This window comes from Camellia sinensis, chromosome 7 (genome assembly GCF_055761805.1).
Source record: "Camellia sinensis isolate YWXY chromosome 7, ASM5576180v1, whole genome shotgun sequence".
Classification (NCBI taxonomy): Eukaryota; Viridiplantae; Streptophyta; class Magnoliopsida; order Ericales; family Theaceae; genus Camellia; species Camellia sinensis.
In genome coordinates this window covers 153158264-153230352 of record NC_138967.1, presented here as the reverse complement: position 1 = coordinate 153230352, position 72089 = coordinate 153158264, and the positions used below count along the sequence as shown (strand labels likewise).

The following is a 72089-nucleotide window of genomic DNA, read 5'->3' as shown; positions in this document are numbered from 1 at the left end:
TCCCTTTTATGTTTAGTTTTTTTTTTTTAATTTTTCACTTTCGTCCTTGCATTTTTTTCTCGCTTTGGCATTTTATGTTTCAATTTTTTCTTAATTTACTCCTAAGCAAATTTATGTTTAAAATTAAACATAAAATATCACATTAACTTTTACATGACAAAAAAATATACTATTATATTACAGTTTGGTTTGTGTTAAAGATTTGAATTATATATAATAAAATATTTTTAAGTTATGTCGCTATTAATGTACCAATTTCTATATAATTTTGGACATAAATTAACTTTTGAAATATGTTTAAAAAAAAACTAAAGTGGAAAAAAAATTAAAGGTACAAAAAAAGACTAAATATAAGGGAAAATTATTTATAACTCCTATTGGGGAGATTTATGCTACATATGGTTTTGGAAAAAAAACTTATATTTCCATAAGTCCTGTAGGAAGTTTGTTGACATACTTACCCTCAATATTATTAGTAAATATAATAAATAATGGTAATACCACATATGGGAAATTGAATTTTACCACAGATTATGATCATATCTATATGGATGTAAATTTGAATTTCAGAATGAATAATGCTTGGGACCCCCTTTTGGGGGTCACCCCCTCACCCCCCTTTGCCACATGGCAGGTGATGATTAGAGGAGCAGGAAAAAAAAGAAAAAGAAAAAGAAAAAGAAAAAGTAACCAATGAGAGAGAGAGAGGGTCAAAGGGGGTGGGGGGAAAAGGGGGGATGAATCATTGTTGTTTCAGAATTCACATTTTGTTTGGTGATTACACCTTTGATTAGGCTATTTTTTAAGAAACAAATAGATGAGATATGTTATGTCTCATTAAGCTAATGAATAGGCAAGCTTCATTACACAAATTTTGTAAGGCCACCATCGAGAGAAAACGCCAGTGCGATTCGACAGCAAGGTGCAACGGAACGGTGGGCTCTAGATTGCGTCTCCGGTGAACCGACGATGACTAATGGCCCCAAAACATAAGTGTGACTTTTTCCCTATTTTGCAATGTTGATTTGTTTCATTTTGGTAGGCAACCCATAACTAGGGTTTAAGTGAATATGGAATTATTGACATTTTCAGTTTATATTGGTCAAAAGTTATAACATGAGTTGTATATTTTGTGTGTTTTATGACTATTTGAGTTCTTAATAGTTTTTGGTTTGAAGTCATCAATATATGTGTGGGTTGTCGATTTGGCGTGTTATGTAAGTTATTTGCTGGTGTTTTTGAATGGGAGTTAGGTGGGTTGTCAATTTTGTTTATGATTTGTTGATGTGTTCTCAAATATGGGATTTATGTCTTGATGTTTAGGTTTGAATGGGGGTTTGTAACATGGTTGTCAGACGTGGTTATTTCTTACTCACGCAAACGACGGTGGTTGAATGTCTGATTTTTTGGGGTCCACGTTGTGCTATGATGTCATTTGGTTGTTTACGTTTAGTATCAAAAGTAAGTTGTCGAATGTAACTAGTCCTTATTTTATGTAGTTTAAGATTTTTGAATGTGAATGTGAATTTATGAGATTGTTCGTTAATTGTCACAGTGAGTCAAATAATACAATTAATACGACATTGGGTTGTGGTTTGTGTTGGGTAGATTTGTTTTGTGTTTCAATTATGATATGTCACATTATCTTTCATATTGTCATAGTCATAAAGTGTCATGTCCCCATTTTATGTTGTCACATTCGTGTTCGTAGCGTGTTATACATCAATCTTCACGCTTCACATTCTCATTTGTATTGTCACATTATTCAATAAATAGGCATGTGTCACATTGTTCTCGTTTATGTTGAGTATTTAGTGTCATATTCGTAAAAGTGTGTAGGAATGTGGGTACGTTGGTACGCGTTTGTTTTGTGAAATATGTGGTCATGTAATTTGTGTTGTAATGGCAGTTATATTATGCGTGACGAATAATATGACTTTGAGTTGTGGTTTGTGTTGGGTAGATTTGTTTTGTATTATAATTGGCATATGTCACATTGTCTTTCATGTTATCATATTTGTAAAGTGTCACATTTTCATTTTATGTTGTCACATTCATGTTCGGAGTGTGTTAAACGTCAATCTTCTCACTTTACATTCTTGTTTATGTTGTCACATTATTCAATGAATCGGCATGTGTCACTTTATCCTATATGTTGTGTTATATCATGTTTGACATTGTCTAGTATATGTCCATTTCCATATTGATTTGTAAAATTTGATATTTAGCCCTCTTGTTTTTTGGCGTGAAGACATTAACACCCACATGTGCATGTTATTCATCTAAATTTTTTATTGAAACTAATGGTATTGTGATGCTTTGAATCATAAAGATATTGTCTTCTTTGGAGTAGGTTCCCATTATTTACAAGCACATTACTACTAAAAAAGGATGTTCATTCAATTGTATAGCTCAAAAATAGATGCTAATCCAACAGAAGTGAAACGTAATGACACGTCAAAATGTTGATATTAATATTGACGTTTATTGAATCAAGAAGAAATAACTTTTTAGGCATACTTATTGAATGTGTTGGACTTAAAATCTTTTATTGTGATCCAATTAGAATGTTAATGTATGGTATGGGTCTGTGAATGGGTCTGACTTGAATACATGTACCTGTCACATTCTTTTCCATTATATGTTAATGTTCACATTTAACATTCTCATTCATATTGTCACATTCTCCTATTAATTTGTGTATTCACATTAGTATTTCTATTACTATTGTCCACTTGTTTGTATATGAAACGTGAAACGTGTATGGCATGTTTCGCAGGTGATACAAGTAAGGAAACAACACCGAAAGGGGTCCAACTAGAAAGAAAATAACCGTGAAAGGACTGCATCGGGTAAAAGATGACTGTATCTATCTCCTTTAAGAGTAAGGAATGTGAACACGGAGGGGAAAGCAGTTGTGGAAAGGGAAAGAAGCTCAAATATGAACCCCCAAACCAGTGACCAAACCAACTAGATTTTACTATCAATTAAACATCACAGGAATTGTGAAGGTCGTGGTGACAGCCAATTTGAAAGATGAGCATTTGTAACATCTTAAAAAAGACACCGTTCTAGCTTCTATTCAATGCTACGCGAACAACGGAACTCAATCAACAGGATTTCGAAAAATGCGATGAGATTGTGCTGAGGATCATACAAACATTTGATCCAGAGAAGACCGCTTTCATGATTGGTGGAAAACACATTGAGTTGATGAGCATCGATATATAACTAATGTTTGGAATCCAAGGTGGCAAGAAGAGTTTAGATGTATCACATGGCCCAAAACTTCCCACCGACTTCATCTAATAGAGGTGTCCCCACATAGCATGCATCAACTCGAAGACCATTAAGGAACTGTTAATGGATGCATTGTTGGGGAACACTAGTCAAGACCACCAGGATGTCGCAAAGTTACTGTGTTTGTATTTATGTAAGAAGTTGTTCTTTTCCACATTAGGCGAGACATTGTGATGGCGGTTTGTTCGAGTTGTTAAGGATTTTGACAACATGAAAGCATATAATTGGGCAAGAGCAATATGCACAACGTTGATAGAGTCAATTATGGAATTCTACTCTAAGCCTGAGAAAGTAACTGGATGTGTTACTGCTCTGCTTGTAAGTATTCTTTATTTTTTTTTCCCCCCGTTTAGTTAATTATGAATTTGGTGTTTGTATCTTTCGTACTTGTATTCGTTTTGAAAAAACACAACTTAACTTTTGTTACCCATTGGTCTATAGTTTTGGATTTGTGAGCACACCAACTTGATCAACGCTGATCGTGACTGAAGCGGTCTTCTCTAGATCAAATGTTTGTATGATCCTCAATATAATCTCATCGCATTTTTTTTAATCCTATTGATTGAGTTCCGTTGTTCGCATAGCATCGAATAGAAGCCAGAATAATGTCTTCTTAAGATACTGTAAATGCTCATATTTCAAATTCGTTGCTAACAGGACCTTCATGATGCTTGCGATGTTTGACCGATAGCAAAATCTGGCGGGTTTGGGCACTGGTTTTCGGGGTTCATATTTGAGCTTTTTTCCCTTTCCACAACTGTTTTGCCTCTCCATGTTCACATTCCTTGCTCTTAAAGGAGATAGACATAGTCGTCTTTTACCCAATGTAGTCCTTTCACGGTTATTTTGTTTCTCATTGGACCCTTTGGTGGTGTTTCCTTATACCACTTGCGAAACATGCCACGCACGTTTCATGTTTCATACACAAACAAGCAAACAATAGCAATAAAAATACTAAAGTGAATACGGAAATTAATAGGAGAATGTGACAATATGAATGAGAATGTTAAATGTGAACATTAACATATTATGAAACAGAATGTGACAGGTATATGTATTCAAGTCAGACCCATGCACAGATCCATACCATACATTAATATTCTAATTGGATCACAATAAAAGATTTTAAGTCCAACACATTGAGTTGACAAGCATCGATATACAACTAATATTTGGAATCCAAGGTGGCAAGCAAAGTTTAGATGTGTCACATGGCTCAAGATTGCCCACCAACATCATCCAACTGAGGTGTTCCAACATAGCGCGCATTAACTCGAAGACCATTAAGGAACTGTTAATGGATACATTGTTGGGGAACACTAGTCAAGGCCATCAGAATGCCATAAAGTTACTGTGTTTGTACTTATGTGGGAAGTTGTTCTTTTCACATCGGGCGAGACAGTGGGATTGGGGTTTGTTCGGGTTGTCGAGGATCTTGACAACATGAAAGCATATGATTGGGCGGGAGCAATATGCGCAACGTTAATAGAGTCAATTAAGGGATTCTACTCTAAGCCTAAGAAAGTAACTAGATGTGTTATTTCTCTTCTTGTAAGTGTTCTTTATTAATTATTTGTTATTTGTATCTTTCGTACTTGTATTCGTTTTGAAAAAACACAACTTAACTTTTGTTACCAATCAGTTTATAGTTTTGGATTTATGAGCACATCAACTTGATCAACACTGGTCATGACGATGGATTTTCAAAGTTCATGAAATGGAATATCAACAAGTTGGTCACAAAGATAAGAGCTATGGACATCAATCAGTCGCATGATGTTGAGGTATGCATGTGTGTTAGTGTTTGCGTAAATATGAGATGTACCAATTACTGTTCGTGATAATTGCATTTTTTTTTATAGGTTGTGGTAGAAGAGTTGCACATGAGTGACATTGAACGGAAAGACTTGGTTATAGAGTTTGTCTCATGTTTAATTGAACGGACCGTCATGAAAGCGAATGACGTGAAGGACATTAAAGCAAACGACAGATGTTCGTATCATAGTAGGGTTGGTGGGAACATAGGTGCAAGTAGTGGGCCAATTTGGATGACGGCATTTTTGGTTCGACTGATGGTATTCATGTCCATGGACTCAACAACATAGAAGAAAATGTACAACATGAAGCGGGTGTCAACAGGGGTAGTGTTGATTGTAATGGTCACTTTGGGCAGTGTGCGTCTACGTTTGAAGAATACCATAAAGTGTTGGGTAAAATTGGTATTCTTGAGCTAAATGTGGTGTCATACTTGATTTGGAGACAGAACTGTCAACAATGATGGCATCAAACGAAGAAAAATGTAGGAAGTTAGCACACGAATACATACTATGCAACAACCAAAAGGATTGTGAGATAGAAAGACAGAAGCAACTAGTGGTTGAGCTTAATGCCAAAAACGCTAAGCTTGTGGAGCAGTTAGAGGAGTATGCAGTTCATAAATACAACCAAGCTACTATTGGTGTGCAGGATATGGTGCAAAGTCATCTGACTGTGTTCCATGTTGATCCAAGCATACTTGGCATCATGCCATTGTCTCACTTCATCTCTGTCTAATATGAATGTAATGGCAGACATCGGAGAGGTGGAGACCCATATGACCTCGACCCATCAAATTGGGCAAGTGGCATGCGATGTGGATGTAATGCCTTCAATCAGAAAAACTGTTGGAAGGGCAACTGTGTTGCAAAACTCGCTAGTGAGAAACATTAAAAATAAAAACAAAAAAGAGCACAAACTACGGGAGTACAATTATCCCTTGGTTTTTGAGAGGTTAAAGAAACCACTCGAGGGTGGTGTGGTTGATGTGGATGAGTGTGTCCATAATGAGATCATGTATGAGGATATCATAGATGTTGATGACCTTGCAGAGCCAGAGAAAACATTTTCTCGGTTTGACTTGACTAACCGTTTGCCGATTTGAAAGTTGTTGTCAAAACAAAAGAAAGACAAGATTAAAGAAGCTTACGAGAAAGGCAGGATAGGTAGGTTTTCAAACTTACTATTACCAATTCCATTTGTACATGAATTTAGTTTTGATCAATGTCTTGTTGAATTAGTAGTGTACAAATTTGGATTGGGCGGAATGGTTCAAATTAGGTGCGTTACAATGACATGCGAGCACTCGTTGAGGTACTGATAGTACGGGGCAATATAAGTATGATATCTCTAATTATTTTTGCAACGTTTGAAGCTTGTGAACATGCGTATGCAATTGAGAAACATAAATGTCTATGAGTCAAGTAATTTTGACGTGTGTTACTTGTGCACAGAATTAATTGATTCGTACGCAGAAATGCTGTTGTATGAGCGGCAAATAATGTCGGTGGGATCCACGAATGATGAGAATTCATATATTTTCAGCACTTTGTGTTTGGTAAGATGTGTTTGATTGCAATTATTGTTAAACATTTTATGATAATGGTAACTAACACAAAATCGAATGCATGCAGCCTATGATTAGAGATGTGAACAAAGATACATGTGACAAGTACTTAGCTATTCGTGCCCCTCATGCCCTCAAAGTTAGATATATTCAATTCACAATCCACTTAGAGAAGCATTGGACACTTATGGTTTATGACACCGAGGAGGGATTCTGGATGCATTACAACTCAATGAAACCAAGATGTGGACGGGACGATAAACACTACTAAAAAGCATGGTTGTTGGTTAGTAAACGTTAACTAGTTAATTTCAATGGTCATTTTAATTTATGTTTCACAATAGTACTAATTACTTGGTAATATAAATTTGATAACAACGTAGAATGGATACGTTGAGGATTATATTAGGCGTACACTTAGGGTTGGGCCAATTGGAACACAAGATTTAGTAAATAAACTTTTAGTGGTTGATGATTGTCCGCAAAAAATAAAAAGAAAAAAAATAGACTTGTAAGTGTGAATTATGTTTGTTTGAAATGAATTTCATTGATGATGTCATACATTGCATGTGGTTCATTTAAATGTATTTACTATTTAGTAATGTCTCATATTTTCCTGATAGGGCTGATTATGGTATTATAGTATGCTTCATTACAAAAGCAACTCACGCATCACCTTGACGTGGAGAAGTCAATGGGAGGGAAGAGCTGCAAGACTATGAGAGGCGGGATGGTGAAGTCATTTGTGAACGACCTAACTAGGTCATTTGTTGATGATAATTTATAATCAGAACAATCTTCCAATGGTGACCATATAGGTGTAGCGTGTGTGTTTTTTTTTTTTTTTTTTTTTTTTTTTTTTTTTGTGTGTAAGTTCACGAGTATGTAGTATTTGAATGGCACATTAGCATTGACATTAAACATCTTTTGTTGTTATCGTGATTTTGGCTATTTTGGGTACCATTCTCGGTACGATTTATGATATGTACATAATTTTTGGGAAAATGTTAGAATAGTTTGGTAATAAATATTTGTTGCACTTGTTTGATATGATATGGAGGTATTTATCGATCATTAATATCAGAAGAAATGTTAATAGGAATAAGGAATGATGAGTTAACATTTGCATAGTATTCTATAAGATGTAGCTTTCATTTTTTTTCAATGCACATTATAGTTGTTAATCTACTATTCAAGTCATCTAAGTTGGTGGTTGTGACATTCACATTACGTGTCGATGTTGTCATGCCCTTACCAAATTTGAATTTCCAGATTTACTTTGTCCAGAAACATTGGTCGCCGATCAATTCATATTGTGCCAAATATTGTAAACCCATCTTAGTTGGCGTGATGCAACAACCATGTCACACCCGTTTTCACTTTAATGAAACATTCACAATTGGAATGATTGGTGTGCTTAATTGCGTTGGCCGATCACGTTATGCCCAAAATTGTAACCCCAACTTAGTTGGCGTGAGGCAACGGCCATGTCACATTCATATTAAGTTTGATAAAACAGTCATATTTGTGTGCTTAATTGCTTTGCTCTTTCAAATGATTGGTTAAAAAAAAAAAAATAAATATCGACAACACGGGTGTTGGTTCGACTTTTTAAATGGTTGTTACATTACATGTGTACACTTGATGTTTAACGTGCCACATCATCCCAAATATAGGTTATAACACCCGCATTACGGGGCGAGAACGTAATTGGTACTCTCGCATTTACTTTAATTAGCTACATTGATCGCCAATCAGTTCATGTTATGCACATTGTAAACCCACTATATCTCATTCGTATTCAGATTGGTGGAACATTCACATTTGGAATGCTAGGTGTGCTTCGTTATTTTGATCTTTCAAGGTAGTGCTGTAAATTAAGATTGATGGCTCGATTACAAGATTATCTATGTCATTAAGTGGTCAGAGTCATGATGTCACGCCTATACAAAATTTGGCCATGAATACAAGAGCAACATTGGGTGGTTTGATCGACGTTCCACATGTCAAAAAATGGCAACTTCATACCGATATAACCACACCAGCGTGACATAGCGTCAGAAACTATAGGTTCTCACATACAAGCCCAATTTCAATGTAACTAAACGTGTATTAATGAATTGAACAATACAGCTTAATGAATCATAACATAAACATGTAACATTAATACATGAATCAAAGTGTTGTGACGAACAAAACCAGTCAAATTATGATGTGTCAACAATGTTTTGACTTATTAATGTTGGTCATCATTTTTTTTTTTTTGGCTACATTCTAGTACGATAATACGATTATGTTATTCAACAGTGATTATAGAACTTGGTCGCTAAGTGTCCATGACTAGATTCGCTCTTTACATGTCTTTCGGTTGTGGCTCTACATGTGACCACATCGCCATCTGACTTAACTTCTCTCCCCGAGATGGTATCTAATTCTTCTTCAGTCGTCCTAGAGGATGCCTAATTGCCAATGGAGATATAATGAAGTCATCTTCCGAAAATGACAGTTTATCAACTGTTGGTATTGGCTGAATGCATTCGGAATAAATTACTTGGTACTGGATGGTGAAAAATGGTTTGACCCATGTACTAAAATCCTTTCTTCTATTTTGTATTGCAATCACTGCATGTGCACTCTGGAACCCATTCAGTTGTCACTGAAAACATGAACATGAACGCCTACCAATGTCTACCAGCATAGTTAGAAATGAATAGACCTCGTATATGTCTTCATTTGCCTGGCTAATAATCCACGTATTGAACAATTCTGCAATGTTCACGTATCCTTTTATTGAACAAATGAAGACATATGTCTCCAGTAGTTGGGTAGTTACATGCATCACGTATCCATTTATTGAACAATTCTGCAATGTTCAAGGTCATCTCCCCATAACGTTTGCCCCTAATGAAAATTTGGAAAACATTATCTGACAATGTTATTAAATATTGGGTACTTTGAAATGAAAATTGGGTTTGCAATGTAAAATGTGTACTATCACACAAATACAAGTAATACATGTAAGTATCGTACAAACTTGAAATATGCGTTGGCCCAATGTTATGGTTGCATATCTTCCAAAAAATCATTTATCTCAGATTGTCTGGATCCTTTTAGTTTAGCCTAATGGTGCTGAAATGAAGCCTCAGTTAGAGCATATGCACATTCATGCAACTTGGCCATTAAACCAAATTGGACACTGTTGTCGATCCACCATAATTTGTCCCTCAAATTTGCTTGGAGATGTTGCAAAAAACATGCATGATACGCAGATGGGAATACAGAAGGCAAGGATTCGAGAAGTCTGGCATTCCAATCGGACACGAAGGTTAGTGTTCGAGTACTATCGATAACGTTAACAAGTTATTGAAAAAACCAAGTCCAACTTATAGTCGTTTCGGAGTCAACGATAGCGAATGCCAATGGAAATGAACCTGTGAGTTGTGACAAGTATTAAGTTAAATTCGTAATGGGTTAAACCATGTTTACGGTCACACTAAGAATTCTTCACATTTCACAGCAACAAAGGATATTGGTACTAAAATGACATTGAAATGGACACACATTTTTCATAGGGGATCTCCTACTACTATAGTGGCCTAATCATAAAGTGTTCAGTGGCCATATGATGTGTCATTATATGGAATACTGCAATAATTATCATCAAACACGAACCTTTGTTGCCATCATTCCCCATTACTGCAAGCAAATTACCTTTAAATCTCCCTTTCAAGAATCTGCCATCAAGGAACAATAATAGGCAGATATGGGTTAATCTGTCAATGCAAGCTTTGAATAATATGAAGAACTGTTTAAATCGGCCAGCTGACTACTCAAAATCCAAGTTCACATAACTCCTAGGATTGTATTGCATAACTACATCAGTGTAACATCGAAGTTGGTTGAACGAAACATGGTAGTCACCATACACTTCGCCTCTTGCTTTCTCCACACCTAACCAGGCTATGTGATAACTTGCATTCAATCTGTATTCTTATTTGAGGGACGTGTAAACAGCTTATCACACACCTAATCACCAACAACATTGCAAACCAATTTAGAGTTGATTATACTATGCTTTCCAATATGAACAACAGCACCACAACTATGCAAGTTGTTCCACCTCTTCAGGTAAAAGTATCCATTGCATGTTTGAACCCTTCCATGTATCAACCATGTATACTCTTTTTCCTCTCGCAACGTCCACACAGTCGTGACCCGCACTGAATCGTTGTTCACGAATTTAAAGTCAAACCCACACTGAATAACATATTTGGATAGAACCAAACGAAATTCAGCAACACCCCCTTTGAAACATTGGCCTACGTGAGTAACACCATATGACGAAGTTGCTGTCATCAACGTTTTCTTAGTGTGGCGGCAATAATTGGACAACAAATCTACGTCAGTTTTCGTATCCGAAATTTGTTCCGTGTTACGATCCATTTGGCTTGTGGAGCTAGTCCCACCGTATTGCTCACCTTGAAGCACATCCTCCCTCCATTTTGTGAGCCAACCGCAACGTAGATATAGTTAATACCAAAGGATCTTGCAAGGGAAACATGTTTTCCACGTCCACATCAGTACTCATCATGAATTGGTTTTTGTGACACGGTAATTTGTAAGATATAAAAATCGATGATTGTGTCACGTCTGCCCACCTCCCACATAAATCATCTACCAACTATGTAAATGTCAATCCATTAACATCCTTAATAACAACAGCATAGGAACCGAACCTGAACAATAGCATAATGTCTATATTCTGGGCAACAACATAAATGAAACAATAAGAGTGCTAGTACATTTTGCAACCAAACAAAAAAATAAGACATATGACATATGCGTTTTATAATAAAATGTGAGCACAGTATTAACACCTATTTTTTTCTATAAAGCACAAACGTGAAATTGTAAATGTCCCATGTATTGAACCACCATCATTCCTCACCCACCGTAACTTCGACATCATGTGACGAGATGTTAAGGACATTTAATTAAAAAATAAAAACTCACTAATTTTGTGCAATGTACTGTGACATATATGTAAACACAAATTACAACAACGACACAATACAAATTCAAAGACATACACAACCGAACGCAACACACAAAAAACATATAACAACATGGGGGATGTGGATTAATATTATACCCTAAATGTAACGTTTATCGAAACACAATGAAAGTGTGCCAATGGATGGCTGTAATAGATTGTGAAAGCCCTATTAATTAAGATGAAAGTGAAACATGAACAAGCGGCACCACACAACAACAAATCTCACCAAAAACAAAAACTATACCTCCTCCCCTCAACCAATTGGAGTCTAAATCGAGAAAAACAAACAGCACACAACCTCCAACGTTGACTATATCATCGGCCCTATCCACATCCAAATAAGCAACATTTTCAAAATGCACCAAAATCCCGCAATCAAGGCGACATCCACACGCACAGTCATAGACTCCAAAATCCACTTTCCTAAAAGCCTTCAAAAATGTGAAATGTTGAATGATACAATAACCTATAATATGGAAACAAATTATGTGTATAATAGTACACTAATACCATTCATTTACAATTTATAGGATCTCATGGAACACATTTCTATCTAAATATGATTTCAAACTCTATAAGAAATTATACAGTACTTCACATTAAATAAGTTTCCATAATAAGACTTATAAATAGTTTTTTCTAAATCTGAAAGGAATAAAGCGTAATTCTTCCAAAAAATAAAAGAACCGCGGCCACGAAGTTATCAAACACGTATTCGGTTTGGTCAAGATTATTGGTTTGGTACACTGTAATGGCCCACTGCTCTTATTTTCTTGCCGGTTTTTCACGAGAAGAAGTTGTATGTGTATTCTCGCCCCCTCCTTTTGATTTTGTGGTGGATGTAAGGATTTGGAGTGACTTTTGTACGTTTATATTTAAAGTTTCATACAGATCAAAACCGACCACCACGAAAAAAGGGCCTGCATTGTCATCGAAATTATTATTGTTATAGAAATTTTCTCAAAAAAAAATTATTAATCTAAATACTCATTATGTTACTAGCCCTTTTTTGGATCGACAATGGCCACTAATCTCGGCGGCATTGTTTGGGTGACATTTCTTTCATTATATAAATATTGAAAATGAATTTATTCACATATTTTTTGAGTGTGTGAATAATACATAAATTTTTGTTAGTTTAAAATAGTAAGTCCCATGTTAAAAAGGTTAATTGGTAAAAAGTCTATTTTTATGAGGCCATATGTTATTTAGTCAAAGATTTAATATTTTTTGGTAATACGGACACACGTTGAAAAATAACTGATGCCACAAAAAAAAAAAAAAAAAAAAAAATTCAAAAAATTGGCCAAAAAAGTAGCTAGAAAATTACCAGCGACAACAACTAGTGGCAACGAGGTAGACAAATAGATGGCATTGAACAGATAAGTGCATAGATTGGTGACACGTGTACAGATAAGTGACATTTTAACAAATAGTTAGACAGATAAATGACATGAGTATAAATAAGTGACATTTGAAGATACAAATGACATTTGAACAGATAGATAAATAAGCAAATTTTCAACAAATAGATATTCTGTTAGACAAATAATAATTTTTTAACCCAAAAATGTTTAAGATAAGCCCAAGAGTTTCCGAAATAGTCCTTTTGGCTTGAGTGCCCTATTTAAAATGGTTTTTTGACACACCTAAAACTGTAGATCTCTCTATGTTTCACCAATTAAAGTGTGTATTATTTGCATATTATGTGAATAAAATCGAACTAGCAAATATTTGGTGCCTCGCAGTTACTTCCTATTGTAATTTTCAGCCTTCTCCAAATTTTAGATTTTTTTGTCCAATAATATAGGACAAATTAAACTTTACCTTTTAGAATTATTACTGAGTATTATTTTATTTTCTTTAACTAAAAAAGTTATATTTTGTCAATTTAAACTATTAATTTGTAAAAATCTTTTGCCAAGAATTTGTTATGTAAATTTAAAAAATAAAATAAAAAATATTGATGTATGAGTTGCACATGACATCTTAAATCATATCGAATGCGTAAAACGAAATTATTTTCTTCTATCTACAACAACAACTGTTGCAATCGTAGACTAGGCAACGATAACTACCAGCAAAGGTTGTGGAAATGAGAGAAAGATAAATTTAAAAGAAGCCAAAGAGAATAATAACTTCATTTTAAACATTTATAATATTTGAGATGTCATTTGCGAAATACATATTAATTTCCATTCATTTACATAATGATTTTTTAATGAAAAGTTCACATTAATACAAATTAAAATTTTAACATGAAAAAATGTCATATTTTTTATTTGAGGAGAATAAAGTGATACTAATAAATAGTTCAAAAGAATATAGTGTAATTATCTAAACATAGGACAAAAAGTGGGGGCCTCTAATCATCTTCTCTTTTTTATTTTGAGTTATTTCTATATTTTTTTTTTTACACACACTGTAAATTGTAAACATTAAATGTGAGTCAATTTTAATTTTTATTTTTTTAGTGCTTGACTGCTGTACAAAGTTTAAACGTTTCAGGCATTTTCAATAGAATGGTAATTTCACGTCATTAATGATACAAAAAATTATTAGGTATTTTCTAAATATCACGTATTTATATTCTTTTACTAATCGTTATTCATCATGTCTTTTTATATTTTTCAATTACTCAATATAAAATTATAATTTTCACTTTCTTCATCAATCATAATATTCTAGAGTATCACCTAATCGTATTCCAAAAGTACCCAATAACTTCCCAAGTGATACGTAAAATCACCCACCAAAGATAAATCTGTATGGGAGGAGTGAACCCTACTCGCCACCGTACCACATATACATAGAAAAAAATAATAATAATAATAACAAACAACTATGGATGTAATACTATGTCATTAATATCACTGTTATATTATTATTATTTTTTTTTTGTGGTCTCACAAAGTCTTAGTCCACAATGCAACACGGCATCTTCCATTTTTTTGTAAAAAAAATTATTTTATTGCAAAACCTCATTCTCTATTTCTCTCTTTCTACTTTTCTTTTCTTGTTTTTTTTTCTTGCAAAATTGCTTTTTTTTTATTATTATTTATTTTTTAGGATACGCCCCTTTTTAACTACACCAACATAGTATATTATTATCACTACAAAAATGCATAATTTTTTTTTTATTTATAATTTTATGACAGAAGTAAGCATATATAGTAACCTTTCTTTTATATTTAACTAGATAAAACTTTGCACGATTTTAGACAAATGACAAAAATTTAATTTAGAAATAAAATTTTAATCTGTGTGTTTGGTTTGACTTTTCTGAATTAAATTTTTTGAAAATTGAGTTTTTATTTTTATTTTTTAGTGAATATTTTTAAAATTCTAAACATTTTTTTTTACTTTTTTAGATGCATCTTTCTCAGATGTGTCTAAAAGTAAAATATTTGTGAAAAAATATTTTAATAAATTAATAAATACGAAAAATGTACTAAATTTTTGTTTTTTTTTTGTTTGTATTTTTGATATTTAGTGAATTTTTTAAAGATTTTTTCACAAAAATTATACTTTTTAAGTGTATTTATGTTAAGTGTATCTAAAAATTAAAAAAAAATGCTTAAATATTAAAAAAAAATCAGTAAAAACAAAAAAAAAAATGAAAAACAAGAAAGTAGAATTTTCTGAAAAGTGTTTATAGAAAACTCAAACTAAGCAAAGTGAATAATTTTTTTCTTTTAAATTTAGAAAAAAAAAAAAGAAAAAAAAAGATTTAGCATTCATTTGGCATATCACAAAATGGACCTTTTTGGCTAAAATAGTTATAAAAAGACAAAATAGACTTTTTAACTCAATAGGACAAAATTTCATATCAAACTATAATCATTTCATTTTTTCTCTTGCAAAAGTCAAAAAAAGTCAAAATGTATATCTCAAACGAGACCTTTTAGTCCCAGGTTAAAATATCTAAAAAATTAAAAAATTAAAAAATCAATTCACATCCCAAACGAAATCAAATAAACAATGATAAAAAAAAAAAGTATTAATAAAAAAAATTAAAAAATGTGCATGGGACGAGTTTTCTTGGACAGACTTTTTTATACGCAAATGTTATTATGGTGTAGATTTTAGTCGTAGAAGGAATTTAGCGTGGTGATGGTGGTGGACTTGGAAAGATAAGTTTGAGTTTTGGGAGTTGCGATGTAACCCAAAACATAAAAGAAGTAAAATTTTCAAATTAAAATTTAAACAAGAATAAAATATGTAAATAATGAAAAATATTACTCAAATTAGTAAAAATTGGTTTATTAATTGATAATTATTTGATAGGGTAAGATAAATTTAAATTCGCCTTAAAGTATAATGGTGTGTTAAAATTTTCTAAAATATTAAGAGTCATTTGATCAACTTATTTTTAACTTTTTTTTTTTTTTTTTAATGCTAAACACACATCCACTAGTATTTTTTTATAATAAAAATAAGAAATATATACATATTTATGGATATTAATCAAATTGTTTCAACATCGGTAAAAAAATTTATAAATTTATGTATAAAAGTACGACATAAATATCAAGGTCGTGCTCAACCATAGATCATATTATATCCAATAATATTATAAATTTAGACTTAATTATTGAGAAATTATTCAAAATTATCATTTTGTTATTTAAATTTATTCTACACATAGATCTCACATTACATAAATTTAATCTCAACCACACATTCTCATTCGGGATAAGTTCAAGATAGTTAAAGTGAGATTCATAGACTTGTTCTATTCTAGCTCTAGCCCTAAACCAAATCAAGAAAATTGATTTTTTAATTAATATAAATATGTGGTAACAATTATATTTTCCCTTATGCATGAGCTAGTTCGAGGTTGTTAAAATCGAGTTAGACATTAAGCTTAGCTTAAAAGTCAAGTTTGGGTCAACTTTTATGCCTACAATTTCTGCCCAAGTTTGGTTATTAGAAAAGAGATGGGAGGTTTCTCCAGTATACGGATTGGTTCGTACTATTGGGCCTTTGGACCCTATCACGAGTCATATTTTAATAATTTGAACCGTTCAATATATATACATTGAATATTTCATTCTTTAAAAAAATCACATTGATCGGATATCGATAACCCTTTGATCGGAACATACTTTTGTCAACAATTTATTTTTAAATATTGACAAAAATGTATTTCGATCAAGGGGCTATTTATATCTTATCAACGTAATTTTTTGTAGGAATAAAGTACTTGATGAACTTTACACATTGAATAATTCAGATTATCAAAACAGGACCCGTGTTGGGTGTCGCAGGTCCAACAATACAATCTAATCTACAAAGTGGACATGAGAGAAACTCATCCCATTAAAAAAAAAAAATAAATAAATAAATAAAAATTTGATTTGTGATCAATGAGTTACGGTTATACTTATTTATTTATTTGAATATTTTTTTAAATCAAAATAAGAAATATGTTTTTTTATTATTATTTATTAACATTTTTAAAATTTAGTTAAGAAATTTATATATTTATTATTAAAATATGACTAATATCTATGATGTCAATATTAATGTATATTTACACCTGAAAAACTATTCAAAATTTTGTAAAACTATTAAGGTATAATTTTATTTTTACCTATTTGATGAATTGCACACCAATGACTAGTTCAATATAAAACAGAAGCACTTTGCCCAATTTTGTAATTAAACATATTAGAACAATATTACTCAAGTGATAATTGGGGTTGTTCGTCACAGTTTCTAGTGGTGATTATAGTTTATTTTAATTTGAGAATTTGTATCAGATTGTTTGATATAGTTTTTTGCTTATAATTTATTCGGTAAAAATAGTTTAAATAAGCTAAAAAAAAATTGATTATCTAGAAATTGAAAAATGAGTGCTTTTAACTTTTATTTTCTTATTATTAGCTTTTTGCTTAACAAAATTCACCAAATTGAGCCATTGTGGTGCAACTAATTCAATTTTTTTTTCATAATATCTCTAAATTTTTGTTTGTTATTGTTATTTTTTCCCTTATGTAAGACCATTTCCAACTCTTACTCAGATACTTCATCAAATTTGAATTTGATAAAAAAAATGCCTACTTTTTGGACACCAACCGTGTCATCAAACTCATAACAAATGAAGAGAAAATAAAAAAATTCATTAAATTAAGAGAGCATTAATCTTTCATCAAATTTCATAAGTGACAGTTGATAGATAACTGGATGGACGACCGGATTGAGAAAAATTTGATGAAAATTTACTCTAAATCATATGTCTATTTGCGTTAAGTAAAACTGATAGAAAAATAATATTTTAGTCATTAAAATCAATATAAATGTATATAAAATGTCTAAAATATATTTTTTCTTGATGACTTTAATAACTAAAATATTGATTTTTTTACCATTTTTAGTTGAAAGAAATAGACTGATTTTTAGATTGAAAATAAATCAAAATATTAAAGTTGTCAATTACTCAAAAGGTTTATTTTATTACAAGAGTTAAATTCTGACATTTTGTTGTTGTTGTAATTTTCCCTTTTTTATATTTATTTATTTATTGTTGTTATTTTTATTATTTTCCTATGCGCTAGTGTCATGTAGGTTTTGTTTACCTGATATGTGACAAAAATTATTTAAATATGTTAAAAATTTGATTATTACAGAACTATGGAAGGTAAGGGTGTGCGTTGATTAATTGGTGTTGATTTTTGAAGTAATTCATAAATCAAATCATCTTTGACGGATTGATAATTTTTCAATCCATATTGTTAGCATCTAAACCCATGTCGCTGCTAGAATCTCATGTAAAGGTAGTTGAGCCCTTACTTATTTCGGTGTAAATATTTTTTTTACCATTTCATATTGACAAAAAATCTCAATAAAAAAATTTTAAAAAAAAAATCACAAAGCATCCTCACACTCAAACACCTTGAAAATGGATATTTTTTGTAAATAAAATGGTGAAGAAAAAAGAAAGAGGTATATGAAGTACTCAATCACCTTTTTTTTCTTCTTCTTCTTTTTTCATCAAACATATAGAGCCGAGTTAGCGAAACTGATCAAAATTAAAAATGCCATTTGGTTGAAAAAGTTGCTCAATCAATGACGGAATGAAGACCATCAAACCTAATAGGTAACTCATTGCTTCTTGTTCCCTCTTTTAGTTGGGGCCTCACCAATCTTGCCTTTTTATTGGTATCCATATGATTGTGTTTGAGAATAGGTGCCAATTTAATTGAAATATGATCTTCACGCGATAATACAATTCCCACCAAGCTCCCCATGTGGTATTCACTTTCATTTCATCAATAAATTTTCCTTTCTGCTGAAAATAAATAAATAAATAAATAAATAAAAATATTCAATGGATCATGAAAATTTCAAAGAAACTGAGAAATTTGATATCGAAGAAGGAGAAACTATAACACAAAAATCATACATTTCATTAAAAAAAAATAAGAAATTTTATGTCAAAATTGAAAAATTGGGATAAAATCATGAAATTTAATATAATCATAATTTTTTGTACAAATTCAAGAAATTGAGAAATTTCTTGGTTTTCAAAACTTGGGAAATTTTGTACATAATTGCGAAATTTCATACCTAAAAACAAGAAATTTCAAATAAAAACTTATAATTCTAATCTCATAAACCAAGCAACCTCAATTTTTGCATAAACCATGAAATTTCATCCAATTTATATTTTGCATAAAATTACAAAGTGGATAAATTTCCAAGTGTTTATGAATTTCCACAAACTAATAAATTTCACACGAAATTAAAAAAAAAAAATTCCTACAAAAAAATGGGAAATTTTAATCCCGAAGTAGTAAATTTGATCATATGAATTTTGGGTTCTCAGTTAAAATTTGATAAATTTCACTTTATGAAATTAATAAAATTTTCATTTTAAAATTCTCAGTTCAATAGATAATTAAAACAAATAAAAAAAGTATAAATAAATCCCAAATAGTGATCTTATGAACTGTTTGGATTTTTTTTTTTTTATGGGCTCAAAGGTCCCATTTTAGTGTGAATTTCATAGAGGCCCAAAATGTGGGTTTTCTCAAAATGTTGAAATTACTAAACGCAACATTTCAAAAAAAAAAAATTAATATACTTTTTCCAAAACTAACACTTCAATGTAGCCCTAAAAAAATAGACACTTTAGTATAATACACTAAGGGTTGGTTTGGCAAGGGCTCATTGGGCTTTTTTGGCTCAATGAGCCATAAAAGACAGAATAGGCTCATGAGCCACAACAGACAAAACATCCCATCCAACCCCACAATCATTACACTCTTCTCTCACAAAAAAATCAAAAAAGCCAAAAAGCCAAAAGCCATTCCCAAACTAAGCTTTTGAGCCCAGGCTCATATAGTCAAAAAAGCTAAAAAGCCAACCCACTTCCCAAACGGAGGCTAAAAAAAATTTTAATGTATTTTTTCCAAATGTAATACTTCAATCAATGTAACATACAAAAACTTCTCAGTATACTTTTTCCAAACGTAACACTCTAATGTAATACAATAAAACTCCTTAGTGTAGTTTTTTCTAACCTAACACTCCAATGTAACACACTAAAATATTTCTTAATATACTTTTCTCAAACGTAACAACGTAACATTTCAAAAAAACTCCTTAATATATTTTTTTCCAAACGTAATACTACAATGTAACATACTAAAAAACTCATTAGTATACTTTTTTCAAACGTAACATTTCAAAACAACTCCTAAGTGTATTTTTTCTAAACATAACACTTCAATCAGTGTAACTCACAAAAATTCCTTAGTGTACTTTTTTCAAATGTAGCACTTTAATGTACACTCAATCTAATATAACACCAGAAACTACACTAATAGAAATGTAGAATTCCACGCTCAACCAACATTTCAGCCACCAATCATTCCAAAAAGAATCTTTCACATCTTACTTTTCTATTCACATCCCAAAAATAAATCAAAAAATTAAAAAAATAAATCATAAAAAGGCATTAATTTAAACTCAAATGACCAAAATTATATAAATACAAATTTAAAAAATAAAAAGACTAATTAATTCATAAAACAAAATCTTAAAATTAAATGAATTAACATTTCCACTATGAAATTTATAGATACATTTTCCATGACAAATTATTAGGCATTCATTTTTGGACTGTGGGTGGGGCAGCCACGTGAACTTCACGTGACACGACTGCAATATTCGCACTTCTCCATTTTACATGACATTACGTGACACGACTGCTTTATTCGCACTTCTCCATTTTACATGACATTGGAGTTGTTTTGGGAATTGTCTATTTTAATTATTTTTTAATATATTTATAAAAAGATGTGTAAAAATATAAAATGAATAGTTGATTTTTAGGTAAATTATAAATACTATTTTTTGAGATTTTCTTAAAATTTAAATTGTCTCTTGTGATTTAAAAAATTATGAATATCTCGTTGTCATAATTTTTTACTTAACAGAATTAACTGTAAAAAAGAAATTCATAATTTCTTTCCTATATAATAATAAAATTACCTAATTATTAATTGAAACATATTTCTAATATCATTAAAAACTGTTAATTGACTTGATAATTTATTAATAAAATGCGCGATTTATTATGAAATTAGAAACCTTAGGAGGTGGAATGTAATTTCTAGAACCACAGGGGACAATTCGTATTTTAATCAAACGTTAGAGGGTATATTTGTAATTTACCCTTGATTTTTTTTGTAGTAAATTTTTAATTTTTTTGACTATTTTAATGGGTTGCAAAAATAAGTTGATATAGATCTATGGGTGTGTTTGATTGGACGGACTGGAAAATAGGGGATTAGAATCCATCGGACTTGAGTCCTGGGACTGTGAATCTCCCGGACTATTTGGTCGGATTGGATATGTATCCTGTGTTTGTTTTTTCATGGGATTAGATGTCTGGATATGACTATTTTCAGTAAATCCAACGTTTGGTTGGACGGACTGGATAGGATAAATGAACAAAAGACTATTTTACCATTTTTCAATTGTTTACTAAGTAATAGCAATATTAAACATATCTTTAATATTTTAATTATTTTTAGCTAGATTAAATAAAAATTTATTTTATTTTATCTTTTACACAATTAAATAAATTTATTTTTTTAAAATTAAATAAATAAATAAATAAAAAGGGTAAAATTTGATTACTGTGTAACCATTACTTTTATTAAAATTTGATTACTGTGTTAAAATTTTTTACACCATTATACTGTTTTAAAATTTTACATAATGATTTATTAAATAAATTTGTTTTAATAAAATACAGAGGACATTATTTTTTTATATTATTTAATAAATCATTAAAATTTCATTTAATACTGTATAACCTGTATAAAAAAATTTATATTATTTTTTAATTAAAATTTTAAATAAAACACCTATTAAAATTTAAATAATGAAATTAAATAAATTATAAACAAAATTTTAAAATAAAACATCAATAAAATATCTATAAAAAATTATTTTAAAAAATCAAATAAATAAAACATCAATAAAAGTTAAATAAAATTATTTTTATTTTTAAATTGGGACATTTAAATTTTATTGAATTTTAGTAAATATAATACATAATTAAATAGTAGAGGGTCAAAATGGTCATTTTAGCATCTAATCCCAACAGTGGATAGTCCCCCACATTCTGTCCCCCCTCCCAGGATACAATAGTCCCCCATATGGGGGATAAGGAGTCCGGCCGGACTCCATGTCCGGCGGACTAAAAAAAAATCATACGGCGGATAAGGAGCACTATTTGGATTGTAATCCAAATAGTGGATAGTCCCCCCCTCCAATCCCACGAATAAAACACGCCCTATGTGTTATGTGAGACATATGATAATGAAAAGTCTGTAAAAATATATTAAAATTTTTGTTATTCGGATTAAATTTTATATACATTTTATCGGATAAAATTAGCAAATTTTTAATCTTACAATTAATAATGCAATATATATATATATATATATACTTGAGATTATATATTTTGATATCTATTAAAAACAAACAGGTACAAGAGAAAATTATTTATCTCACTAATCCATTGAATTACTAACACTAATTTCATTTTTTATTATGCTCATATAATATTTATTATGCTAATCAATTAGTCTTCCAAAAAAAACGTGTGCTAAGTTGTAATGAATTATGTGGATATATTTATTTTAAATTTACAGACACTTTTTTTTTTTTTTTTTTTGGCGCAATTTTTGTGGTTTGTTTTTTGGATTCTCAAACTTTTTGCAATGAAAGCTAAGAGCAATTTCAATCATACTTTTTATTTTTCACTAGTTAAAATATAAAAAAATGTATGTCCTTTATTTTACTTAATTCTTTTTTTTTTCTATGCACTCCAATGACACAAACAAACAGTTTAAAGAGCCTCCTAAGACTTTTCAATTGTAGCCAGTCTTGAATTTTTTTGTTAATATAATTATTATAATAACTAACCCATTAAAATGACTAAAATATGATAATTCTAACTATAATAACTAACAAGTTTCATTCAAAGAATTCCTTAGAAATGCTCAAGATTTCATGAACTTTTCATGGAACTTGCTTAATTTAGAATGGTCAAAAATTACCCCAGTGAAGAATTTATTGTTGCGTGTTTTCTGTGTGTTCACATTGTGAAGGCGTCTTTATTTTTTTAATTAACAATGCTACAAATTCAAAATTTTATTTAGAAAAAAAAAAATCAGCAATTTATAATTATTATGGATATAGTTCACATTTCACTGACATTAAATTTACACTAAAAATTCATTTTCAAGGGATACATTTTCATAGCATTTTTATTTTAGTTATAAGGTGAAAATTCTAGTTGTTAAACATATCATTTTCAAATAATTTTTTCCCTTACTAAGATAAAAAATTACTAATTTGTTTTTCTATTAAAGTTTTTAAACATATCATTTTCAAATGATATTATGCTTAATTCATTTATGGTTTAGTCGATCTTAAGTAGAATTTTATTTATTATAATTTTAGAAAATTACTTTTTGATAACAATATGAACAACCTATATATTTAGGAAATAATATAGGCTTTTTATATAACTTAATAAATACATCAATTGAATTTTTTTAACAAATTGATAATTATACTCGTTAAGCCAACTACTAATTATATACGAAAACATACCAAGCACTCACAAGTCTTTTTGACTCCGAAACTTACAGATGTCCTAACATTTTCCCAGCTAATATAACAATTGTCCATCCAATGTATGTATATAAATCATTATAATGTGGAGGCTCTCTCGATGCAGGACTTGTGCTGCAGGATCATCTAAAGGTTAAGTCGCTACTACATATTAATTTAAAAGTCTCTCTCACGGACAAAAACAAGATTTTATTACCAGATGCGCTAAAAGAAAAATATTTTTTTTTCGCCATATATACAAATACACGTCTATATGTATAACATGATATATAAATTATGTATATAGAAAAAAAAATTAAGCCTCCGTTTGGGAAGTGGGTTGGCTTTTTGGCTGTTTGGGAAGTGGGTGGACTTTTTGACTTTTTGACTTTTTTGACTATATGAGCCTAGGCTCAAAAGCTTAGTTTGAGAAGGGTTTTTAGCTTTTTGGCTTTTTTGATTTTTTTGTGAGAGAAGAGTATAATGATTATGGGGTTGGATGAGATGTTTTGTCTGTTGTGGCTCATGAGTCATTCTGTCTTTTATGGCTCATTGAGCCAAAAAAGCCCAATGAGCCATTGCCAAACGACCATAGATGCAATCTCTAATAGGATAAAAGAAGTTTTTTTGATGTAAAATAGAAAGAGAATGCAAGATGGCAGAAGAATAAGATATGTATTTTTTTTAGTTTGGCGGGCCATTATATATATACCAAACTCAAATAAGTTGGGAATGGGGTTGGTGATGTGCCTTATAGGCATAGCACTGTGTTGTGAGCCAGTGAAGGCACGTTTTAAATTTATTTTAATAATCCGAAATATTCATAGTGTAGGGTTCGTTGAGTAGATCATCTATAAAAAAATTCAAGTTAATTAGACATCTGTAATTTACAACAGGACTACGTTTATGTTTAAAAAAATAAACGAATAGTATGATTTTAATAATTTTTTAGGGTTATTATTCGCCTTGATCATGTGATTATATTTGTTCGATTAATTTCATTTTTTACAAGGATAATATACTCAACAAATCTTATAATATGAACGGTTCAGATTATCAAAATATGATCAGAATAAACCATACAAGGTGTGACGGCATGGGTGCTATCACAGCACCCACCCCCAATCCAAATAAATTACTAAATATTTAGTAATTTATTTAAGTTTGGTATATATAATTTAAAAGTCTCTCTCATAGACAAAACCAAGATTTTATTACCGGATACGCTAAAAGAAAAATAATTTTTTTTTTCACCATATATACAAAACGTGTATATGTACAATATGATATATAAATTATGTATACAGAAAAAAAAATTAAAAACCATAGATGCAATCTTTAATAAGATGAAGAAGTTTTTTTGGGTGCAAAATAGAAAAAGAATGCAAGATGAGAGAAGAATAAGATATGTATTTTTTATTTTGGTGGGCATTTAATGTAAATGCAAGATGCAATCTTTTTTTTTTTTTTTGTGCCCATAATTGATACTTTGGATTCGCAATAAAAAAATATACGCACAAATATGTGGAAATGTCCTGAATACATTTTATCAATAAAATTTCTATCTTTTGTTGACAAATAAAATAAAATCAAATCAAATAAAAACAAACAAACAAAGGAACGCATAATAGGCCCAATCATTATAAGTATAGTGGTTGTTGTTCTTTCATTCGTTCGTTCGTTCGTTCATTCTCTCTCTCTCATTTGTTGTTGATAGATCATACGGATTACTATTTTTTTCCTACTCAGATCCCTTAATTTGATACTTCCGTTTTTTTTACTTGTATCAGATCTTCTATTTTCCATGAATGTAGTTATTTATTTATGTGTTCATTTGTCTCCCCCAATATTTTATACGAATAAATGAAATAATCCTGTTTTGCCCACACAAAGGCCAAAAAACATAGAATATTGGTCTCATGTGCATGCAAATGCAGTAAGGTTTTGTGGCTGACAACGTTTCCTCATCTTGGTGATTTCCGTTCAGGCTAAAAAACTTTATTGCATTGCAGGTGATTTTAGTGTACCCAAAATCCACCAATATTTTTATTTTTAGTTTTTTTTTTTTTTTTTTTTTGAAATTCATCATGATTTCATGCATTATTCATGGTCTTTTTTTTGATAATCTTTGTTTGTACCTTGTAGGTATGAATTCAAATGGCCAAACACCATTTTCTGTTGATGGCAGTCCAGTTCGGCAAACCCAACCACCTGCACCGCCACAGCAACCATCTGTTGACACAAACACAGACACAAGAACTGGTAACACTCAAAACCAGCATCCTTCAACATCTCACGACTGTCAGATTCGGACTCGGACTCGGACTCAGACTCAGACTCAGACTCAGACTCAAACTCGGGTTAAGACTCGATCTTGGTTTCCGAGTCTGAAAGAGAAGACTAGCAGTGGCGACAACTTACATAAGCTGTCGGAGACGCTCCTAGTCACAAATTTCAGTGCAGCCATAGCTATGGTGATTTTCAGATCAGAGGGATCGCCGTTGCAGTATGCTTTGAATTCAAAGCCACCACATGGACTATCATTTGGTATTCTTGTGGCTTGTATTGCAATTGGTTTCACTTGTAATATGCAAGTGATCTTATTGCAAAAGAAATCGCCAATCGTTGCAAGCATAGGGGAGTATGCTGGCGTGTTTTCGTCTGTCATTGGGTTCTTGGCCATGATACAAATGATTCTACCTCTTACCCTCTGGTGGATTGTTTGGCCTGCTGGTATTTCTATCTTCCTATCATCTCTCTATGCCCTTAGAAAGAACAGGTAATTTTTTTATATTATATTTTTTGTTAATTGTTCGGTTTTCTTAACTCAATTACAGTTTTTTTTTTTTTTTTTTTTTTTTTTTTTTTTCTTCATCAAAGCAAAACACAGACCGATCCACCAACCAAATCAGTGAAAAAGCTCTTTATTTTTACTTGGCTTGAAGGCTTATACAAATCAAATCAGTGGGGAAAAAAAAAACGACAGGACTGAAATTACCCAGTCGAAAAGAAAGGAGCAAGTGTGGCTTTCAAGCTTGTCTCTTTTTCTTTTGTCAAATTTTTTTTTTTTTTTCATTTTTAAAATTTTTAAATGCGCCTAAGAAATAAATATTTGTCAAAATTTTGAAAATAATTAACTAGAAACGGCAAAAAATAAAATATAAAGAAAACACTACAGAATATAAAGATTTTAAGGCCAGAACTTTTTATTTCCTAAAAGTGAAAATCTTGGTATAAAAAATATTAAGAGATCAATTTTAACTGTTATGAAATAATCACAAAGTGGTTTCAAAAAGTCAAAAAAAAAATTTTTAATGTCAAAATTTTAAAAATATCACTAATAAATAAATTTTAAGAAACAAAATTATTTCTTGTGAAAAGGTTTTAAAACAATTAAACTAAATAGACTGCTGTTTAACTATCATGAAGTAGTCACAAAGTGGTTGTTTCAAAAAGTGAAAGGAAAAAAAAATTTAATGATAAAATTTAAAAATTGTCGCTAATTTAAGAGGCAAAATTATTCCATCTGAAAAGGTGTAAAAACAATTGAACCAAATAGACTGCTCTTGCTCATATTTGATTAGAGTAAAAAATATGATAGAAAGTGAATGTGATTTTTTTTAATGTAAGAATTGTCCATTTAAAAGATGAAAAAGTGTGAAATGTCTAGATTCAAATTTGTTCACCATTCTAAGATGTCATACACACTTTCTAATATGTTTGGTTTAGTTAAATTAAATGGTTTTTGGTTTAATTCTATTTAAATTTAAAGTTAGACTCCATTTTCAAATTTAATAATGTGACAATCAACTAGAATGTTTAAGATAACTTTTTTTCTTATATCTTCTCTAATTATTAACTAATTATTTCTTTACACATCATTAAATCTAGAAAGTTTCTTTTAACATTTATTGGTTTTCTATGATTCACTTTTGTTGGTATTGGTACGAGCTAACTTCATTAATTTAATTCTTTGTTTGCATAGAACATTATGTTATACATCTAAATTATTCTAATAGGCCCGGATAAACCTACAGTGTAGATCTCTAAAAAGATATATACGATACAAAAATTATGATACCAAAAGTGAATTTATAATGTGGATTCTAAAGGTATATTTTACAAACTACTTCAGCTTTTAGTACCATGTTACCGTTATATACATCATGAAATTCATTTTATTTTTATTTATTCATTTATTTATTTTTGACCTTACAAATTGCTCTGTTTTGTGTTGTTGGACTTCTAAGTGTGTATTGGTAGACTATGGTTGTCTAATCAAACGTAATTCTCCTCACATAAAGTCTCCGACCCCAATTCAAAAAATAAAAAATATATATAATAATTGAATTAGGAAATGCTTAATTTTATAAAACTTTCTAAGAAATGCGCTGACTCAAAATTTTCTTATAACTACATAAATATTCAAATCCAATTTAAAGTATAATTTTTTATTTAAACAGTCTTTTTTTTTTTTATGCTTGTCCAAACAAATGACACAACGAATTTTTTACTTAGATACTTATTATAGGTTTTTGAATTGTGAATTGTGAAGGGATGATACAGAAGATGAGAATGCTATGTTCTATTGGGGGGGAGAGATTATGTCTGATCACAAAAGTGTGTCTTACAACGGCCATGTGAAGAAGTTCTGTAAGGTGAAAAAGGGGACAACACTGCACGAGTTGGAGGCGATGATCATGCCCAAGGTGGGCCCGATTGGAGAAAACGTGCAACTGAAGTTCAAATGTAGGTTCCCATCTTGGGAGTCCATAAACAAAGTGGAGTATGCGTTGGTATCAATCGACAACGATGAGGATTTGGCTTTCGTCTTGAATCAACCGAAAAACCCATGGTCAAAATATAGTTTGCAATTTTATGTGGACTGGGACAAGAGCATGATGGCCAACATAACCCCGTTTGTGTAGTGAACTCAAGAATATTTTCCAACTACTCTTTAATTATATGGGTAAGTTATATTGATGTTCTTTATGTTGTGTTTGGTTAGAGGATTTGGGAAGGGATTTGGAAAGGGAAAAAGAAAAGATGTGTGAAAATATGTGAAATTTAGATATATTTTATCCCCATTTCACCTACTTTTTTCATTTCCCTTTCCAAATCCCTACTCAAATTCCCCAACCAAACACAGCATTAGAATTTTCATAATTTCAGGATCCGCTCTCTTGTTGATGTGAATCATGTTAGAAAACTTAACCAAGGGGTTGTTACCATGTGTGATTAGCACTTTCTGTTGTGCTTAGGAGGCAGAAAACAATCACACAAGCAAGAACACACAAAGATTTACGTGGTTCGGCAAGTCGCCTACGTCCACGGACAGCGGATTTCACTATATATATAACAAAGAATTAAACACTCTAAAATTCTCTCTCTCTGCTCTGTATTCTCTCTTCAACTCACCACACTGAATTCCTCCAATTCACTACCTATTTATAGATGGAATGGGAGAACCAAGCTCTTCAATCAACAGCCTTTGTTGACAAACAAAGCAGCCATTATTGACAACACCATTGTTGACAGCAACCATTGTTGATATCAAATTTGAGCCAATCTTCAACAAATCTCCACCTTGGCGAGGATTCTCTATCCAACATAGTGATCGATCAACACTGCCATTCACCCGAAGGTGCTCAGTTCCGAGAGATGTTGACCAAGTTCAAACAGTGTTGAAACTTGATCCCAGAAACCACTTTTGTGAGCATATCGGCCGAATTATCTGCAGCGCTAATCTTTTGAAGCAGAATATCCCCTTCATTCACAATTTCTCGGACGAAATGGAAACGGACATCAATGTGCTTGGTGCGGGAATGATGAACTTGGTTCTTTGAAAAACAAATGGCACTCTGACTATCACAGTACACCTCAACGTGCTTCTGAACATTACCCAAGTCCTCAATTAACCCATGTAGCCAAATAGCTTTCTTAAAGGCTTCCGTCACTGCCATGTACTCTGCCTCTGTAGTAGACAAAGCCACCGTTGACTGAAGCGTTGACCTCCAACTCACAGGCCTTTTAGCAAGCGTAAATACATACCCTGTTGTTGATCGGCGTTTGTCCAAGTCACCAGCATAATCTAAGTCCACATATCCAACCAAATTCTGTCTGAGTCGGTTATCTTTCTCGAACTTCAATCCCAGATTAACTGTGCCATGTATGTACCTTAGGATCCATTTCACTGCCTGCCAGTGATCTTTTCTTGGATCATGCATATACCTGCTTACCATACTCACAGCATGTGAGATGTCAGGCCTTGTACAAACCATAGCATACATTAATGCACCAACTGTATTTGCATATGGAACTTGTGCCATATGCTTCCGTTCTTCTTCTGTGCGTGGAGACATCAAAGCACTGAGCTTGAAATGAGGGGCCAATGGTGTACTCACAGCTTTTGTTTTCCCATTTATGCCAAATCTGTCTAACACTTTTTTCAAATATTGAGTTTGTGTCAGATAAACCGTGCCCTTCTTCCTGTCTCTCTTGATCTCCATGCCAAGAATTTTCTTTGCTTCTCCCAAATCCTTCATTTCAAACTCTCTTGCTAACTGTGCCTTGAGTTTGTCAATCTCCTCATTGCTCTTTGATGCAATTAACATATCATCTGCATATAAGAGCAAATAGATGAAGGACCCATCTAGAAGCTTACGAAAATATACACAATGGTCAAATTGACTTCTTGTGTATTCTTTCTCTATCATGAACCGATCAAATCTTTTGTACCACTATCTCGGGGATTGCTTCAATCCGTACAATGATTTGTTCATCTTACAGGCCCAATTCTCTTTTCCAGCAACTTTGAAACCATCTGGTTGGGACATGTATATCTTCTCTTCAAGATCTCCATGTAAAAAGGCAGTTTTGACATCGAGTTGGGCGAGCTCGAGATCAAACTGTGCAACCAAAGCTAGCAAGATACGAATAGACGTGTGCTTCACAACAGGTGAAAATACCTCATTGTAGTCTATTCATTCCTTTTGGGCATAGCCTTTAGATACCAATCTAGCTTTGAATCTGATGTTGTCTTTGCCTGGGATGCCTTCTTTCTTGGTGTAAACCCACTTACACCCAATTGCTTTCTTGCCTCTTGGAAGTTGCACCAACTCCCAAGTCTGGTTCTTGTGAAGTGACCCGATCTCTTCATCCATAGCCTCCTTCTAATTGACACTTTCTGCATGCTGCACGGCTTCTTTGAAAGTGCAGGGAAAATTGTCTTCAATGATTGGAAGTGTATAGGCTACCATATCGGTCATCCAACCGGGTTGCTTAGTAACCCTTTTTCCTTTCCTGATTGCAATGGGTTCTGATTGTTGTGGGGTCTCTGGATCTTCATTTTCATATGAACTCTCTTCAGAGCTATCCATTAAGACTTCTTCAGGATGGTTGATTGGCTGACTAGTCTTTGCTGGAGTCTCAAACCCCACCTGCACTGACTTCTTCAATGCTTCATCATTTTCTTGAGGATTTGGTTGCGTCAGCATTGTAGACTCATCAAAGGTAACGTCTATTCTAGTGACAACTTTCCTTGATTCAGGGCACCAGAGTCTGTATCCCTTAACACTGTCACTGAAGCCCAAGAAGATGGCTTTCTTGGCTCTTGGATCCAACTTAGATTCTGTAACATGAAAATAATCTGGACATCCAAAGATACGTAGCTGATCATAATCAGTAGCTGGCACTCCAGACCATACCTCCATGGGAGTCTTGCCATCTAGTGCTACAATAGGTAGTCGGTTAACAAGATGACGAGCATAGTTCAATGCCTCGCCCCAAAATGCCTTGCTCAATCCAGAATGTGACAGCATACACCGGACTTTCTCCACCAAAGTGCGGTTCATGTGTTCAGCAACTCCATTTTGCTGCGGTGTTCCAGGAACTGTGAAATGTCTCACTATCCCATCATTCTGGCAAACCTCAAAGAAGGGATCTGATGTGTATTCCCTGCCATTGTCAGATCTGAGCTTCTTGATCTTTCTTCCTGTCTGGGTCTCAATCATTTTCTTCCACATAAGAAAGATTTCTAATACTTCATCTTTATGCTTCATTGTGTAAACCTAAACTCTTCTTGAGAAATCATCAATGAACGACACAAAGTAGTGTTTGCCTCCCAATGAAGCATTCTTGGAAGGACCCCATACATCGGTGTGAACATAGTCTAGAATCCCTTTGGTACGATGAATAGCAATACCAAACTTGATTCTTGTTTGCTTGCCTAGTACACAATGCTCGCAGAACTCAAGCTTCCCTGTTTTGGCGCCTTTCAACAGGCCTTGCTTTACCAACCCTTGTAAAGCCTTCTTACCGACATGCCCTACGCGCATGTGCCAAAGTCTGGAAGTGTCTGATACATCATCTTCTGAGCTGGTGGAGACAGCCACTCTCCCTGTGACTGTAGAGCCGTCTAGGAAATATAAATTTCCCTTTCGAGTACCCTTAATTGCAACAAATGCTCCTCGAACAACTTTGAGGACTCCACCTTCCATAGTTACTCTGTAACCTTTGGAGTCTAAAACTCCCACTGAGATGAGATTCTTTGTCAATTCTAGTACATACCGAACATTTTCAAGAATTTTGATTGTTCCATCATGTCTCTTCAGTCGAATTGTTCCAATCCCCTTTGTCTGGCAAGCTTGGTCGTTGCCTATTAGCACAACTCCTCCATCAAACTCTCCTAAGCTCGAGAACCACTGCTTATTAGGACACATGTGGTAGGAACATCCGGAATCTAGTATCCATTCATCAGATTGGCCATATAATGAAACTGTGAAGGCTAATCCTTCACCATTATCTCCATCTCGTGCAACGTTGACCTTTTCCTCTTTTTGGTCTTTATTAGGGCAATCTTTTTCCCAATGCCCCTTCCGGCGACAAGCAGCACACTCGTCTTTTGCAAGACGTCTTCTATCTGATGATTTCCCTCTGGATTTTGAGCGAGACTTTCCTCGCCCTGTATATCTTCTGTTATTTGTCCTTTCTCTGACTGTCAATGCCTCGGATGCTGAGTCCATGTTTGCAGATTTATCTTTCCTTCTGAACTCATTATTTACCAAGATGTTTGCAACATCAACATACTTGATCTTTTCTTTACCGTACAGTAAAGTGGTGGTGAGATGATCATATGAGTCAGGTAAGAAATTCAACAGTAACAGTGCTTTATCTTCATCATCAATGTGATCATCCAAGTTTTTCAAATCGGTAAGAATTTTGTTGAAATTGTTTAGGTGTTCGTTCATCGAAATACCTTTCTTATAGTCGAAACGAAACAACCTCTTCTTCAAGTAGAGCCGGTTCTCAATGCTCTTTGTCATGAACTTATCTTCCAGCACCTTCCAAAGCTCCTTCGCAATATCATATTCTGTGAAGGCGTACTTCTCCTCTTTTGTAAGGCAAAGTTGGATGGAACTACAGGCCAGGAGATTCACTTTCACCCATTCCATCCCGTCCAGGTCATTTGGTTTGTCTCCCAGAGTGAAGTGCAGGTTCATCTGGACAAGCATATCTTTAACTTCGCATCTCTACATGCCGAAGTTGCTGCTTCCATCAAACTTTTCTACCTCGAACTTAGCATGGGACACCGAGGTCCAATGCCTAGAGTTGCTTGTAGTCACTGGATTACTTATGGACTCGGTTGATTTGGTCTCTGTAGATTCTTCCATTAAGAATTTTGTTTTTAGAAACTCCGATTCAAAAAATTGACCGTACAGATGTGTCCAGAATACTCCAAATAGTTGGAAAGTACTATTGGATCGTCAAAAACGGACTCCGAATGACTCAGATCAAGCCAAAACAATGTGGACGGTTCAGATCTGCAGGTGTACCTTAGCTGCGCAACAGCGGGTAACTCTCTGCCCCTGTGTTGACTGGTTAACGGAAGGTTGACGTGGCTAACATGTGGCTGCCACGTGTCTGGCTGACTGACACGTGTCACCGACGTGGCAGATCACGTGTCACTGACGTGGCGCTGACTGATCGATAACGTGGCGTTGACGAGTCGATGACGTGGCGCTGACGCGTCGCTGACGTGTCTCGTCTTCTTCCTGCAGACAGGCGTGTGGCGCGTGGAAGCACGTAGTATGACGCGCCGACAGTCAACCGGCGCGTGGTGGCGCATGGTGAGAGTGGATTTAACGCGCTTCCTTTGTGTGGCGCGTGAGGGCGCGTAGGAGGGCTTCTGGGCTTCTCTTTGCAGTTCTGGACTCCTCTCTTGGATTTCTTGCTCCTGGTGTGCTCAAAAGTTGATTTCGAGCACTTCGAAATCTGGGCACTTTCAGAAAAAATTTGATTTTTCACCACCCGGGCTCTTATACCAATTTGTTGTGCTTAGGAGGCAGAAAACAATCACACAAGCAAGAACACACAAAGATTTACGTGGTTCAGCAAGTCGCCTACGTCCACGGGCAGCGGATATCACTATATATAGAACAAAGAATTACACACTCTATAATTCTCTCTCTTTGCTCTGTATTCTCTCTTCAACTCACCACACTGAATTCCTCCAATTCACTACCTATTTATAAATGGAATGGGAGAACCAAGCTCTTCAATCAGCAGCTTTTGTTGACAAACAAAGCAGCCATTGTTGACAGCAACCATTATTGACATCAAATCTGAGCCAATCTTCAACACTTTCACCACTAAGTCTCTCTTAATGAGAGACCTTGGATTTCACTCTTAGAAATAGAATTGGGTGTTAAATTTTTTTTTTTTTTTTGATCAGCAAAAAGAAACTTTATTGATGAAAAAAGCAAGATACAAGCGAAACTTATATCAACAAAGAAGGGAAGTGCAAAAAGCATCATAACTAACCAAATCAATCCCAACTAGGTTGGCACCGATGAGATAGCACAATCCTATGCTAACACTAAACCCAAGATCGGTGAGGAACCAATCAAAAGAAACAAAAAGAGAGAAAAGGAAAAAAAACAACAAATAACCAGAGCACACCCACAGCCAGGCCAATAGCAACATCAGATCCTAAATTAAGAGATCAGCAGCACACCACAAACACTCCCAGATCCCAGACACACCAGCAAAATCAGCAGCCATCTGGACTACACTAACATATAGTAACACCATCTGGACTACAGCAGAAACAGCAACAACTTCAGTAACTTCACACCACAGCATTGCAGCAACAACACTTCCACAGCACCAGCAAGATCCAAGCTCCAAACCTCTCAGCTACTCCAGCTTCTCCAACATAAGTAACCCAGCAAACTACAGACCCCTTCAAATCCCTTCAACTACTATGACACCCTGAACTGTAACCACACCAGTAACACCCCAACAACAGGACCCAGCAGCACTTTTATCACAAACACTGTCTAACCTGATGTAAATTAATCACTATATCTTGAACTGAGTACTGCAACCCTGCGATATTACTCTTTGCCCAAAAAGCTATCCTAGACTTCACTAAATCTACCAGCTCAACAAAATTCGGAAGTCTCCCAATGAACACCTCCTCATTCCTCAGCTTCCACACTGACCACAACATTACAAGTGGCATCAAGTTCCAGATTTTCCTCTCCTTCTTCTTGAGTTTCAAGCCAACCCACCATTGTAACAAAGCTTCAATTGTACATGGTACTACCCAACACATATCCCACCAGTTTACTAATTCAGACCATACCCTCCATACCGGCGGACAATGAAGTAAAACATGACTAATCGATTCAATTGCATTTCTGCATAATGGACATAAGACACTAACCTGATCATCCAACACACCAATCCTATATAAAAATTCAACAGTCTTTACTCTTTCCCTCCAGGCTAACCACCCAAAGAACTGCACTTTTGGTGGAGCCACAGACTTCCACAGCCTATTAGCAACACACAAATCAGGTCCCCTATCAACTTGAAGCCACTTCCACACAGATGCCACTGTGATCTGGCCTGAAGAATTCACCCCCCAATGCAAACAATCAACCAAATTCCCATTCTTGACAGGGCCATCATTCAACCAATCTCTCAACCTGCTTACCTCTTCTTCTTCCCAAGCTCTTAATTGTCTTCGAAACCTTAAACTCCACTGACCTGACCCTGCTCTTTGCTACCTATGCTGCATGACCAAACCCTTCTTGTCCACTAATAACTGAAACAATCTTGGGAATTCCTCCCTTAGCACTCTATTGTTGCACCACTTATCAATCCAAAATTTAATTCTTTTTCCATTCCCAGTCCTTACTTTTGCATTTTCCAAATAGAACTCTACCATCAGTGGGTTATCTTTAGCAATACTCAAAATACTCTGCCAAATTGGAGAAACTCTACCTTCTACCCTTCTCACAGGCCACCACCCTCCACCCTCCTTACCATATATACTGCACACTACTGCCTTCCATAATGCATCATCCTCAACACCATATCTCCACCACCACTTCAAAAGAAAGCTAGCATTCATATCACTGATGCTCCTCACCCCTAAACCACCTTGACTCTTAGACTTAGATACCTCCTTCCATCCTACTAAATGAATCTTCCTCCTAATCTCAATCCCCCCCCCCCCCCCCCAAAAAAAAAAACCGAGCCTGCAATTGCTCAATTGATTTCACCACTCCCTTAAATTGGGTGTTAAATTTAGCTTAATGTCTAAATAAATTTTTTCAGTATGTTTTACATAATAGAAATAGGCGAATGATTTAAATTAAAAACAAATCAAGTAAGTTTAAATTGACAAAATACTTAACAGAAATAGGAGCTTTTTTTTTTGTGTGGTAATTTTCCCTATTTGGTTTTACTCTTTAAATTTTAACGATATTATTGTCCATGCATTGTATCACACCAACCATTTTTTATTTTTTATGCAGATGTGAAGATTTTGCTGCAATGAGGACATGTAGATGCATATCGCAGGAAACTCCAAGAGTTGGGCGAATGGTCGAAGTTTGAGATTTGGAAGTGCATTATTTTCATAATTTCAGGTTTGAAATCTCTTAAATGCAAATAATATATTGGGGTTAGTCCGAGTACGAGACTTTGCCTCAAAAAGATACATATAACACATGAGTGGATTGATCTTCACAAATAATTTATTTTACTTGTTTGTTTTTTCTTCTATTGGTTGGAACAAAATGCAAAAAACTTCAAATATTCACTAATATTATTTTTGTTCTACTTCTTTTATGAGTCAATTGAATATATATCTAGATTTTTATTATATTTGAGTAACAAGTCCACTAATATAGAACACCTACAAAAGCAACTTTTTTTTAACGTTTTTATTTTTAGTATTTTTTTTTTGTTGAAAATTATATCAAAATTTTTTACTTTTCCCGTCCGTCTTGTGTAAACGAATCTAGAAAGTAAGTTTTTTTTGAAAAATTCTAACAAAAATTGAAAATTCCAAAATAAATTTTTTTAAAAAAAAAAGTTTACTATTTTTTTTGCTTTTATTTTCATCTCTTTTGGACTTATTTTGGATTTTTTCAATTTTTTTTTTTTAAAAAAAATTCAATTCATCTTGTCGAGCTAAATCTAAAAGTCTAAAACTTTTTGAATTTTTTTTTTTAAAAAAAATTTACTAAAGACAAAAATAAGCCCAAAAAAAGATACCAAATAAATAAATCCCAAACACCCGTTGATAAATGAAATAATCCAACAATTCATTTTATATGGTATCAAATGATTGTTACTATTGTGAAGCCAGTCATCACAAGAAGCCAATCTTCACAAACTCTCTTAATCATGAAAAGTTATTTAGTGGTCTTGAAACATTGTTAGATGTGTTTCAAGAGTCTTGTGATTAATAGAGAAGATAGAGTCCATGATTATATGTTGGGTCACAAGGGAACAACAACCGGCATAACATTTGGTGATTGGTGGGAAGTATTGTCAAGTGGTGTGTCTAGACCACCTAATAAATTTTCCTTCATAACCCTTGCTTTATGCAATGTCGAAAAGTTGTCACTAATTGTAAGAATGGTTGCACCTCCAAATTTGTTTAACACTTCTTATATTATACTAATATTTAACAATATGATTTCAAAATTAGAATATTTCACACCCTATAATCATAGTAGTTCGCACCACCAAATTATAAAGTTTGGTACACATAACAAGAATTTAAAAATAATTTTCAAATTAAGTTTTATCTAATATTGATCCCTTATATTTGTTATTTGTGCTATTTGTTATATTTGTTTATTATTTAGAATTATTTATATTATTACATTTATCTTTATTTGTTGCCATTATTGTTTTCTAACCACGTGTTATTTATTTATTTATTTATTTTTCTTTCTTATACTTTAATTTGCTTACACCACTTATTTCACATTCATTCTTTGGAAATAAGAATATTGTCACATTTGAAATGACACTCTTAAAAATGAGCTCAGAAAATTATTGAAGCATCTTCTTTTAATTCGTAAATTGATTTGTCTTGTGCTAATTTTTACTTGTTTTAACTATGCATAGCAACACACAATTCAACTATGAAATTAGTCAAAACTAAATTGCATAACAGTAATGATAGAGATCCCTACAAAACACAATTCCCACAGCTCTCAAAATGATTTGAATCATGTCACTGTCAGACACAACTCCTAAATAAATTCAAATACATCAATGATTAATACATTAGTGGGAGTCATGAGGGTCCTCTTTTGTGGGAGTCCCAAACATTTTCCATTGCCTAATAGGATTAAAGATGATTTGATCACATTTATTCAAAAAGATATAAATTGAGGTTTTGATGTTGATCATATCATAGTATATATGTAGTAGACAGAGACATATAATAAGTTAGTGTAGACAAAAAAATTTGTTCATTTATATATTTTTACTTGATTATGTTGACAATAAATGTTTAATTAATAGTAATATAATTTACTTTTTTTTTATTGTTGATAAAAATTAATATTAATTTTACTTTTTGTTTGCACTCTAGAATGAATCTTGAATCCATCTCAAATTAAGGCCTCATTTGGCAAGTAGTGATTTTAGTCAAAAAGTCACTACAAAAATCAAAAAGCCAACAACTTATACCAAAAAGTTAAAGATTCTATTTTCTCTCTATTTTTGCACATTTTTTTATAAAAAATTAAAAAGTCATCCCAAATATACTAGTTTTTTTACATCATATTTTAGTTAAAAAGTTAAAAAATTACTAAAAAATCATATTCTCAAATGAGACCTAAACGTCCAATACTCCGGCCACAACAAGAATTTGTCATTAAATTTGCCACAATTTAGTGACAACAAAAAAGTTGAAGCTCAAAAGCCGGTGGAAATGGAATGAAGATGATCAAATGTAGGAGTGAATTTTCTTAAAATGATCAATAATTAAAACGGTAAATTATATAAATGATCTCTGTAGTTTATACAATGTGTTAATTGGGTTCATGTTATTTTAATTTGCTTAATTTTGTCACTTAATCTAATAGTCTTTGAGTCATATTGATCTAATAAATGACGGTCGTTAGGTTTTGTGGACGAAAACTCAAACGATGTGTCAATTTGATTCTTATAGTTTACACGATGTGTCAATTTAGTCTCTATTGTTTTAATTCGCTCGATTTTTACAGAGACCAAATTGACAGATTAAACTTGTTCTAAAGTTTTAACATGAAGATTGACTTTAAATGTAGATTGCATAAAAGTAGTATGATAAATTTCTTCAATTTGTAATTGTGGTATATTCCAACATAAATTAATTTTATCATTATGTATTTTTGCTTCTTCTTCATTTATCACTATACCTGGATTAGGTATGGGAGCTAGAGTTGTGGATCTAGAGCTGACTGAAGAGTTACTTTTGAATAATCGACTCATGGTTCTGACTAAGTAAATGACTTACAGGAATCTTAATACATTGTCTAAACTTATCGTGGTTTCACATACCATGTGTTCACACATACCCTCTCCGAGAGACCCCTAATTGTCCTACACTGCCTAACACTAAGGACTTACTCTGGACAAGGGACGAATGTTGGGTGGCTACTAGCTAGGTGGAAAGACACAGATAACGTTAATGACAGATTAAGATGACTGAAGGCAATTACAAAGCAGAATAGAGATAGATTAAGTAGAGTTAACAATTCAATAAGCAACTGAAATTAACAGAAACTTGGCTCTGATACCAAAAGGAGATGGAAGCACATACAAGAAGAATCACAGCAGTAATTAAAACATTTCATTAAAACATAATAATCAAACATTTTGAATAGAACATTTTGACTTACAATTACAGAAGAACAGCTGAAGGTGAGGGAAGGGAAAACTTGATTTTAAACTTGATGACTAATGATGAAAACATTACAATTTATAAGAAAAGAAAATAACTATGCTGCTTGTGACTAGGTGATGGCTGGTAGCAGCTGGCAGCACATGGGAAGAAGCAAGCTGTCAATTACTTTCGGCTGATTGACTAAAAGTTGATGTTGCTTTTGACTTTGTCTTCAGATGAATAGTGAACAGTAAAATTGACTTTTACTATTCATTACTTTCGGTGGAGGCAAGCATGTGACTGAGGAATCAATATAAATACAAATCAACAACTTATCGAGCGAATTAAAACAATAGAAATTGGCACATCGTGTAAACTACAGAGACCAAATTGACACATCATTTGAGTTTCTGTCCACCAAACTGTTAGCTATATATTTTGTAAAAGCCAGTTACAATCCGACACGTGGCAGAATAAGGGTATTATTGGAAAATAATTTAAGTCTCCAGTCCTGATCGTACACGTGGTGATGATAATTGGTTCTCACATGGTCTGAGCAACATTGGATCAGTAAAGAAACGCAAGGTGACGTGACTTCAACGGTTACTCATATTCAAATTCAAATACAGGAGGGAAGCCTAACTGCAAATGGTGGCATAATGGAGCTACTTCTAAGGCAACATGATCAGCGATCATGGAGGAGCAGTTCGACGGTTCGAAGAGCAGTTCGAAGGTCATCTTTGACAAGTATAAATAGCAGAGAGACCCCCAGGAAAAAAGGACGGAACTCAGATCATACATACCAGTCTTTATTTCATATTTTACTTTCCAGTTTTACATTCCTGTACTTTCAATACCTGCACTTTACATATCTGCACTGCACTTCAATTCATAGGAGTAGTCTCAAGTAGATTCAAGTGGACTGTTGCTGTAAACCTCTTCGAGGCTGAGTTTGGACTATTGTAAGTTTTTCATTTTTATGAAATACTTCCATTGTTCTTCATATTAATTGTTATTTCTCTTAATTTCTCCTAAGTCAAGCCACCAGTAAAAGTCCTCTTCATTGAGGCTGAAAGAACTAAAACACAATCGTCTGGTAATTGGTTGGCAATCACAATTTCTGTAAGGACTGATTGATCCTTGCTGGCACGCTCACATTTACAAAAATACCCTTCGAAAAGCCAAAAAGCCAACATATATTTTTGGCACGCCCAGTGGGACTATTAAAATATGGCTAGACGAAGACGACAAGGAGAAAATGAACGCTTGGAGGAAGGCGTAGAAGGAGAGGTAGAAATACCTAATCCAGAGGATAATGTGGTAACATATCCTGTGGAAACTCCCATGTTATCAGAACCTTTGGTCAAACAGACCAGTACTTCTGGACAAGAACCATATGCTCGTAGTATTGGACGAAACCAAGGAATTGGACCATCCACCATTCCATCTACTCAGCCAACAAATCCATGGGATGGCTTAGTAGATGCTATGGGACAACAACTAATGAACACAATGGAAAAATGGGCAACATCCTTCTTGGATCGAATGAATAATCACTAACCAACAAACACAAGACACACGGAGGAGGTTTTAAATGTCCCTCAGCAAAGATTGGCTAGAGATAAACAGCCTATGCAAGTTAATGGACATTCTAATGGTCAAACTAGTACCCAAAACTTTGAAAGACCGTCACCTCAGTCTTGGTATGAACCTGTTTCGAGGCCTGCAGCGGGCCAAAATGCCTCAGTACTCAACAATGAAGCCACACAAATTGGTGGACCTGGCCAAATACAAGAAACTGGCATAAGAACGGTTACAAATCCCATGTTCGAAGCCATACCTGGTACTAGGGGGTATAATAATCCTTTATTCGAATTCATACCCGGGGGGTTGGAAGGTTTTCCCACAAATGGAAGGGATACAACATCTGTTCCAACACCTTTTGCAGGTCCTTTCACAGGACAGGCTCAACGGGGTTACCCACACCCCCAACAGCAACCTGCACCACAGGGGCACCCAGTCCCAAATATGCAACCTTATGGACCAAGAGGACAGCAGGCACAAGTTTGCCCACCAAACCCTGTGTTTGTCCCTCCAGTAGTGGTTCAGCAGGCACAAAATTTGGTTCTTAGAGACCAGATTGCTGATATTGTTAGGGAGATATGTGGACCAATGGCTCGGGGGGTCCAGACTCCTATATACAGAAAACCATACCCAGAATGGGTAGACAGGGTACATGAATACCCAAGAGCATTCAGAATACCAGATTTACTCTATTTTATAGAACTGGAAATCAGTCAACTGTAGAGCATATTGCTAGATTTGCTGCTCAATGCGGTGAATTTACTAATCATGATTATATGAAACTGAGATTATTTCCAAATTCTCTGACTGGAGGAGCATTTGTATGGTACATCAACCTTACACCTGGGTCCATTCAAAATTGGCAACGGATGGAAGAGGCATTCCATGCCCAATTCTTCCAATCAGAGCCAGAAGTTTCCATGGCAGACTTGGCTAGATTGAGTCAAAGGCCTGAGGAAAAGGCTACTCAGTTTATTGCCAGATTTAAAAGGGCTCGGAATAAATGTAGAGTCATTCTCCCAGAGCCAGAGTTTGTAAGATTGGCTCAAAACGGCTTAGAGTTCAGGCTTCGAAAGAAGTTTGATTTAACTGAGTTCAGGGATTTGGTCGAATTAACCTATAAGGTGTCTAGATATGAAGCATTATTAGAAGAAGAATAAGATCGAAATAATGCCTCGTATAAGACATATTATAGAGATCCCAATTATGAAATCGATGCAGCAGAGATTGTGGGCAAAGAACCTGTAATTTGTGAAGCATTGATTCATAAAGACACCACCATCGACCAGCAGTTTAAAAAGAAAGATTTCCACAGAAAGTATTCTTTCGATCTGGCAAAAGCAGATGACATTTTTGACCATCTGCTTGCACCCAATTTCCTTAAGTTACCAAAGGGAGTAAAACTGCCATCTCCAGATGAACTTAAAGGAAAAATATATTGTAAATGGCATAACTCTTGGTCTCACTCGACTAAAAACTGCATTGTTTTTCGAGACAGGATCCAGGAGCAGATTCGGAAAGGAAGTCTGAAACTCCCAACCAAAACAGAAAAGATCATGGAGATTGATAGTAACCCGTTTCCAGAAGTTGGAGAAGGCACAGCTAATGTGGTTGTACCAAACTTCCAGAATCTATCTCTGCAAGAGTTGGAAGAGGTCAACGTGCAAATGCATACTGCCAACCAGACAACTGCTAAGAAGGAGACTAGAAACCCACCAGCTATTGGACAAGGTTTCTCACATCAGAAGGAGCAATCTGACGAAGAAGCACTAGATGACAATTCCTTGGAAGCAGCTGTAATGCAGATGATGTGTCCCAGGTGCAGACTGAGTCATAAATGGTTGAGGGGACTTCCAATTGATGGAAAGCAATACTACAGAGATGTTCAAAGACATTCTAAGCCAACCAATGCTTACAACAAAAGGCCGTATCTGGGTAGTGATAGGCAGCGACCATCAAGGGTTGAACCGGCAGTGGACAGAATGCATGCTAAAGGCAAGAGGTCCTTGTATGAGTCTAGACCACCTAACTACTACAGAGTAGAAAGCAACCATTCTGAAAGAAGATTGGGGAAGAGTTCAGGTTACGGGATTAAAGCCAGGGATTGGCCTCCTAGACTAACCTCATGCAGAACTGAAAGTGGCCACTTTCATCAAAGGCCAGAAACAGACTCGAGACATGAAGTCAGGAACAAGCATCTACCTTCACAGCCAGTTTCGAAGGCGGTTTTGAAGGTAGAAAGAAACAGTTCCACATCTGGATCAGTAGGTTCGTGGGTGCCTGGAGTCCCGGACTGGTTTGTAATGCAAAACAAACCTAGGGAAGTGCTTGCTTATGGAGATGTTGTAAACCAAGGCAGGATGATCAAGCCTCCTATGGTGGCTCCGAATAACTGGGTGCTGCTTAAACACCCAAAGACGAGGGAACCAGACATGGTCCCAGTTATCTCAAGATCACAGAGGAAAAAAATTCAGCGCAGGTACACCCAGTACCAGAAAGATCTGAAGGAAAGTGGAGAAAATTCTTCACCAGTCAAAACGGAAAGAAGGAAGAACCCAAAGTCAGACCATGCTCCAAAGCCGGTTCCACAGAGCAAAGTGGTCTGCAGCCGAGAACAATTGGCTAAGGTTCATTCTGAACTAAAGGCCAGAGAGAAGGAAAGTCTAACAGGGTTGGAGAAAGCTTTGATGGAGAGTGGTAGCGAAATGGAAGAAGATGTTGACGTAAGCCAGAAGAAAGAAATGGTGGAAGAAGAAATGTTCGAGGCCTTCATGGCTGAGCAAACATTTCTGGTTGAAAAGCCAGTTGAGGAAAATCATTCGAAGGGACCCGTTAGCAATGAAATACCGGAATGCATCATGCAGGATGTTTCTGAGGAAGTCGACCAAAGTGACCAAGAGGGGAAACAGGTGCAGCCAACCATCCAGTTTGGTTCGTTTCCCCCAGTGTCAGTGAACATGGTACACATACTACCACAGGAATTCCAAGCTGGAGATGAGAATCAAGAGGGGCAGGAAGCTGATCCAATTCAGGTCTCTAGTGAAGATTCACAAGCAAGTATGGTGCAAGATAATTTCGAAATGGTTACCCCGATGGAAGCTGAATATGAAAGCGAGGAAGTGGTAAGCATTAACCTCTCGTATCCATTTGAATATCCCTCGAATTCCATGACACAGCATGTTAAGCCTTTGTACATTAAGGCCTTCTTCGATGGAGTTCAGTTAAACCGAGTTTTGGTGGATAATGGAGCGGCGGTGAACTTATTACCGAAATCTTCTTTGAAGAAATTAGGGAAAAGGAATCCCAGGTTGATCCCAACTAGTACAACCATCGCTGGTTTTGCTGGAGACAAGCAGATAGCTCAGGGGATTCTACCCATTAATTTGAGTGTGGGAACCAGGGATTGCATGACAGCATTCTTCGTAATCGACAGTAATGCTAAATATAATGCTTTACTTGGAAGGGATTGGATCCACACTAACAAATGTGTGCCTTCTTCTTTGCATCAGAAAATCATGATGGCTTTAGGCAATGGAGAGACAGAGGAAATCGATGCAGATCCTCAACCCTTCATAGCCTGTGCAGACTTTGCGGAGGCTAAATTGTATATTGAGGGAGTGACACCGCTCAGTATACTGATAAAATATGACGGTTCAGCCGAAGTGACGGCTGATGAGGAAGTGACACACTTGAAGCACTTAGTCCAAGAAAGTGCTGATAAAGAGGTCGTTCTAAAGGATGACAATGATGCCTGGTTATAGGCAAAGAAGTGAAAGGCAAGAAGCCACATCCTTGGCTCTGATTAAATTCTCAACATTGAATGTAGAAGCTATAGTCCAGAGAGTACAGGAGCAAGAAAGAGAGGCCATGATACTCGGTTGCAAGCAGAAACAGCAACAGGTCAGAATTTTGACCCTTGGGAAATATTGTGCATTGGACATTGAGACAAAAGTCCAGGAGATACAGGAGGAGGATGCCTTATGGACAGATTTTGTCTATGAGGAGGAGGGCAAGGATGTTGAACTAAAGAACCTAGGAGCAGAACAAAGCAAGAAGGCTACTTCGAAGGTTGAAGAAATCAAGGAAGAAGCTTTGGTAAGTCCTCAGGCACAAGACCCTTTAGAAGAAGTAAATCTAGGGGAAGGTTCTGTACAACAGCCCACTTATATAAGTGCTTGTTTGAATGCTCTGGACAGAAACCAGCTATTGGTTGTTCTGAAGAAATACAAAGATTGCTTTGCATGGTCTTATAATGAACTACCAGGATTGGATAGGTCATTAGTGGAACATAGGCTTCCCATGAAGCCTAATTTCAAGCCTTACAAGCAGAAACCAAGGAGGATGAGTCCAGAAGTAATTCAGAAGGTCAAGGAAGAGATCCTTAGACTCCTCAAGGCAGGTTTTATTAGAACAGCCAGGTATGTCGAGTGGCTATCTAATATTGTGCCTGTAGTCAAAAAGAATGGCAAAATGAGGGTATGTATCGATTTCAGAAACATAAATCTGGCAACTCCCAAAGATGAGTACCCTATGCCTATAGTGGACTTGCTGGTAGACAGTTCAGCAGGTCACCAAGTCTTGTCAATGATGGATGGGCATTCCGGCTATAATCAAATCTGCATTGCAGAGGAAGATATCCACAAGACAGCATTCAGATGTGCTGGGAATATTGGCACCTTTGAATGGGTTAAAATGCCATTTGGTCTAAAGAATGCTGGAGCTACATATCAAAGAGCCATGAACACTATCTTTCATGACCTCATTGGAGGGTATTTGGAATGTTATATTGATGACATTGTGGTTAAATCCCAATCCATGGAAGAGCACCTGTTTCACTTAGAAGCAGCCTTTGAAAGAATGAGAAGGTTCAAATTAAAGCTCAACCCTCTTAAATGTGCCTTTGGCGTATCATCTGGAAACTTCTTGGGTTATGTGGTACACAAGAAAGGAATACAGATTGACCAGAACAAAACCAAAGCCATCATTGCAGCCAGGCCTCCATCAAGTAAGAAAGAATTGCAGAAGTTCCTTGGACAGGTTAACTTTCTTCGAAGGTTTATTTCTAACACTGCAGGAAAAACTAAAGTATTTTCTTCCTTGTTAAGGCTGAAAGCTGAAGAAGAATTCGTGTGGTCAGCAGAGCATCAAATTGCTTTCGAAGGTATCAAAGCCTACTTGGCTAACCCTCCAGTGCTGATGCCACCAAAGGGGAACAAGCCCTTGAAGTTGTACATAGCTGCAGCAGAGGATTCATTGGGAGCTTTCTTAGCCCAAGACAACGAAGAAGGCAAGGAGCAAGCTATTTATTACCTTAGTAGGTTTTTAAATTCTTGTGAATGTAAATATTCAGCTGTTGAAAAGTTGTGTCTTGCTTTGTATTTTGCTGCAATAAAATTAAGATATTATCTTTTGCCTACAACTGTCTTGGTAATTGCAACCACAGATTTGGTTAAATATATGTTATCTAGACCAATGTTGAGGGGAAGAATTGGCAAGTGGATACTTGCCTTATCAGAATTTCATCTAGAATATGTCCCTCAAAGGGCAGTAAATTGGCAGGTTTTAGCCGATTTCTTGGCAGATCATCCATCTCAAACAGAGAGCCAGGAGATAATGGAGCTTGGTATGGCTAATGTTGAGCCATGGCAGATGTGGTTTGATGGGTCGAAAGCCAATGGTTTAATTGGAATTGGTGTTGTAATAAGATCTCCACAAGGGGTAGAAACCACACATGGTTTCAGAGTAGATGAAGCCACTTGTTCTAATAATCAGGCTGAGTATGAAGCTTTAATAGTAGGATTAGAAATCCTTATTGGGCTACAAGTACATGCAGTTGACATATTTGGAGACTCTCAATTGGTGGTTAATCAAGTGAAAGGGATTTTCAAGTGTCAAAGCATAAGTATTTTGCCATATTATGTTGCTGCATTACATTTGCTTTCTCAGTTTCAAATAGCAAATGTAACCCATGTTCCAAGATTCTTGAACATTAGAGCTAATGATGTAGCTCAAAAGGCTTCGAACTTCAAGAGAAAGGATAATTCTCAAAGGGACATAAGTCAGACAACATACCAGAAATTAATACAACCTTTGAATAAAAGGAATATGGTCTTGGAAGCCAACCATAATGACTTACAAGAACAAGATTGGAGGTATCCAATAATGCAATATTTAGCTGGTCCATCTTCGAAGGCCAGCAGGAAGGTCAAATTGCAGTCCATGCAATATATGATATATGGTAATGCTCTTTACAAAAGAGGGGGAGATGGCTTATTGCTGGAGTGTTTGGGCCCAAAAGAAGCATTAACAGCCATGGCTGAGGTTCATGAAGGCATCTGTGGCGCTCATCAGCCTGGTGTAAAGATGAGATGGTTGCTTCGAAGGCATTCTTATTATTGGCCAACCATTCTTAAGGACTGCATCGAATATGCAAAAGGTTGCCAAGCATGCCAAAAACATGGCGCAATAAGGCATGTGCCCATAACTGACTTACATGCAGTAGTGAAGCCTTGGCCATTCAAAGGATGGGCCATGGATATGATTGGCAAAATACACCCACCTTCTTCGAAACATCATTGTTTCATTCTGGTGGCCACTGATTACTTCACTAAGTGGGTTGAAGCCAAGCCATATAAGGCTGTAGATCAAACAGAGGTCATTGGGTTCATTAAAGACTTGATCCATAGATTTGGCATCCCACAAACCATAACTATAGACAATGGGACTGTGTTTGATGGGAAGATGGTGAGATCTTTTGTGGCAGAATTTGGAATTAGTCTTGTTAATTCCACACCTTATTATGCACAAGCCAATGGTCAAGCTGAATCATCCAATAAATCCTTGAAAAAAGGTATACAAAAGGTTGTGGAAGATAATCCTAGGGATTGGCACAACCTTTTGTTAGATGTTTTGTGGGCTTACAGAACTTCCCCAAGATCAAGCACAGGAATTACTCCTTATGCCTTAGTATATGGGCATGATGCAGTGTTACCTGTGGAAATTAATATTAAATCTTTGAGGGTAAAATGCCAAGATCAGTTAGATCCCGAGCAATACCATCAAAGCATGTGCCTGGAGTTAGAAGGCATAGATGAAGCCAGAATCCTAGCTTTGAATAGCATTCTTTTACAGAAGAAGAAAGCAGCCAAGAATTACAACAAGAAAGTTAAACACATTGGCTTTGATGAAGGTGATTTGGTATGGAAAACAATACTCCCAATAGGAATTAAAAGCCATAAGTTTGGCAAATGGTCACCTAACTGGGAAGGGTCATATCAAATTCATAGAGTTTTGCCTTTTGGAGCATATCATTTAAGAAATTTAAATGGTTATGTACATCCCAAAAAGATTAATGGCAGGTATCTGAAACCTTATTTTCCAACCATTTGGGAAACACAAGGAATAGGATAATACAAAAACACAAGGCTATTCGAATGATGCACAAGATTTGTTCTTTTATAAAGAATTAAATACGTTGTGCCACAGATTGGCCCAGAAATCATTACAATGTCTTAATTGTTTTTGTACAGTAGACTTTCTATTGCTAAGTAATGAAAATAATTGGATAGCTGCAGCCATGTCTCCTTTTCGATCAGTCAACTCTTGATTGGTGATGTGCAATTTGGTATCGGTTCGAACCAAGGCCTGGTTTACTGCAGCTAGCTCCTCTTCAAGTTGGGCTTTCTTCTCCAGCAGCTGGATTCGAAATTGAGAAGCAGAAGAGTGCTGTTCCTTGAGATCTGATACTTCAGTATGCACTTGAGAAACAAAACTCTGATCTTTAGCCAGTTTCTCGTCTGCAGCCTTAGCAGCATGACAAATGCTGAGGTAGAAGTCAACAGTAGCTGCTGCCTGAGATAGATAACTTGAAACTTTCATGCCGGACTGCTCAGCGATTTTGCAACATTGAAGGAACCCATCTCTGATTATTGGCCTTTGCAGAGCCTCGAAGGGAATTCTTGAGAAAGAAATTAGCAGTTCTAGGCATGTGCCCGTATCTATCAAAGGTGCAGAAGGCTTGCTGCTAGAGGAAGAACTCTCAAAAATTTCCAGCAAGGAGTCAGCCAAGACTAATGGCTCAGCTTCGGCATTAAATGATGAAGAGGTAGAGGGTGTGTCGGAGAAACTAGCCAGTTTGGCTTCGAAAATGTCTACCTCATCCATAGACATGAGGGGTGCAGAAAGTGTTGTGGTGAAAAGCACAGAGGACTGCATGGGAACAGGAGAAATAGGTGGAGCATTTCTGGCAGCCTCTATGGTCTTAACCACCAATGAATCAAGTGAAGAGGGGCTGGAAGTGGGTAAAGATGATGAACCAAGAGTTGGGGAACTATCAGCACCCTCTGAAGGAGAATCAACTGCCATGTGAGATGAAGTAGCAGTAGGAGGAAGAGCGAGGATCGAAGAAGCAAACTGAGGCAGATCAAGAGTCAAGAAAGGGAGGTATGGCTCTAAGCCAAGGAAAAGAGATGCAGGGATACTTGGACTCGGAAAAGATGTATTGAATATAGGCTTAGGAAGTGGGAGCATGATTTGAATGGTTTTCACGCGTTGCATCTGGTCAACTTCAACTGAAATTGGGGAAGGTCTCGCTGGAAAGATGAATGCAGTGGTCGTTGCTGCAAAAAGAAGAAAATGTGAGGTAATGTCAAGTCTCAGTCTTGAAGATTCGACAAGAAAAGAATAAAGGCATGAAGAAAATTACTTGTTCCAGTGTATAGTTCAATAGTCTGTTGTTCTATTGTCATTTCCTTTGGTAATGCATCAACGACAACGACCTTCTCTCTTAGGAATTGTTGCTGCTGCCTCCCCTCAGCCCTTTCAAGGACAACTATGGCTTTGGAATATTCTTGTTCTACAGCCTTATGGATGGGGTCTTCAAACGAGCCAGTAGCTAAAGTAGTAACCTTCCTCCTCTTTTCTATTACTTGGGCAATTGTCTCAGAATCAGAATCTTCAGTAAAATCGGAAGGAGAAACAGTAATTTTTCTTCTTCTCCTTTTCCTTTGAATTGGTATCATTCGCTCCTCCATTGTCTTCTCGACCTCTTTAGGTTGGGGTCCAGACTCTTCAAAAATGAGCTCCTCCTCTACCTTCTTAGCGGTCGTCTCCTCTTGAGCCAATTGAGGTACTCTTTTGCTTCTTTTCAAGGGAGACTCCTGTTCTTGATCTTCTTCTTCTTCTTCTGTCTCTGGAAGCTCAGTTTTTTCCTTTTCTAGCTCAAGGAGTCTCTTCTTCTTTTGTTGTTGACCACCTTCATAGAAGAAGGATTAGAGATAAGATAGCAAGCATTATGTGGGGAGGTTAGAGAAAAGGAAAAAGGGGTACATACTTCGGGTGACTCTGGGAGGAATTGAAGCAGCAGAAGTAAACTGAGTTGTAGCAGGTATTGTAATTAAAACAGTGGAAGAAATGACAGTCTCAGCTCCCTTGGGCTTGGGCACATCCAGCACCTCCAATAGGTTCTGAGAGGGGATAGCCAAATAAACCTCCATGTTGCTCACCTACCAATTTTGATATCTCTTCAATTCAGTACCTTGAGGAGAGAAAGGGGTGAACTCAAAACTGGCCAAATCATCCATAAACTTGAAGGTTGCCTCTTCTAACCTTGATTTTCGAACCTTCAAATCCCTCTTAGTAAGGCTCAGATTGGTGTTGCTACAGAGAGGGATTGGGACCCCTTGTGTGAGACCAAATTGTCTAGCAAATTGGGCAGGACAATAGGGCTCAGCTATACATTTATAAGCTCTAGGATTGGTGGTCCCGATGAATATCTCTCGAGGAATTAGAAGAGAAGCCCATATCTCCTTATGAATAGGTAAGGTGCAGAGCTTGTCACTTAGGAAATTATTCAACCAAGTTGGGCCAATATTGGATTCGAAGGGACGGAAGTAATGAAGAGGAGGGGTGGCTGGTAGCTGATGAAAGAAAGAAAAATAAAAGGAAAAAGTAGAGGGATAGAGTGAAGCATTGGCCAATCTTATGCCATGGGTAAAAGAAAACGGCCCAGAAAATTTGAGGCATTTGGATTGTAAGTCGGTGAAGTAGGCGAAAAGCCAAAGCTGAAGGATCCAGAATGGCCCCCCTTGGTTAGCATCTAAGGGTTTTTCACAAAAGAGAGAGCAAGCTCTATATGTATGGCCTAAGATATATGGGGCCAAGGCTACTCGTTTCCGCAAGACGAAGGCCTTGGCAAGAGGAGCAAATTCTGACATTATTCTTTGGGAAGAAGTACAGAAGAGAAATTTGCAAAGCCAGTATAACAAGAAGGAAAAGAATTCCCTATCAGTTACCGGGCCCTCTTTTTTATTCTCAGCTCTAACAAAATCACTATAAGAGGAAGTAAAAGAAGGGAGAAGGAAAGGGACTGTTAAATCAGGGAAATCTGGGGTAATGGGAGTACCAATAGGGGATACTCCTAAAAGATGGCAAATGTCAAGGACAGTGGGAGCCATCATCCCACACCTAAATTGAAAGAAATTGAAAATAGGGTTCCAAAAACATAAAGCAGCAGGAATTAGAAAAGGGTCTTCTGAGATAGTTACCCTAGATAGTCGAAGAGCATCGAGAAGGCAGAGTTCTTGAAGGTCCAGTGTCCTAGCAGGGACAACCCGGTCGTACCATTCTTGCCACTCTGGTCTCATCGTGGGCCAGCATCGGTGAGGACGATTGACTTTCCAACCTTTCCAGTCGAGACCACCCTCATACAGAAGACATTGATTCTCCAAACGAGGATATAGGGTGGGAAGCTCAGAAGGGATCTCCTTGAAAATGGGCCCAAGCACGTACTCTCGCTGCACATGGCGACGAGGGATAAAGATACGCCCATCGATGACACTTTTCTCATCACCCTTGTATTTCTCACATTCAGCATCAATAAGTCGTTTCAAAGCCACAGATGAGCTTACGCGCTCTATGGTCGGAACTTTTGATGAGGAAGAAGCCATTGATAGTGAGTTTTTTCGGAAAATATAGAAGGGAGTAGAGAGAAATGGAAATCTAAAGGGGGTTTGAATGCGTAAGCAATTCCGGAGCACAGAGTAAAAAGGTTTTAAATAACTTTTGTGTTCGGGAATATATCTCGTAAGTCGTTAAGTACTAAAACGTGCGAATACAAGGAATCTCTTTCAACGTCGATAATTTCTGGAGGGAAAAGCACATTGATGCCAGCTTCGAAGCCAAATTTTGGCGCTAAAATTTCAAACAACAACGGTTTCAAAATGCAAAAGCCGACTTCGAAGCATACTACATGCTTAAAAATGCTTGAATGCTCAAAGTATTGGTCTACTTCAAAAAGTCCAAAGACCTGTTTGAAGGTTATCAGTCAAAGTGACAACATTCGAAGCAAACCCTAGGACTCTTTAAAGAAGAGGGGCACTGTTCAAAACATCTAAAACCAATCATTGGTTTCTATATGTGCAAGAAGGAATTGCCATAGGTTGCCCTTCGAAGCCAAAGAGATCAGTTTAAAATTGATTGGCTATATCAACCATGACCATATATTGGTTACAGTTAGTGTTGAAGAGTAAAGTTGTTGAAATCGAAGCACTAAGATAATATCTGCCAGAATTGTCAATTTTACTCCAGGAATTGGAAAAAGACATGATTGGTTCCTTCTAGTGTTTCATTATTATCATTAAAAGAAAATGATTGAATATATAATTCGAAGGATGAGGTTGTCCAATTCGAAGCTCTAAATTAGTTTTAAAATATAAAAGGAAGCAGAGTCGAGCAATGGCGAGTGCAAAAGAACTTTGTTTGTATTAAAGATAAAGAGATTACATTGAATAACCCCATTTGGGTACAAACTCAAGTTCATAAAAATAAGGAATAGAATAGATAACAAGATCATGAAATTTAGTCCAACAATGGTCAATGAATTTCTGTTCTTTCTTTATTATATCTTCTATTTCTTCAAGAGTTGGCTGCATGAGCTGATGTGCTCTCACTTCATAATAGAGCTCTTCAGCCTTTATTTCAAAAGCCTCCTCCCTCAATCTTTGTTCCAATTCATCTACGATCAAATCATCCCAATATGCAGAATCTTTATTCTTGAAGTCGTCGAATTCTTCGGTGAAGTTTTCTGCTTCATACTGGGCCTGAATTCGCAGAGACGAAAGTTGATCTAAAGATTGCATGGTGACCATGGAATTCCGATGCCAATAAAGGAGCACTGGAAGTTGGTCCAAAAACAAATGAAGCTCTGCTTGGGCAAGAGGGTTGAGGACATAACCCCTAGTCAGGACATCACAAGCCCATCGAAAGTTCTTAAGAGGAATGTCATCCTCAAGAACGTTGAAGGGCAGGTGGGAGAAAGCCGCGAGCAAAAGTTGAGCTTGCTTTCGCTCGGCTGGAGAAAGGGGTGACGGAGGTTGGTAAGGTGGGAAAACTTTGTCCATTGGAAGGGCAAGCCTTAGTTTCTCCGTCCAGGACAAAGTAGGAGGAGGAGACGGAGTGGATGGTTCTGCTTCAAACAGTGAAGAAGAGGATGTAGATGCTTCAGCTTCAAAGGATGGAGAAGAAGGTGTGGATGCTTCCATTATAGGAGATGGCGCGGGAGCGGAAGGAACAAAGGCATTAATATAAGCAAGCCAGTCAGAAGAGCAGATCTTCGCCTTCTTGGCTAAGAATGATGGGTTGTACCCTTGTGCTTCTTCTGAGCGCCGGATAGCAGGCATTATCTTCGTAGGTATAGAAGATGTATACCAAGCCACAAGCAAGTTCTCCTCCAAGCTACGTCGTTGGTCAATGGGCACATAAGGATAGACCACTGAACTTCGAGCGTAGGAAGGAAATTCCAAAGGGTCAGTGAATTCAACGAAATGGTGATTGATTCGCTCCCTCAAATCACAAGTCTCAGGTGTTGACCAGTTGGTCCAGCCAGAGGCCCCAGGAGATGAAGAAGTTGTAGCTTCATCCCATGCAGAATTTTTTCCTAAATCCATGGCTGCAAATTGCTGAATCAAGGGATCGAAAGCAGTTTGTTCGAAATACAAGGAAGAATCAGAGGAAGAACTTCTTGTATCTATGGCTGTAGTTTGTCGAATCGAAGTCTTAAGGGCAATAGATTCGTGGTCCAAAGGATGATAATTTGCAAAGGCATCCATAACCTGAATATAGGAAGGTGGATAAAGGTAGCTAATGAATGCGTGGAGGTTCTTTCGAGGGGGATCAGCATTACCCAATGACTCTTCGTATGCTTGATCAGTAGAAAGGGGAGTTGGTTTAGCCATGGTCTGTTCGAATACTAAGGTGTTGGGATATCCAACAGAATCAAAAGGGAATTAATGCAAATAATCATCAAATAGGTGACGGTTATGTTTCCTGGAGATGAATTCCATACACGATCCAAAAGCGCGGGAAAAGCTTCTTGGTCCACTAATATCACCAAGTATTGGGTATATTAGTGCGGGGGGTAATGTTAGCTATATATTTTGTAAAAGCCAGTTACAATCCGACACGTGGCAGAATAAGGGTATTATTGGAAAATAATTTAAGTCTACAGTCCTGATCGTACACGTGGTGATGATAATTGGTTCTCACATGGTCTGAGCAACATTGGATCAGTAAAGAAACGCAAGGTGACGTGGTTTCAACGGTTACTCATATTCAAATTCAAATACAGGAGGGAAGCCTAACTGCAAATGGTGGCATAATAGAGCTACTTCTAAGGCAACATGATCAGCGATCATGGAGGAGCAGTTCGACGGTTCGAAGAGCAGTTCGAAGGTCATCTTTGACAAGTATAAATAGCAGAGAGACCCCCAGGAAAAAAGGACGGAACTCAGATCATACATACCAGTCTTTATTTCATATTTTACTTTCCAGTTTTACATTCCTGTACTTTCAATACCTGCACTTTACATATCTGCACTGCACTTCAATTCATAGGAGTAGTCTCAAGTAGAATCAAGTGGACTGTTGCTGTAAACCTCTTCGAGGCTGAGTTTGGACTATTGTAAGTTTTTTATTTTTATGAAATACTTCCATTGTTCTTCATATTAATTGTTATTTCTCTTAATTTCTCCTAAGTCAAGCCACCAGTAAAAGTCCTCTTCATTGAGGCTGAAAGAACTAAAACACAATCGTCTGGTAATTGGTTGGCAATCACAATTTCTGTAAGGACTGATTGATCCTTGCTGGCACGCTCACATTTACAAAAATACCCTTCGAAAAGCCAAAAAGCCAACACAAACCTAACGGCTATTATTTATTGGACCAATATGATACAATTTACTAAATTAAGGGGCAAAATCGAGTAGAATAAAGCAATGGGAACCAAATTGACACATCGTGTAAACTACAAGAACCATTTGCATAATTTACCCTAATTAAAATGAAGTTTGTTACTTGGAAAGTCTGAGGTAGGGATGGCCATGAGGTGGGTTTGGGGCGGGTTTGTCATTTCCCGCCCTCGCTCTTGTCCCGCTTTTAAACCCCACTCTCGCCCTTGCCCCCATTACGGGTGGCATTTTTCAACCCCATCATCACCCCCGTGGATACCCTACCACATTTCAAATAGCCAAAAAAAATGAAAATCATTTAAATCCTTAACCCACTAAAACAATTTTTCTTGTTTCCATATATATAAAGAGTGATTATTATTTATTTATATTAAAACAGAACCATAGACTTTTAACATTCCTTTGTTATATATAATTATATTATATATACATATATATATATATATATTATTAGTTATATCGGGTCGGGTTTGGATCGGGGAGATGATACACGTCCCCGCCCCATCTCTATTGCGGGTGATCAAAATATAATCCACTCCTGTCCCACATAAGTGTTGAGTCGGATAAAATCTATCTCATTTGGATGGGTGATTATTTAGTACTCCCGGAGTATGGACACGTGGTGTTCTATAAGGTTTTGATTGGTGGAGAGACGTAAGGGTCCATAATTTATGTTGGGAATAGGGGAATAACATGGGGCTTGGTAATTGATGATGGGCTTGGAGTATGGCCACGTAATGTTCCAGGAGTATCGAATAATTTTTCCATTTGGACAGGTATGAACGAGCCCCGAGGATCGAACTAAAATGGCAATCCTAATCTCAGGGATGGTTAGCAAAGTGGAAAGTAATATCGTCAAAAACATTTTATGCCAAGGAAGTTGGTTTCTACAAATGATCGACGTTGTTGATTTCTCAGAATTAAAGATCGAAGTCTTCAGAAATCTTACACAAATCTAAGTCATTGATAGCCATTGAAAGAACATCAATATGAAAGAGGAATTGACAAATGCAAAGAGGAGATCTTGAGATGCTTTGAATGGATTTCGAGTTTAAAGATCAACTTTCAAGAAAGTTGGTTATGCGGAGTTGGATTATCAGAATTATTCATGAAAAAGGCAGTTCAAGGAACCATCTCTTGTATCTTGGAACGCTCTTGGGAGAAGACTTAAAAACCGGGCTACCAATTGTTGAGAAAGGTAGAATTACTTCAATTAAATCAAAATTATTGGACTTGCCCATATATTACATGTCTTGATTCAGAATTCCTGCAAGTATGACAAAGGCGCTTGAGAAAATTTGAAAAATGTTTTTTGAAGGTTGACAATGAAGATGAAGGAAATTACATCATTTTAAGATGGAGCTCTGTGACTACAAAAAATAAAAATAAAAATTATTGGTGGAGGTTTGGAGTGGAAAGAAATTATGTGTGGAAAAGTATAGGATTACCCAGATGGCTGTTTGGTTTCATAACTGTTCAGTTCAGTGAAAATTGTCAAAGGTATGTGTTAGTAATGGGCGCCCATGTGGCATGACCATTAAATTTGATTTTGAATCCTTATCCAAATAGGTTTTGATTTTGAAATCAAACCTATTTAGGATAACCACTCTTGAAACAGACGTTATCAGTTTGAACTGATATAGATAGATATAATATATATTAGATATTATCTGTATCTTAACTGATATGGATAGATATTATAATATATTAAATATTTGTTATATGGTTATGGGTAATCCAAGAGAAACAACGTTGAGTCTGTTTCAACCCATACACTGACTCTCTCCCAAAAACACAACGATCAAGTCTTTGACACTGTGGTTAGTGTGGGTGATATTCAATCTGTGATATCACTCCACTGCTGGGTTGGTTCATCAAGAAGTTTCCTGGAAGCACGTGATTTATCCAAGAAGGTTCTATCATCAAGAAGGTATGATCTGATCATTTTAATCCGCTGCATATTCTGTTTTTGTTTTGATTTACATTGGTATCAGAGCCAATGATGGATATTTTCGTGCTTTCTTTTATCATGTGTATATTTATAAAAGATGTGGAGATACAAAATATTTTATTTTTATGATCATTAATGTCATTTTTAAGAGCATAAATGATTTTATTTTGGAAAAAGGAGTCCGGCAGTACAAAAATCGGAACAGTCAGCACCCTGGAAAGCGGCGCGTGGCAGTCACGCGCCACCACGCCGAAGCCACGCGCGCCCACACGCTTCCACGCGCCTACACGCGCCGGATGCCATGCTGACGCGCCTGCACGCGCTATCACGCGCGCGTCGGCGGTGCTGTCCACGCACGCGCGCCGTCCGCGCCCGCACGCGCGCCGCGTGCTGGAGCCGCGCGCCGAGCCGAGGCTGAGCCGCGCACCGAGCCGATCCTTGAGCCGACTTGCGCTGAGCGGCGCCGAGCCGAGCCGAGCCGTTTTTCCGCGCTGGCTTGGCTCTAAGGCTCTGTTTGTTTGTTTTTTAATTCTGAATTGCGTTAATTGGCCATAATTTATTCGTTATAGCTTTGTTTTAAGCATGGTTGGTACCCTTAGACTCAGAATTAATTTTTCTATATTATGTAAAATTTTGAAAATTTTACAAAAATATGTAATATTTTTCCTGTGTTAATAATGCATTTTTTTTTTGCTTTAAAATGCATCTGGTGTTGCATGATTAATTTTCTGGGGTTGAAATTTTTATTGTGGACTTCTGAAATGTTTTAATATCTACTGGTAATATTGTCTCATTTTATCAGTTTCTGGATTTTTTATTTCTAATTTTATGTGTATTTATTAGTCATTTAAAATTCCAGAATATTTCAGAAAAATTTCAGAATATTTCAGAACAATGTACATTTTAATTATGGCATAATCTGAATATTGTTTCTGTTTACTAGTTTCTGGATTTTTTATTTCTAATTTTATGTGTGTTTAATTAGTTATTTAAAATTCCAGAAAATACCAGAAAATTCTAGAAAATTTCAGGATGATGTACTTTCTGTTATGGCATAATTTAAATATTGAATACAGCATATTTTTTTTGGGTTTGTAATATGTTGTAATTAGAAGAGCATGATTATTTATTTATTTATTAGTATTCCATTATTAAATAAATATAGCATGAGTTATTTGTAGATTTACATTAAAATGCTATTGTATGGAATTTATCATGCTTTGTATATGCCATAGTCAGTGGGAGGTTATTCGGTTGAGAGAAATCTTTGTAGATTAACTCCCGAAAACCAATATTTTGCGCATAAATTAAACTAAATTTTGGATAATTGTCACTTGTGGCGCAAGAGATGATTACGAGCATAGCGGATTTTCGATCTTGCGACTTGTGTAATATTGTCACTATTTAATTTAGATTTTTGCGGCAAAATTATATTATGCTAATCAAATTAATCCCAATGCGAATTTCTCTCTAAATTGATTTAGCTTATGGAAGTTAATTTGGTTGACCTAGACTTAGTAGAGATGTTCAAATGTGAACAAACTAATCCCATTCTTTAGATGAGAAAAAGTCTTGGAGACTTTAGGTCAAACCTTAATTGAGCCAAAGTAAGGAAACATGACTCAAAGTCGCCGTGTTTTTGTTGCCTTGTTTGGCACAATAAAAACTAATGTGTGCGCTATAGTTAGCGGCACGCTACATAGTTTTGGTTGGCGAGTTTTGGAGTTATGAAATTAGTAAGCCCTCAATAGATCTGTATATGATCTTGACTAATGAGCTGCGCGGATTGACTTTGTAATTTGACTTGTAAATAATGTTACATCATTGGATGAAGTAACATTCAAGAGTCACGTCATCCAAGAAATGCGAGCTTAAATAAATTAGTCATTAAGTGTAAGACGAGTAGCCAGTACGAGCAGTGTTTTGCTCTCTACCCAATTATTGGGAGTGGATTGAGCGAAATTTCATGCACTATAATAGTGTGCGTTGAAATATCACGTGAAGTTAAAAGATTAGCGCTTAGAAGCTGCAAAATCTATTAACACTGAGTGAAAAGATTAGCGCTTAGTGGCTGCAAAATCTATTAGCATTGCCAACTTGTCTAAGTGTGGACACTTACTGTTTCCACACTTGAGTGTGAAACATGGATGAGGTGCTTCTTTGTGTGATTCCTTTACTAGGCTAACGTTTTGAATAACATTTACCACTAAGCGCAAACGTTGCAGCATAGTAATGAAAAGGTTAAGGCTGACAAGGTTGTTATGACTCTAAGAATTTAACGCATCGCTTGTAAGAGCATTGTGTTGAATTAGACTCTTTAGCCTAATTCGCGCTTAAGTTACTTCAGGAGCTATCATAGTTGATAGCTTATTCTCTCCTTCTTGTGGATAGTAGAATTAATTGCAAGTAACTATGAAGCGAGAAATAGAGATGGCAACAGGAGTATCGTCATCTTTCAACTAGATGTATTAAAGTGTATGGAGAATAAAATTGACTTGAAGGTGCAGGGGATTAGCACTTACTAGTTAAATTTGCGACTTAGGCGCCGTTGATATCTCCATGACATCCTTCTTATGATCTAGTGAATATGACTTAGTCGTGAGTCATTACCTAGTTGGGCCTAAACCTTTAAAACTTGTCTTCGAGAACTCACACATTAAGATGATTGGAATTAGTTTATGACATTGGTCATGAACCAGTGGCTTATTATACTTAATCACATTAATGAGATGATGACACGATGGTTTGAGTAGGCCTTCTCGGGCCCACTCGCTTATGACATCCTGCTCTCATGTGAATGTGTAACTTTGTTCGCAATGGGTGCGCACAAGTAAGTAGGAAAGCCGCAGAAGGTCATTTGTTTTGGCGCATTTAGTCCACTATGATATTTTGTGACTAGATATGTGTGAGGGTACAATAGCTAAGCCTCAATCTCGACACATTTATAGATTACGATACGCATCTGAGTCAAAACTATTTGATCTCCCATAAGTCAAAAGTTTTGAGATGATTTTTGACATTGCACATATGAGGTCGAGATCAATTAGATAAGAGTTTTTTGTGCTTTTAGTTTTGACCAAGGTGGCGAGTATCTATTTGAGTTATTTTTTCAGAAAAACTCTGTGAAGAGAGATGGATGCTTAGAACATTGATTATTCCTAGTACTCAACAACACACTGGTGTAGTAGAGATAAGGAATTAAATATTGTTAATGTTAGGTAGATAATGGCGCAAAATGTTTCCCAATTGGGAATTGCACTAGTTTGTTGCCTATATCCCTAACTAAGTGCCCTCCATATCAGATTTTACACTCCATTTTTGAGTAATGGGTTAGCAGAGAGCCATTTATGGGCGATCTGTAACCATTAAGCAGCTTATCTTTATTCTACTTCCCATAAGATTGCGAAGTTAAGACCTAGGGTTCTATAGCGCATTATTGTATGCTGTCTTGTAAACACAAAGGGTCGTGTGGCGCATTATTGTATGCGGTCATGCAAACCCTCCGGGTCATGTGCATATAGGTAAGCAGCTTTGTGGTAGTGTAACTAAGTCACATAAAGTTTTATTAGTAAAGGTGACGTGAATAGAGTTTTCGGAACTCTATAAGATGGAGAATTCCAAGCATAGCGCTCTATGTAGCCTAGTTGAGAATGGAAAGAAATTTCCAATATCCTAGGGACAGTGGGAGCGATGTGTCTACTAATGGATTACTCCATTAGAGAAGAATACTCTACATTCTTAGTTGCGTGGTAGCAAATGTGAAAATTTTCCACGTCATCACTGGGTGATTGAGAGGGAAACATTCATGATTGCTCCGCAAGATGATAAAGAGCCTAGGATAATGCCTAAGGCTCTAGTCCCCTATTTTTTGAAAGTGGATCAATGTTGCGCAGTTTAAGACAAAGACTTTGAGGATTAACCATTTTTTATAATTTGGTTGACTTTCTATTATGACGCAAAACTGTTATAAAGTTATGCGTAATTTGGATAGTCATTGTTGAGGCATAAGGCTCGCTAGATACCGAATGGTCGCACCATTGAGGAAAGTGTAGACCATGAGAAGACTTCCTCCTGGGGAGTGAGGTTATTTTGACTTAGGCTATAATTGACATAAGTTCGGAACATTGATTTGTGGACATTGTGACCTGATTTCTCATTAGAGAATTGGATAAGTAGATCCGTAGGGATTTACCTTCTGCTTTTATGGTGAAAAGTTAGGAGCGCAAAAAGGTTGCTGGTTCCAATAAATCTTTTACAGCCTAAAGCAGTTATCCAAACAGTGGTTCTTAGATTTCGTCAAGCCATGATAGGGCAACGATGATCGATGAAGACCACTGAGGCATGATCAATGGTCCAAAAGAAGTTTTTCCTTACTTAGTCATTATGAGCCAGGAATTTATAAGGTAGTCGCCATCTAGGGTGGGCAGTCCTCTATTTTAGATATGATGGACATGGGTGATGTAATTTATATGCTCGGATGTACGATCCTTAGGGATTGTTTTAGGAAAATTCTCGGTTTGTCTTCGATGACTTACATAGAGAATATCCTAGAATGATTCTAGATGCAAAATTGCAAATCCATTGACTTACCTATCGGTAAAAGCCAGAGCCTTAGCTATTGAGTGAATCCTCAGATTGTCTTTGGGAGAAACAGATGACCTATATTCCTTGATCTTTTCTTTGTTGTGGGAGCCTAAAGTACGCTATGTGGGCGTATTCGGCATGATAAGTGTTATCTTTGATAAATGGTTAACTGAGTTGTTCAGACATTGACCTTGCTCATTAGACTGTGGATAAAATGCTTTATTAGAAGCATATTAATTTGGTCCTTGTAAAATTCAATGCGCTAGTTGGGCGCATCTGCGCTAGTTGGGCGCATTAAGAATGAACGCAAATTGGTCACCAAAAATATCTTTAGAGAGGTTATTGCGCAAGAGGTAGTGATCTTAAATTATTTCATGTGAGGCGCACATGGTGGATTCCGTTGTATATACTTATCGCAAGAGGTGCTGATAAGGCTTATGTTTGGAATCTATAATTGCGCAAGCTGTGGTCATTTTTTTTAAGATCGATCACTTATTTTGAGATGATGGGATGTTGACACTATTACGGTTTGTGTCATAATGATTAGCAAATGATGATGTCAGCAGGCAAGATTGGCTCACTCACACGAGCAATCGCCCTTGACGCTTGGGAGCGAGCAAGGATGAGACTGGTGGTTTATTTTTATTCGGAGCCAAGAGAGGCTTAAATCATCCACTATGTATGTCGCCTTGGTTATAACCAAGATGAGGTCGTGTTAAGGACCAAACATGGATGTTAGTACCCACTTTCCATGTTGTGCCTGTTATGATTAGCCAGATGCGAGATCTCATTTGGCGCCTAGAAGGCGAGCAAATAGAGAATTCGGGTTAAGCGCTAGAAAGCGACTAGACTAATATCTGTACGGTGTATCGAGTATGACATCACTCTTTATGGAAGAGTTACTCCACCGTAGCATGTATTCATACTATATGTGCTTGGCGACCGAGTAATGAGGTGAGAGAATGGATCCCTGTTTCCTCACCGTGTGAGTCTTACGTGTCATTATTGATATGACTTTCATTTATGTACCCTTTTGTGACTTTTGACTATGTCATAAGGTAAGGGGTTGATATTCTGCTACTTTGGTATGTTGCCTGCGGTCATGCATGATTCGGCCTTAAGGGACATCACTGGGAAAGCGGTCAATCCTAAACTAAATGGCATGAGTGCAAAGGGAAGATCATCTAGTATTACACCACTGTTGTATATTCACTGCCGGCAACTCACATCGCTCTGTATGAGAGGCGAATTGAGTGTGAATATATTGCAAGAATTGAGAGGGTCAAACATGCTCTTTTTGAGGGATTAGAGATGTTTTTTGGACCGGTGTAATTAGATGGGTCTGGGGTATATGAGACACTATTTCTTTTCTTTTTTTGGGTTGATGTCTCTATGCTGGCTCATTTTGAGTTTCTAGTATAGAGCTCCCACATGCAGGTGTTCTCAGCGGTCGCACGGTGCATTGGCTAGTATGAGATTGTTCGTTTTTGGGGAGATTGAGATAGAGATGTGGCAGTGTCATGCCAACTCATGTGCGAGTGGGAGATGTTAGTAATGGGCGCCCATGTGGCATGACCATTAAATTTGATTTTGAATCCTTATCCAAATAGGTTTTGATTTTGAAATCAAACCTATTTAGGATAACCACTCTTGAAACAGACGTTATCAGTTTGAACTGATATAGATAGATATAATATATATTAGATATTATCTGTATCTTAACTGATATGGATAGATATTATAATATATTAAATATTTGTTATATGGTTATGGGTAATCCAAGAGAAACAACGTTGAGTCTGTTTCAACCCATACACTGACTCTCTCCCAAAAACACAACGATCAAGTCTTTGACACTGTGGTTAGTGTGGGTGATATTCAATCTGTGATATCACTCCACTGCTGGGTTGGTTCATCAAGAAGTTTCCTGGAAGCACGTGATTTATCCAAGAAGGTTCTATCATCAAGAAGGTATGATCTGATCATTTTAATCCGCTGCATATTCTGTTTTTGTTTTGATTTACAGTATGGAAAGCCAATTCTCTCCTTAGATCGCCTCCATTTCGAAATTTTGGAATGTCTTGTGGGAGGGTTATCAATTAAGGTTGGTTGTGGTTCTTCGACAAAGCTTTGGAATGATGTTTGGGTAGATGGAGAAGCTCATAAGGAGGTATTTTTGAGGTTCTTCTGCCTTGTGGATACACAGATCAAAATCATGGTGAGTGATTTTTCTGAAAATGATCATGCAGTGATTTTTTTTTTTTTTTTTTTTTTTGTGGATGGCTATATTTAATTTTATAGAAGTTGTGGGTACAATAATCATTTCACCTTTCAGCTCCCAAACCTCAACCTTAACCCCCCCCCCCCCCAAAAAAAAAAAAAAAAAAAACTCATCATTTTAGAGGATCTGGACTCAATCATGGAATCTTTGGCCTATTAGGAGCCACAAAGTAACTTGGAAGGAATTTACTATGAAGTCCTTATGAGGGAGAGGTCAATGGAGGCAAAGCTGTGAGTAGGAGTCTCATTTGGAAGAACATTAGTCTATATCTGGTGTGGATAGGATTACAAACAAGTTGAGTTGAATCCAGTGGTAGGCTGTTTAAGTTTGGCTTTAAAACTTAATGAGCTTCCAATCATGCAACGTATTTACATAACTATTTTTAAAATGTTTTGAAATTTGACTTGTTTACATTACGAGCCGGTCTAGAATGAGATTTTAACAAGTTGAACTCCGGAAAATTAAATGGTCAGTTCTTGTTTCTTCAGAAGGTCTTGTGCTATACTGGTTTGAAAAATCGAAAGTAGGAGAAAATTATTTGGGAGGCAATCTTCCATGCAACATTATGGACTTTAGAGAAAACTAGGAATGACAAAGCATTTATATGGTAGCATTTGGGTAAAAGGCTTACAATTATTCAGTGAATGACACAAAATGGTTACTGTCCTTTTCAAGATGAGTCAAAAATATGCCCTTCAAAATTTGAAAAATCTGTCTAAAGCTTAATATATATGTATAAAATAAAGATAAAATAAAAAATCCTCTTTATCCAATGACCCCATGAATAAAATAAAAATAAAAAATCATCTAAAGAGCCAACAAAATAAAATCACTTTACATGAGCCTTGTTTAGAGTGAAATTTTGATTTTTGGTTTGTTTTTCATAATGTATCGAACCAATCAAAATATTATATTTAAATTCTTTAAACATTAGAAGATAAGTTACTACTACAATACTATTTTTGTGATAAAAACTGGAGAATGAAACACTTATAGAGCAACTTTCATACTTTTTCCTTATTTATTTGAAATTTTACAAGTTTTTATAAAACATCTTAAAATTTCATTCAAGTCCCTCATTTGCACCAAACCTACAAACCAAATTGTAGCCAATAGTCAATATTCAGATAAGGTGTAGCAACGAACCGAACAGTACTGTTTACACCATTCGCATCAATAACAAAATATTAATAGAACATTTCCTTTCCCAAAGGCCTAAAAAAAATATCTTCTTTAAACGTTCTCCAATGGCAAACACATTAATTTTCATCTTAAGTTTCTTAAGTGGAGAAATCTGATCGCACTTCACCTATTTTTTAACACGATATCTAAGTTGTCATATTATTCCTCATGCATTTCCTTTTCATATAGGGGAAATATAAAAAAAGTGAGAAGTTGAAAAAATAACTATAAATTCATGAAACTACAAATAATTTATGTATTAGATTGTGCAAATGAGTGTTGTACGTACTTTCATGAATTTGTAATTACTTTTATACTTTCCATTTTTTTTTTTGTTCATATTTTACCTTTAATATATAACCATTTTATATTGATTGACATTTCTTGCATTTCCTACATAATTTTGCATGTATTAGCAACATTTTCAAAACTTTGTCACTAAAGGTTATTTTGTTTTTGTTTTTATATTTATTTTTGGGATGATATTTTACTCATGACACTTATGACGACCAAAATTCGTTCCCCAATGTTTTTTTCAATAAAATTTTATTTTTGAATCTAAAGCTCTTATATGTTAACATCTAAGAGTCCGACACTAATCATCTATTTACCTGAAATATGTTGAAAATTTAATTTTATTTAAGGGGCCAAGAAAAATTTAATAAAATAATTTATACAAAAATATCATTAAAAAATAAAAGCAAACTTTAATATGTACATTAAATTATGAATATGATAGGGAAAAAATCATCAAAGATTATTTAATAAATTCATATATCAAATGTACAATCATGTTAATAAGTATCTGGACAAATAACAAATTTAAAAAACATATATATATTAAAAAAAAAAAAAAACAACAACAACAACAAATCTGAGTAAGACAGAGAAAATCAATGCCTAATATGTCTCTTGGCTTAAGTGTTTTTTTTTTTAATAAAATAAATTAGAAAAAAGAAAAATATCAACAAATACACAAGTGAATACCAAAGTTATAACCAAATAAACTAATGGAGAAATAACAAATCAGCACAGATTTGTAAAAGTAATTTTAGATTAATGAAAAATTTTATAAATTTTAATAATTGAACTTATAAACTTTTTTCATGAAATAATATTTATTTTAAAAAGATTTCACTGGTGTGATTTCCCCTAAACTAATTCCATTGGTTAAGTTGAAGTTTTCTTTAAAAGCTGTATACATGTACGTCATCACTACATGAACAAAATATTTTCACTATACCTTATGACACTTTTTCAAAATAACATTTTTGCATTAAATTATGTAATTTTTTCCCAAAATTATGGGAGGCCAAGGGAAAATAGAATTGATTATAACATAAGAGAATAAGTTTTATCCACAATTGGATGAACTATAGCATAAGATTGAGTCATATTTTATTGTTTGATTATAAATTTATTATTTAGATTATATTCTAATGGCTATTATATCTGACAAAAAAGATAAATTTTTTAATCTTACAATTAATAACTTGAAATATACATATAATTTGCATCATATATTTCTATATATATTACAAAACAAACATAGACAAAACTAGTGGTGTTTATAATGGGTTCATTTGGGAAGGACTTTTTGAATTTTTTGACTTTTTGTAAGAGAAAAAATGTAATGATTATGGATTAAATGTGATATTTTGTCTTATTAGCTAAAAAATATATTTTGTTGTTATGTGACTATGCCTCCGTTTGGGAAGTGGGTTGACTTTTTGGCTTTTTGACTTTTTTGGCTATTTTAGCTTGGGCTAAAAAGTTTGGTTTGGGAATGGCTTTTTGGCTTTTTGGTTTTTTTGACTTTTTATGTGAGAGAAGAATGTAATGATTATGGGTTGGATGTGATATTTTACTTTTTGTGGCTAAAATAGCCTATTTTGTCTTTTGTGGCTAAAATAGCCAAAAAAGCCTCGTTTAGCTCTTGCCAAACGGAGCCTATTTTACCCAAAAAAACCCAAACCAAAACTTCCCAAACGGAGCCAATATAAATATATACACTAGTGGTGTTTGTCCACCCCGTGCATGCTGTTAAATTTGAAAGATATAAATTTTGATTTAAATTTAAAAGCATACAAATTGTGTGCTACTCAAGTAGTAAGGGTCTCTTCTACTAAATTGAAGGTCTTGGTTTTGGGTCTTAGTTCTTTTTTCTATATAATTTTATATTTTAAATAGGGTATAAGAGCATTTTTGAAAATCAAAATGTAATGTTTTGTGTCAATAGCATGAGAAGCCTTCACTTTATAATAGTACTAGTGGCTTATTCAAATAAGTTAAAAACAAAACAAAACAAAATCATGCCACTTAAGTGGTAAAAGTTTTCTTTACCAAACCAAGGTCATAGGTTCGAATCTCACTTTCTTCTCTATGTTCACTTTGTAGATATACTAGAAGTGACGGCTCGTGAAGTTGAGAGATTTGAAAAATAAATAAATAAATAAATAATTAAATTTGGGACATAACTGGCCATGTAGCTACTATTGGGGTATTTTGAAAAAATCTAAAAAACAAGATGTCAACGCACCTTCACATATATAATAGTATATATATATATATATATATATATATATTTTAAATACACATTTATAGTTCGGTAGAGTGAAGATTGTAGTGCATATTTCGCAATATATTTTTTAAATAATTTTATACATATGTATACATAGATATATTCATAAATAATTCAAATAAAATTATTATATATATTTATTTATGTTATATTTTTAGAACACATACATCGTAACATATTTTTAAAATTTTAACTAAATTTTATAAAATATTATTTAAAAAAAATATTTTAGGCCATTCTATTCATTTAATATTCATACCGATCATATATAACATCAAAATAATAAAGTACACGTCACATGATGACTCGGTATGATAAAAATGAAAAATAAAAAGATAAATTACAAATATATCTCTTGAGATTTGTATAAAATATCGATTATCCGTGTAACGCCCCAAAAAAATTAACACAAGAAAACTCATTATCTTCCAACAACATAATCTTGTTTTCCATATTAATCTCTTCCACTGCTTAAAGTATACGGAATATAAAGCCTCATCATTAACATTAGCACCAATCTCTAACATTTGTATTCATTAAACTCTAGAGATTTATTAAAAAAAAATACTTCACATGCTATTATACATTCAACATTCTTAGAATATGAATCTATAGTATGTGGTACAATAAGTCAAGTACAATTCAATGCCCTCAAGGGTTACAAATTCCAAGGCTTAAGTCCGGTTACACAAAAATGTTTTTCGAATCCATACATGTAAACCATTGGCTTGTCAAAAATAATTACAACAAAAGAAAAGAGTCTCGTGCTCTCAAAATACATTACATGCCTGAACTCGGCGGGATCACCATAGGGTGAATACAAAACTCAGTAGGAAGATCTTAACAAAGTATATACATTTTATACAGTCTCCTGAGATGAATGCATATGTCATGTCATGCTCAAAACATATATCTCTATCTTTTGAAAATCTTGTGCTCAATGCAATTTGAAAACGCAACAATTAAATAACTTCAATGTAGTTAAAGGGCGGTAAATACGATTCACATAATTCCTAGCTTGGTGTCTACAAGTAGGCATATCAAGCACTACCAATCACCACTTTACCGGTTGCTAACCAGAAGGCACGTGGTACCTCCCCTACGCGTGTTTTCGATCTTTCAACATGGACACTCAAGCCAACTTAACCAATACCAAACTACGCCTCCTATCTGGATTTACCAATGTATTTATCCCAAAACAATTCAAGGTGATATTGTTTCACGAAACAATTTCTTTCTCAAAGCAATAATTTCCAATACAAAATTCAAAATCAATTGCAACAATGATTAAATAGAATCGTAATGTAAAATGTAACAATGCATTAATATAGTTTCATTATCAACTCCACCACACAATCCTCCATTGTGATCAAATTTCCACAGCTCTTATCAATGTAACATCATAATACATTTTATAAGAGATAATATAACAATACCATCATTTATGCATTCTTCACATATTAACCATCATTTTAAAATTTGGTCTTTCCTAGACAAACAATAATAAGTTATTCCTCAAGCTTCCCAAATCAACAATTCTAATTTTCTCATAAAATTTCCTCATTTGATACAACTATAGAAATTTCTTCAATCATTTATTCACATAACAACTTATCAAGCATAAATTGCACAATAACTCAACATCTTTCCCAAAATTCAAAATTTCTAGAGTTTCCACCAAAACTATGTTTTTGTTCCATTTTTGAAAAGATTTTTCCAAAAACACCCACATTTTAGAACATAGTTCACACTCTCAAAAGTTTTGGAAAAAAAACAGAGAAAATCCACTTCTAATATCATCTAGAGTTCATCAATCCAAAATCATGATCCAAACATGTAAGAAAACCCTAAAACTCAATGTTGATGAAAACTTGATTCAATCGGTGTAAACGTAGCCCTTATTGCCTTCTTCAATTTGGTGTAAAAAGCCCTCTCAAATTCTTGAAGATTTTAGCTAAATCTTAGAGAGAAGTTTGGATTTGGGCATGTTTGTAGAGAGAAAGAAGAGAAAAGATGAGTATAGAGAGAGAAAGAAGTGAAAAAGTGTGTCAAACATGTTTTTGGCATCAGTTTTGAGGAAAAGAGCTCAAATTTCGAGATAGACGCACCGAAATCCACACGAGCGGTTTGAATTCCACACAAGCAAAATCCTAAACCCGCATGAGCGGATTTTGATGCCTTCACAGGCGATTTACTCCAGAGAAAACTCAAATTTTTCATAGAAAATCCGCTCAAGCGAAACCCAAACCCACACGAGCGGTTTTGCCCAGAAAATCCAGAATTTGATTTCGCATCTCAAAACAAATTCCAATGCCCAAAACTCAAAATTTTTAACCTGGAAATGTTAAAGGGAGTTTAAGTAAGAGCGGAAAAAAATTCTCAACGACCCAATATGATAAACAAAACACCGGAAGTAAAGCACACCATCTTTCTACACAATACTAGTCAAGTCCAACACTAGGGACATCACAATCTCCCCTCAGGAAATTTTCTTGAAATTTGGTCACTTCTCTCCCCAACCACCTTCAATGAATAAAGACAATTTAACAATAAAAGGGCTCTGAGTGATAACAACTATACAAATGACAATAATGAATCCATAATAACAACTCAATAATAGCATGGAAATCTCAATCTCAATAACATTCCACTACCATCATCAAAATTTTCACGGGCTAAGGCCACAATACCAACAACCACTAATATGACAATCATAAGCATAAGTTCAACAACAACTGTAACAATCCTATAATAGTTCTCATGCTTAAATAAAAAATAAAAAAAAATAAAAAAAAAACAACAATAGCAATTTCAATGGTTCATTCTCAAACACAAGAGAAAATTACAATCTAAAACAAACAAACTGTTTTCAAATAAATCTTCATACTTGGAGCAGACTCCCGCCTTTCTTTTGTAAGTTGTTTCCTCAACCCCATGGTGTCTCCATAACACATTTAGTAACGGTATAGTCTTGCCCCTCAACACTTGTTCTCGGACATTTAAAATTTGAACTGGTCGTTCTTCATATGAGGCATCCTCATCTACATCTAAGTTAACCCAATCAAGTACATATGAAGGATCAAGTTCATACTTCCTAAGTATGGATACATGAAACACACTGTGAACCCCAGAAAGCTCTAATGGTAAGGCCAAATAGTATGCCACTTCCCCAATCCAATCTAAAATCTCAAAAGTTTCAATAAATTTTGGAGACAAGTTCCCACTTTTACCAAATCTCATCAGACCCTGTCTCGGAAAGATCTTAAGAAACACATGATCACCAACCTCGAAGGATAGAGGTCGTCTTCTCTTATTGGTATAACTCTTTTGTCAGCTTTGAGCCGTAGCTAACCTCTTTCAAATGAGAGCAACTTTCTCTGTCGTCTTTCTAACAATCTTCGGGCCCAACATTGGTGCATCACCCACTTCAGCCCAACAAACTGGTGATCTACAAGGTCGACCATACAAGGCCTTGAATTGTGCCATCCCGATACTTGCCTGATAACTATTATTATAAGCGAACTCAATCAACGGTAGGTGTCTTTCCTAAGAACCCTTGAAATCAAGGATGAAAGCTCTAAGCATGTCCTCTAAAATCTGAATAATACGCTCTAACTG

General features: G+C 35.2%; 1 protein-coding gene across 5 annotated transcripts; it reads left to right on the top strand.

The window, feature by feature from the left end:
• Window positions 1–25521: 25521 nt before the first annotated feature.
• LOC114313143 (uncharacterized) lies at window positions 25522–57284 on the top strand. 5 transcript variants are annotated; one of them, XR_014336242.1, is made up of 5 exons: window positions 25522–25891; window positions 26025–26658; window positions 28435–28848; window positions 36707–36820; window positions 56669–57284. XR_014336242.1 is itself a non-coding variant. In XM_028259509.2 (4 exons), the coding sequence occupies exons 2-3, from the start codon at window positions 26027–26029 to the stop codon at window positions 28805–28807; spliced, it is 1005 nt and encodes a 334-aa protein (XP_028115310.1). In that variant the 5' UTR covers window positions 25522–25891; window positions 26025–26026; the 3' UTR covers window positions 28808–28848; window positions 36707–37020. The 5 variants fall into 5 exon arrangements, 2 of the variants coding, with proteins under 2 accessions (XP_028115310.1, XP_028115312.1); XR_014336243.1 differs by lacking the exon at window positions 56669–57284 and adding an exon at window positions 40695–41068; XR_014336244.1 differs by lacking the exon at window positions 56669–57284 and adding an exon at window positions 40200–41068.
• Window positions 57285–72089: the final 14805 nt, after the last annotated feature.

Bases quoted from the DNA above. Each gene is read 5' to 3' on its own strand.
- LOC114313143 (XM_028259509.2), top strand. From the start codon at position 26,027: ATGAATTCAAATGGCCAAACACCATTTTCTGTTGATGGCAGTCCAGTT. The intron at 26,659-28,434 runs GTAATTTTTTTA...TGAATTGTGAAG, and splicing joins TATGCCCTTAGAAAGAACAG to GGATGATACAGAAGATGAGA.